This window comes from Solanum lycopersicum, chromosome 12 (genome assembly GCF_036512215.1).
Source record: "Solanum lycopersicum chromosome 12, SLM_r2.1".
NCBI lineage: Eukaryota > Viridiplantae > Streptophyta > Magnoliopsida > Solanales > Solanaceae > Solanum > Solanum lycopersicum.
Window position 1 is genome coordinate 52215403 of NC_090811.1, and position 60948 is coordinate 52276350.

At 33.2% G+C, this 60948-nt stretch overlaps 2 protein-coding genes and 1 long non-coding RNA gene across 4 annotated transcripts; all 3 read left to right on the forward strand.

The window, feature by feature from the left end:
- Nucleotides 1-1124: 1124 nt before the first annotated feature.
- LOC101263584 (uncharacterized) lies at nt 1125-6908 on the forward strand. The gene is made up of 4 exons (XR_738851.4): nt 1125-1762; nt 5396-5448; nt 5874-5962; nt 6702-6908. It is a non-coding gene; the product is annotated as an uncharacterized lncRNA (long non-coding RNA).
- An 8629-nt stretch (nt 6909-15537) lies between these two features.
- LOC138340421 (uncharacterized) lies at nt 15538-15948 on the forward strand. The gene has a single exon (XM_069292145.1). The coding sequence runs from the start codon at nt 15538-15540 to the stop codon at nt 15946-15948; it is 411 nt and encodes a 136-aa protein (XP_069148246.1).
- Nucleotides 15949-31719: 15771 nt separating this feature from the next.
- LOC138340703 (NAC domain-containing protein 46-like) lies at nt 31720-38031 on the forward strand. 2 transcript variants are annotated; one of them, XM_069292638.1, is made up of 3 exons: nt 31720-32502; nt 35048-35316; nt 36806-38031. In XM_069292638.1, exons 1-3 carry the CDS (start codon nt 32316-32318, stop codon nt 36869-36871), a joined length of 522 nt encoding a protein of 173 aa, XP_069148739.1. In that variant the 5' UTR covers nt 31720-32315; the 3' UTR covers nt 36872-38031. The 2 variants fall into 2 exon arrangements, 1 of the variants encoding a protein (XP_069148739.1); XR_011213440.1 differs by lacking the exon at nt 31720-32502 and adding an exon at nt 32525-34713.
- The last annotated feature ends 22917 nt before the right edge of the window (nt 38032-60948 follow it).

Here is a 60948-nt window from a genome sequence, read left to right on the forward strand (position 1 = left end):
ACATAAAACTAAAATTGTAAGATGAAAAAATTATTTTAAATACAAATAGCAATATAATACATAAGTAATAATTTAAATACAAGATAAATTCAATAATTAACATAATAATTAATTCGGGATGAAAAAAGAATCATGTCGAAAAGATGTAGAACGTGCATTCGGAGTTTTGCAATTATTACAAGACCGTCACGTTTTTGGAGAAAGAAAATGCTACATGATATAACAACTACATGTATTGTACTACACAACGTGATAATCGAGGACGTGATCTTAATGTACCAATTCAAGATGCCGTAGAGGCTCCAACTGCAACGACAGAAATGGTGGTAGATGAAAATCTTCGATTTGAACAATTTTTCTCTAGATATAATAAAATTAAGAACAAAAATGCTCATTTTGAACTCCATAATGCATTAATAGAGCATTTATGGGAGGAGCGTAATAATTTAAAATTTGAGTGTTTATGTAATCATATTTTACTTTATTTGAATTTTGTTCATTAATTTATATATCATATAATATTTTTCGTGCAATTTATGATATTTAGAAATTTAAAATATAATAGGGATAATGCACATGTGCCCCCTCAACCTATTCCCGAAATCTCAGAGACACTTATACTATACTAAGATCCTATTACCCCCTAAATTTATTTTATCAATAATTTTCTACCTCTCTTCGGCGTAGGTGACACTATCTTGTGGGCTTAATACTGATTGACTTTGTTTTCAAGCTAGTGTCACGTAGGCTAAAAAGGGGTAGAAAATTACTTATAAAATAAGTTCAGGGGTAATATGACCTTAATATAGTATAAGTGTGTCTCTAGAATTTTGGGCATAGGTTGACGGGGTACTTGTACATTTCCCCAATAAAATATAATTTATATTAAATAAAAGTTTGAAAAAATAATTTTTTATCGCATGAGAATTATATGAAGTAATTATTGGGAAAAATAATGATTTATATGAAATAAGAAAATAAGAATGAAATAGAAATAATAATATAATATTAAGAAGAGAAAAAATATTATTTTTAGAGAGTAAAATAGAGAATTAAATTAAAATTGGTTGTTAGAAAAAATCGAGAACTCTATATTTGAAAAGAGTAAAATAGAGTATAGGGCTGGAAATACCCAAATCCAATTTCAGTCGGCTCTAATTCACGATTCAGCCCAGATGCGAGCGACCCGACGAGTTCACAAAAAAGGAAGTACAATATGTTCTTTGTATCCTTCCCCAAACGTTCCTCTCAGACCGGTACAGTCGCAGCAGTAGCAAGCCACGCGATTCCATCCTTTGGCTCGAGATTGAGCCAAGTAGCTCCGCCAAGGACATGGAATCGATCCAGCCGTTTGTTCCCCCTTCCTCTTTCGGAATGGGGTGAAAACTTCAGAAAAGGTGTCTCCCTTAATTTATGAAAGAATTTATCTGTTTTGTCTTTGTTTTTTGGGGTTGGAGATAGCTTACATAAAACTGAGAGATAGAAAGGTTTTTTTTGGGGTTGGAGATAGCTTACATAAAACTGAGAGATAGAAAGGTTTTTTCTTTTACTGATAGGCAGAGAACAGAGAAGGGGTTGGTCTCTATTTTCTTTAGATTTTACAACATATAAATAACAAACAGAGAGTAACATACTTGGGAGGGGAAGCTCTGAGTTCCTGTCGTCTTTTCAAAAGCTCTCATCGAAGATCCTTCATTGGAATCCATTAATCGTTGTGGAATCGTTTCCAGCAGCTAGAGTTCAAGTTCGCTGCCGGATAAAGGTAACGTTTCCTCCATAATCTTCTCCTCATCCTCTTCTACTTGTGATGTGCCTCGCTACTCTATTGTTGTGTCACTGTTATTTGTGGATGAGAATTGGTGACTTCAAATTGTTATATATGTGTTCATAATAGATTTCCTTGATTCGATCTTAATGTGGAAGTTGGGTTTTGTCGTTTTGTGTTTAGTGTTGTCGCTTCTTTCTTCCTTTGTTTGAATCCATTTTCAGTTCTTCCTCTTCTTGTATGCTTGATTGAATGTCGTAGAATCTCGGTTCTTCTGTTTTCATTGTCTTTAACCCCGATTTTACATCTTGTTTTGCTACTGTTTATGTTGTCTTCTTTCCACCATAAGAATACAATTTCCAAGCTAATTAGTATGGAAGTTGTATGTTACACTATTGATTATTTGTTTGATTCAGCAACTTATTTTATCTATTTGTAAAAATCATGGAATCAATGTTACTTAACTTTGGAAACCTTGTGCTGTTAGGTGTGGCTGCCATATAGTTTCAATTCCAAATCTGTTGCGCCCTTTCTGTCTCTGTGTTAAAGATTGCTCTATTTTTGTTGTTATGGTTCTTTTGTTTAAGCTTGATTGTAGTTAATCTTTATCTGGGGAGTTTTCTGAAGCATGATAGTGTATATTGATCTTTTCTTTATTTGTCGCTTATGATCTCCCTTGTCTCCCCTTCCTTTACCATGCCACTTCTCGGTTTGAATATTAATCCATGCCTTGTTAATCTTCTATTCAGCCATGTTTGACTCTAGGTTTCAAATTATGTGCTCGAAATCAGTAGTATTAGTTAGTATATTTGTATTGAAAGGTCCTGCTCTTTGAAATAACTTTGATGGAATCTTGAGGTCATAGGAATTTACTCAATCTTAAGGTTTGCATAAGTTGTTTGTTAAGTAATCTAGATACTTGGTTTCTTTGGTTGGCCTAAATTTCTCTGTATGCCTTTTCATAATTTGTCAATTATCCAATTTGCTAACTGCTTAGATTTTAACTTTAATTAGTATAAATGTTTAGTTGCTAGTACTGTCAGCTTCTCTGTGAGTAATGATTTGCCAAGCAAATTGAAATTGTTTCACATCATGGTCTAAATCATGCATTAAGTTATCATGGTCTTTTTATAATGTTTGATACTCGAAGCAATAGTATATGGTTCCTTTTACTTGATGTGTTTTTGCGTGAAGGCAATGATTTGTTACTTATGTATTTTTGTTCATTTATGTCGCATGTAAACGTCATTGGAGTCCATTGGATTCTGATTTCCTTAGCATTTCGGGTTGTTTGAAACCCACATCCTTTACTCGAGTCGGCCTTCATCTTGGTTTGAGCTTTGGAAGCTGAAACAAAAGTATTAAAAAAAGGTTGATGTACAGGTTTTCAGAGCATATTTGTGGGATCGTATGCACTAGTATACACCTAGTGTATACGAAGTGAAGAAGTGGGCCAAAGAAGCCCCCAAATTCCATAAAATGTATTTTATAATTGTTGGACGTAAGCCCATTTATCTTAATATTACCTTGTTAGTTATTAGGACAGGTACAAATTGGCTAAAAGCCCCAAAAGCTAAAAATAGGCCTAAGTACTGACTTAGGCGGACAGATCCAGACTTGGGCCCAAACTTCTCTCTTTACTGATTTATTTGTTATTAGTTTTTATTTAATTTTAAGATTTCAAAACTTCCAACTCCCCAAAAGATAACCATTTTGAATTAAAAATTTAAAATTAAATAAATTGATTTTGTTACTTTCACTTAGTCAAGCATGTTTATCTTTTAAAACATTAGTCAAATAATTAATTGTCGGATAATCGCATGTTAGTGGATGTTCTAGGTGCTTTAAAACCCTTCCTAGAATATTAATATAAACCCTGAACCCCTTAAAGTTTTCAATGATTTATTGTTTGATCTTTTCAATGATTTTCTTGATTTTTCTTAAAAAGTTATTGGCGACTCTAAAACCAGTATTTTTTCAATTAAACCGTCGATTTCATTGCCAACAACCTCGCCCCTTATTTCTCCAATGAATTTAAATCGCTCCCTCTTTCAATAGTTTCCTTCCAAAAATTGACCTAATTTGCTAGCCCCTTCTCTTCACCGATTTGGGACACATTCAAGATCCTCTAAGGACACATACCAAAAATAATGTACTTGAATCAGTGGGATTGTTGTGTAAATCTTTTGGGAGATTTTTCCTCAATCTTCAAATGAAAAAAAATCTTCACCTTCTGGTGAAAGAGAAACGGATATTGTGAAAATTGAAAAACTATTGAAAGAGGGAATTGAATGACATGTTAAAATTTAGTTTCGAAATATTTTGAAAATTGTAGAGAGAATGTGTGTGCCTTAAATAGCAGCCTTGATATGAGTTAAATTAGGAACTCTACCATTAATTTTGATATACAAATAAAATATTGCTCTTACTTTACAATATTTTTCAAACGTAGTTATTTTCAATAAGTTGCAAATTTTGCGATAATTTTCAAGTTCTATTATCTTGTTTAAATTAAGAAATTCAATAATTAATCAATAATTATTTCAGTTAAGACTGAAATCAACAAATAATTTAATCATGGACGTATTTAAAATTCAATTGGTTAGACTTAAAATATAATTGACCCTCCAATTGGCTAAATTTGAAATTCTTTGATTATTTCTTTCATGGAAAAGGGGTAAAAATTACCCTTAAATTATTTGAAATAGCTTAAATATACCCGTTAACTATATTTCGGCTCAAAATTTCACTTTCCGTCAAACTATTGGGCCACCACTATACCATTTTAGGTCTACGGCAACACTAAATCTTGACAACGCTTATAAAGTGTTGCCTAAAATACTTTTGGGAACACTTTTAAAGTGTAGCCAATGATTTTGACTTTTAGCTACATTAATTTTAGCAACACTTCTAAAGTGTACTCTTTAATGGGATAAACTACACTTTATAAGTGTTGTTATAGTTGGCAACAACTATTTACATGAATGGTCACACTTTTAAAGTGTGTTATTTTTATAATTGAAAATACAACACATTAAAAATGTGGCCTTAGTGTTTTCATCAAAATTTTATATTCCCTCCAACATTTTAACATTAAAATTTCATCTCCCTCCCATTTTTATTTGGCAAAAAAAAAAACATTAAAGAAAAATTAAAAAGAATAAAACATTAAAGAAATAAAAAAAGGCCACATTTCCTAAAACTTCAGCTGAAGCTTCCATTTTCAGCTGAAGAACCCATCATCTCTGGTGGCTTCATCTTCATCATCGGTGGTCGTTCGGAGATCTCGATCTACTCGGAGTAAATTTTTTCAGTCCGCGTGTCTCGGATCTCGCGATTCTGAAAATGAAGCAGCACAGGTTTGTTTTGTATGTTTTTTGTTGCATTCTTCAGCTTTGATCGAAGCAGTTTGAGTTCTTCATCTTTTAGAAATTACTTGTTCTATTTTGTTGATCACCATTGCTTTATTTAAAATTGTTTGATGAATGATTCTTGACATTCATGTTGAAAAGTCGGTTAAGGTTTTCAACCTTGAGTTATTGAACCAGTAAGGCCACAAATATTCTTTATTTGTAAATCTACATTTTCAGGACATAAAGCTTCAATAACTTCCTACTTTCATTTGTACAGAAGTAGAGCCAGGACTCAACTGCCAGTTGCTGCAGCGCTCATCGCAGCAGTAGGTTAGTGATAACATTTTTGATTCATAAACTTGTACTTCAGCTAATTCAATCGTTTTGGCCATAAGTATAGATAGTAACTCTATTTGCTGGAAATCTGTCAAAATGCGGCTGGGTCGACGGACCTTGCGACGGGACGTCGTCGTCACAACGAGTCGTCATGGACCTCGCGACGGTCCGTCGTGGTCATGACGGGCCGTCGTGGTCATGACGAGCCGTCGTAGTCATCCGTCGTGGTCATGATGGGCCGTCGGACTCCGTCATCCCATACTTGCAAGTTTCTTCTGCTACTTCTCTGATATTCATGACGAACATGCAGGACGGACCGTCATGGCTACGACGGTCCGTCACACTTTCCGTTACAGCTGAAATTTCAAATTGATTAATTGTTAAATTTCTTAATTTTGTGTTCTTTCTTGATGGAACAGATTTGTTTACTAGAGGAATTGATATTCAAGCAGTTAACGTTGTTATCAATTTTGATTTTCCTAAGAACTCAGAAACGTATTTGCACAGGGTATGTATAACAGATCTTTGATCTTGCTTATTGACTTATATATTGTTTTTGCTATTTCGTCATCATTGGTAATTTATTGTTAGTGGCTTTGGTTTGAATTGAGCTAAGGTTTTGTTTCTCTTGACCACTATTCATCTTGCTTGTTTGGTATGGTTGAAGTGTAGTTTTGCTATGTCAGATTTAGTTTCCTTGTTTGATCGTGTGGAACATATTAACTACACAAGGAAACTAATGTAATTTTCTTTAATTTTTGCGGCTGCTGTAATCTACAATCTGGACTTGTCTCTCTATTTTCTTTCTTATTATATAGAATATCTATGTTATAACCAAAACTTTTGACATCCTAGTAGAAGATATGCTTCCATAACTACAAACAAATAAACAAATAATTATTAGGAGAATCTAATTGTTTGTGTCTCCTCATTAATTCCTTTTTTCTTTAGTGTTCGTGTTAGTTTGCGTGCATCATGGTTATTGTATAACACCAAATATTTTATATTGTTTCTTATGAAGTTTGAACCCTAATGTAATTATTTATTGTTGTTGAACTCATTTGAAATTCTAGACACCTAAGGGAAGATCATCTACTTTGAACATCAAAAGACAAGTAGGCATCTACTTTGAACATCAAAAGATGCAATCTAATTTTCTGTAACTGTTGGATTTCTTGCCTCTCTATATTGTTGCAATCTGAACTTCTTACCTCTTCTATATAACTGCCAATATCTTATTTGTGTAGGGAAATGGAGGTGATCAAATTTGAAGTGGATGATGAAGAGTTTTTGAACTATTGTAAAAGTTTAAATACATTTTTGATTTATTGTGTACACATTTAGAATATTGATGTATAAGAATGGGTATGTACACAACACATACTATCTTTTGGTTGTACATAAAATATTTCTCGAAGTTTATTTGAAATATATAGCTTCAATTTAATGATTAATTAGTTCATTTTGTGTTTTAGGTCACTTGTATGTATGTAAATATATTATAAATATTTGTGCTACATATAGGCTTATAAATGTTGAAGTTACACTTTGTAAGTGTTGCTCTAGGTAGATAAAAAGTTACACTTTGAAAGTGTTGCAATAGATGACCAATAAAAGGCAACACTTTTTAAGTGTGACCAATAAATCTGAAAAGGCAACGCTTGTAAGTGTAGTCTAACAAAAAATAGGTGTTGCTAATGCACGTCCCTTATACCTATTTGGCTACGCTTTATAAGTGTAGCCAAAGATGGCAACATTTAAAAAGTGTTGCCTAATGTCAAAGGTTACGCTTGTTTTGGGCAGCCCCTAAAAAGTGTTGTTGAATGTCCAAAAGTGTAGCCTTTTATCAAAGGCCACACTTTTTGCTAGTTTAGGCTACACTTACGTGTTGTTGTTGTAGGTCGAAAATGGTGTAGTGCACACATATCCTTCTGGTTAATGAAAGTATCCATGTGTGTGTTAAGTGCCACGTGGATGCCACATGGATGCCACATGTGCACGCCAAGCATACCCCACCTCCACATATATGACTTAAATATCTAATTTCAATCTTTCCCTCCATTTCAATTATTCGGTTTTTGATTTTTTTATTAGTGCTCACCGAATATCATACCAAACAACTTCAGTTTTGTTGAATATTCTGCGAATAATATACACCATGAAATCGAATCAGTTCATCCATGATCAGTGAAAAATGAAACCATCTAAAGCCCGATCATTAATGCAACGCTATCATGGCCAAACAAAAACTTATTGATGTTATATGAAACTACTCCCAAAATCTATGACTATTAGCTAAACATTTGAACATTTCCCAATATTGAATGAAAGCCTTAACTCTAAATTTCATTTTTTCTATTAGATCTTCATAATGTGCGCTTCTTCAATTCCATTTGTGTATTTTCTTTTTAGGTGGGTGAGCGATCAAATCTCCTAACAATCTACGCTTGATCGTTGAGTTTTGTTGCTTTGAAGACAGGCAGGTGAGTTTGCCCCTAACTATTTATGCTTTGCATGAATTTGAAATGAATTGATTTTTTACTAATTTAGAATTATAGTACAAAACTGGGTTTAATGAGAAAAAATATGAAAGAGGAAACCGATAATCTTTTTAGTAGTTTATAGATTGTATAAATACTTGTTTAAGGAATCAGGAGCTCAGAAACGGAAGGAGGAATGTTGGAGTGCGATACCAAAAGTATTGTTTCTAAGGGAAAGGATGAAATGAGGGGGAAAACAGTGAAGTTAGGGATTTAATTCGTCTATGTGGCAGTGGGGTGTGTTTGGCGTGCACATGTGACGTCCATGTGACATTTAACACACACATGGATATTTTCGTTAACTGGAAGGATAGGTGTGGCCCAATAGTTTGACGAAAAGAGTATATTTTAGTCAAAATATAATTTAAGGGTACATTTAAGCTATTTTGAGATAGTTGAAGAATAGGTTTTCCCCTTTTTCATTTCTTAAATAACTCGCCACTTTACAAAAAAAAAATCACGTCCGTCCCTTTGATCTCTCTCAACAGAGAGTAATCCAATCCCTAGGTGTGATGCCTACCCCAATCACCATCATATTCTCTTTCTTCTATTTTGGCTTTCAAAGTTGTCAAAAGCTTCATTAGCGTAGTCTTGAAATGGAGAAATTTGAAGTTGGTGGTATATGAGCTTTGTCCATCCAATTTTACTATTAACAACCTTGTCGTTCATTTCTACAAGAATTTAAATTCCTCCCTCTTTCAACAAGTTTCCCCCAAAAGACTTACATAATTTGCATGTGCCTTCTCTTCGTATAATTGGAACACATCCCATGGATACCAAGAATATTATATTTGAATCAATGGGATTGTTAGAATATATCTTTCAAGAGATATTTTTCCATTTTTTGAAAGAAAAAAAAATTGTCACCTTCTGATGAGTGAGAAGTGGGAGTGATGAAAATTGAAGAACTATTGAAAGAGGGAATTGAATGAGAGTGAAAATTTTTTGTTTTAAAATATCTTGAAATTCGAGTATGTGCCTTAAATAGTGACCTTAATATGAGTTAATCTTTCTTCACAATATGTTTAAAACTATAAATATTTTAAGTAAGTAAGTTATAAATTTTTCCTAGTTACATAATTTTCAAATTATTTTATCTTGTTCAAATTAAGAAGCTCAATAATTAATCAATAATAACTTATCTTATTTAAGTTATGGTCAAAATCAACAATTAATTTAATTATGGATATATTCGAAATTCAATTGGTAATTATAATATAATTAACCCTTCAGTCGGTTAAATTTGAAAATCGTTGATTATTTCTTCAAGGGAAAAGAGTCAAAAATCCCTTAAACTATGTGAAATGAATAAAAATGTCCTCCATTTATAGTTTGGCTAGCTAAAAAATGTCATTGTCGGTAATACTTTGGTTCAAAAATGTCCTTAGAGTAAATATTTTGATTCAGAAATGCTCCTATAATTACTAAATGGGTTAAAAATGTCTTTTTTAAAATAAATATTAGAAATAGTTTTTTGAATTAAAGTAGGATAAACATTTGTTTATTTTCTAAAAAATTATTAGAAAAAGAATATGTTAAAAATAAATAAATAATATATTTATTTTAAAAATGAACATTTTTGATTCATTAAATAACAATAAGGATATGGTTTGGACCAAACTATACAAAGATGTAGTTTCAGGACATTTTTCCCTTTCTTAAATTACTTTTTATTTAGAAAAAACTATGTCCATCCCCTTTATAGAGTTGTTAAAATGGGATGACCTAACCCAATTCAATCATTAACTGGATAGAGAGTTAAATGGATTGACACAGTATAAAATCTAAATTAAATTTTATCTCTACTTTTATCTATTTTACAAAATCCCTTAAAAAATTAGTCATCCGGATACATAATTGATTGTCAGGATACATTAATTATGATACATGATATATATGGTTATTACCCTTAAAAAGGGGAAACATAATAAAAAATCAAATTAAAATCCCATAATTTATGATATTCAGTTCCTTTTTACTTACCAATCAGAGAAATGTATATCCTAAAATAACAAATCAATTCAAAATTCAAAATCCATGTTCATCTTTGTCTCTATTTCAACGAAGAAATTCTCGGGTAAGATTCAAACTTTTTTATTGAAAATTTGGTAAGATACATAATGAATATTTTGATTTTTGACTGACACTCTCAAAGAAAGAAAAAATCGAACACCATAGCTTTTGCGTTCTTCGAATTCTACACAAATCTCACTATCGATGATCAGGTATTATGTATAATGGAGGGGGGGGGAGGACTATGTTGAGGGTAGATGAGGACGAGGTCTTGAGAAGAGCCCGTTGAATTACTTTTTGAAGATGGCTACTGTTGATGTCTCAAGTCACTACAGGATTGTTGAAGGTTCAACTTGTTTCTCATGTTATAGTTATAGCATAGTCCAACCAACATTATATCCATCGCTGAGGTACAAAAGAATTTGAGGCCTAAATTTGTAAATCATAATTCTAACTCTGGCACCACTTATATTATAATATACCAATGATATATATCTATTTTGGAAATGGTGATCATTTTTTAGTTATATGTTTCTGCTCTAATTCTTGTTTGTTGTGCAATTGTATGAAGTCTAGTTAGCTAATTAGCAGCGTGAAGATCAGATGGCTTCTATATTATTTGTACAGACATGACTTATTCATTCTTTTTCAACTTTCTTGGTATCTTTATTTTTGTGTTGGCAGTTGCTTTCATTATGTAGTGGCAGATCTCAAATATGAAGGCAATTGAAAGTTGTTATTTTATAATTAACTTGGGCAAAAATAGTTATTTTTATTTTCCATAACTTTAATTTTCGAATTAAATATCTGATAATAATAAGTATGCAACACATATTCTTGTGATTTGATCATTATGTTACATTCATGAATTTGTATATTGGATAGGTCATGATAACTCTTCAACCAAAAAATGGATAGTATTTTCCTCTTAGAAAGAATATAAACGTTTACAAATTACACATACTTTAGTGAATATTTACAAAACAAATACATAATAGGCACGATTCAAGATTCATAAGTTTCATCCGAGCAAAAACATTCATGATCACTATTTTCATAAACATGACGATAAAAGAGAAGTGAAAAAATAAGCATATAAAAAAAAGTAAAAGAGGTCAAGATGTATAGTTATAATGGAGTAACGGACTTGGGCTAATATGAAAATTTAGTGGGCTAAGGACCCGAAAATGTAAACTATATATAAAAAATATAGTCTTAATTTTATATTGATATTTTAAAAGTATTTATTGACAAAGTAAAACATTACTTTAATACATATATATATATATATATATATATACATATATATATACATATATATATATATATATACATATATATACATATATATACATATATATATATATATATATATATATATATATATATATATATAATTAATATTTTTTAAAATTCATTGCCCGCGGATTGATCTGTGAGACTTGCAGGTTAGACCTACGAGTAGCGGGTCACATGAGGTTGGGCTAAACAACCCGATTCCTAAATGAGCTGAATAAAATTGAAGGGAAATTTTTCAAAATGACAATATTTTAGCATTTAAGAGGGTTCATTAGCAACACTTTCAATATTTAGTAAAAATGTCAAATTTTAGTTTGTTATGTATGTTATTTATGTTTTTATTATTTATTTTTATTTAAAAAATATAATTATTTAATAACAAAAAGAGAGAAAATCAAGTGAGAGAATATTTCAAAAAAAGGTAAGGATCCTTAATTTTCTCATCAGTTACATTTTCAAATAAAATTTAAATTTTTTTTCTCCAGGATTTTTACTTTTTTAAAAATTATATTCATTCCACAATATATTCTATTTATATTTATTATCGTTTAGTTCGTATTCATTCCAATAGGTATGCCGAATTTATCTATATAGTTATTTAAGAAATATATTTGTATTTTCATATATTTTTTTCCCTATATAGTTATTTTTTTCTTCAAAAATCTTGTATGTATTCATTTCAATATATATTTTATTTGTATTTCTATTTATTCTAGTTTTTATTTAGAATTTTGTATAATAATATATAAAATATAAAAAAATTAGTATGACGAAAATGTGAATGAAATATAAAATTGAAAAGAAATAATTGAATATTTGGTGTACTCATTCTTAAATAAAGTACATAACTAGTTGACATACCTTTAGAATAAGTACAAATCAGAAAAAAATGTCAAATTCAGAAACAATGCAACATAATTTTTGGAATGAATACAACTATTATTTGTAAAAATACATACTGACTAAAACAGTATCAAAATTCAATATATACTTCCAAATTTATGAATGCAAAAAATAAAAAATTATGAAATACAAAAATAAATATTAATTGTGGTACATTGACATAACTATCACAAAAAAACAGAATACAAAATGAATTAAATATATGAAATACGATTCCAAATCTATGGATACAAAATACAATAAAACAATGAAATACAAAAATACATACTGACTAAAACAGAATTCAATATACACTTCCAAATCTATGAATATAAAAAAATCAAAACTATGAAATATACACAAATGTGTTACATTGACATATAACACACACACAAAAAAAACAGATCACAAAATACAATAAATATATGAAATACAAAAATAAATACTAACTATAACATAATAAAAATTTCATATACACTTCCAAACGCATTGCAACATGATTTTTTTTAATCTTAAAAATTACTAAACAAATTAAACTAAACATGCAAGACACAAAACATGCAAAAAAAAAAAAACCTCTTCCCCAACAAATTTGTATTCTTCAACTCATGGTTATGAATTTGTGTGGGATTTTGCACATCGACGGATCCAGACATTTTTTCCCGTCGTATATCCTCCTTAGATTTAGAAGCGGAACCTACATTGTTGTTTAATTCTTGAGTGAAAAAAACTAAATGATGGGAAATCGGAGGAACTTTGATTATTTTGTCCAATACCTCTAGTAATTCTCTTGAAAACGTCCATTGAAGAGAGAATTATGTAGTCTCAAACCTTAAAAAATGTTTTAAAAACAATAACAAAATTAAAAAAATTAAAAAAACACTAAAATTAGTATGTAAATAAATAAGGAATCTGAAAAACATAATACCCAAATCAATGTTAATCTTCAAATTAAATCTTGCAACGAAATTAAATGAGAATAATAGAAAATATGAATATATTGAATCGAAAATCTGTGGAATTGATTTGGAAGAATGTTAGAGAGAGAAAATGAAAATAAGAATAAGAAAAGAGAGAAAAATCTGGGGATTTGATTAGGAAGAAAGTAAGAAAGTGAAATTGATAAGCTTAAGAAAAGAGAGAGAAAAATTAAAAGGACATTATTATCTATCCAATTATATAAATATATGAAAATGGTAATCTATGAGAGAGAGAAAAAGGGTGTAAATAATGAGAGAGAAAATATTAATAATATCAGAATAATAATTTATTTTTAAAATAATGACATTTTTGACATGTTTACTAATATTATTAAAGTATAGATATTATCACTAAATAAATTGATTTTTTTTACTAGTTAGCTAACTTTCCCTAAATTGAATCCAGTCTGATTGAATTTGAATTCATGAGCTGGATTGGGCCGATCTAGTGGGCCAAACCCATTTTGACATTTCTATGTTTATCTCTCAACCCTAGCCCTAGGAGGACCTCAAATTCCCTTTCCCTTCTTGTTGGCTCCAAAGAATATAGAGATTCACTGTGGGGGATAAAATAGGTTTTGATAAAATTCAAAAAAAGAATATAATTTAGGAGTCAAAAGATGAAAGATTTCAGTTTGTCTTGAATTCGGAGTTGTTCAAAGCTCCCTGGCCTATTGTTCCCGATTGCTGCTCAATAAGAGGTATGATTTTGTTTCTTGTCTTATTTTCGTTCAGTTTTAGCAATGTGAATTTGTTCACGTCTCAATTGTTCTTAGTATTCAAAATTTGTGTATGTAAAGGTTTGTTCTTAATCCATTAGTGTACTTTACTTTCTCCACATGATATTAAGGACTCTTCCTTTGCATATTGTTGTTTGAGTTTGTGTTTGATAATATGCATATTATTGTATCTGTTTTTCCTATTGCCTTGTTGATGCCTACAATCGCGGTGAAGTGTTGATTATTTTCTATGAAGGAGAAGACATGTTAGATCTCAGATGGCTTCCTTGGGATATTTAGAAAGCATTTTAATATGTCCATGCTAGTTGTTTGCCATGTATATTTAGTTATTATCTCCTTTTAAAAAAGAATGCCCTAGTTTGACTGGGAAAGGAGTTTAAGAAAAGAAAGAAGATTTTTTAATCTTGTAGTTCTAAATTAAAGTTATGTCAAATGTAACAAAAATGCACTTTAATCTTGTGGTCTTAAACATGTCTCGTGGAAAGTTAAAGTTTAAGTGTTGTCAAAAAAGGAAAGAGATCATTTTTTTAAAAAAACTAAAAAGGAAATAGGGACATTCTTTTTTAAACGGAGGGAGTATTTTATTTCATTATCTATCTCATGCTTTAAGGCTTCGGTAGATTACATATAACAGTAAGTTGATTGTGATGAATCCAAGAGAAGTTGTTTTAATGATGATAAATCATGATCCTCACTAACCAGGTTCGTCTACTTATAAAGAAGGAAAGTTCATGACTCTTATGACCACATTCATTAATCTATATATGAAAGCAGAAGTACAAAATAAAAGAGGCGCAAATTTATTTATTGAAAGAAGGAGAATAAAAAGGTGCAAATTTATTTATGAAAAGAAGGAGAATAAAAGAGACGACACAGATTTATTTATGGAAATAAATAAAAATACAAAACCTTTTATTCATAGGTAGAGACAGATTTATTTATTAAAATAAATAAGAAGACAAAACATTTTCTTAAAAGGTTATTAACCTTGTGCGTATATCTCAAGAGATTAAAAAAATATTTCCATATCAAAGCAGTATATAGAAAATAAGTTTGTTATCAACCTTGCAGAGAGGTGGCAAAATATCTATATAAACAAAGATATCAAGCCAAAGAACTCAGTCTTTGCAATCGAAGAAAAAGTGATGCTAGAAGAAGAGAGAGGCAACAAAGATCGTTTGTGAGTTTTGTGTGTTTTTGTTAGCTTGTAAGTTTGTGAGTTTCTTTGTAAGTTTGTGAGCTTGTGTGATTGTAAACAAGAAGTGGTTTTGGATTCTTGTGGAGAGAGAGAGAATTTGTGAGTGAGTTAGCAAGAAGTGAGTTTGCCTTGTGGAGAGAGAGAGAGAGTATTTGTGAGTAAGTTTGCAAGAAGTGGGTTTGGCTTCTTGTGAATTTGAAGAGTTCGATTAGAGTTAATCGAAAATTGTAATTGAACAAGAAAAGTTAATAAAACAGAGTTGAGTTTTTCCTTTCTTGAGATAGGAAAGTTTTAGTTAAAGTATATTGTTTTATTTGAGTCTTTTCTTAGGCAAATAATCAAGAACCTGGTTCTTAATCTAGGAGTAAAATTTCTTCAATTGGTATCAGAGCAGGATCTTTTTGTTAAAAGATTAACATCTTGAAAAGAAAATGGCAGCGCCACCTACCCCCCAAGAAGGAGCTTCTCAAATACGACCACCACTTTTCAGTGGAAAATATTATGGATGGTGGAAGAATCGCATGATGGATAATCTGATAGGAGAAAATCCCGATCTCTGGATCGTAGTCTTAGATGGTCCTACCGTTCCAATGAAAAAGGGGTTTGATGGAGAAACAATGATACCTAAGGATAGAAAGGAATGGAATGTTGCTGATAAACTTGTCATACAAAATAATGCCAAAGCTAAGAAAATCTTGATCTTTGGTATAGGACCTGACGAGTACATTAGAATTTCCTTCTGTCAAGATGCTAGAGCAATCTGGGAAACTCTGCAAACTGCACATGAAGGAACTACTCAGGTCAAGAAATCGAAAATTGACAACTTAAACAGACAATATTAACTATTCAAAATGATGGATGGAGAAGCTATTCAAGATATGCACACCAGGTTTACAACAATTATCAATGAGATCTACTCTCTTGGTGAAGTAATTCCCAACGGAAAAGCTGTAAGAAAAATCTGAGTGTCTTACCTGAGTTATGGGAAAGTAAAGTTGAAGCAATTACTGAAGCACGCAATCTTGACAAATTAGCAATGGATGAACTTATAGGAAATCTAATAACATATGAATCGAAGAAGAATCAAAAGAAAGAGATAAGCAGTAAAAGAAAAGAAAAAAAAATCAAACCACTGCATCTGAAGATTTTGAAGATGAAAATATTGCTCCTGTGACCATGAAGTGCACTAAATTGCTAAAAAGGGGACAAATATATCAACAGAGAAGTCCCCAAAGGAAAATTGATAACTTTAGGGAACCACTATGTAACAAGTGTGAAAGTCCTGATCACTTCATCAAATTTTGTCCACTTTGGGCCTTGGAATATAACAAAAACAATCTAGATAAAACAAAAGAGGGAAAGGGTGATAGATATGTTCCAAATAATAGAAGAATGACCAACCAAGAGGCAAATCTATCCATGAAGAAAGCACTAGCTGTAATGGGAGGCATGTCTAAAGATGAATCTGTGGATGAGAAAGAGAATCAATCTCTTCTTGCAGTAGAGCAAGAAGGTAAATATGACTTTCTTGCACTAATCGCCACGACTGAAACCCAAAATACGGACAACAACTGCCAAGCACAAAATGCTCTCTACGACTAATAGCAGGATCAGACTCTGATGATGAAGAAGAAGATAAACAAGACCATGTTAGCGTCTCTTACACTAAAGAAAATCTTGAACTATACACAAAAAAGGAACTAGAATCGTTGTTTCACACTCATATAAATGCATATCAATCAACTAGTTGTGAAAAGGAACTACTCATGGAAGACTATGCATCTCTAAGAAAAGAAAACATGAGTCTAGAACAACAAAATTGTTCTCCGCAAAAGAAACTAGAAAATTTAGAAAAAGAACTGAAGGTTGTCACTCTAAAGAATGAAGATCTGCAAAGAAAACTTGACCTGGCTAAGGTGGAAGTAGAGAACAGTATGATATGGACCAGGCCCTCCATAATTCTCGATAGTCTCCATAAAAATCAATCTGGCACAAGATATGGAATATGATTCTTTGAAATAACAAATCCTAACATAGATTGTCTCTGCTTTCACTGTGGTCTGACAGGACACAAAAGTTCTACTTGTGATAGAAAACAAACTGTATATAAGAAAAAATTTATGTTTTTAGAAAAGATGCAAAGGGAAATTGGCCTTAAAAGTACTCCCACACTTAAATCTCTTCTTAGATGGGCTAAGAGGAATCTTATTCACCCTTTTTATAATAAACAAGCATTCAAGTGGATCTGGGTACCTAAAACTAACTCTATCTAAATAAAATGGTAGGTCGCAGTGAGAGAAAAATCAAAACACTGGTATTTGGATAGCGTATACACATTATCAGAAATCGACATAATTTTCTCTCATTAAAAGGAGTTAAGGGCAGAACTGTGATAGGTACTAGATGGGTCTTCAGAAACAAACTCAACGAACCAATCTTCACATCAGAACCGGCAACCACTCAGGGGGAAACCAACATTGTAATCACTCCTCAAAACCACCTCCATTCCAAACCCTAACTAAGAATGAGATTAAGTATCTTATTATGGGAAAAGAGGAATATTTCAAATCTTTAAAAGGCTTAAGGGGTAGAACCATTCACCCAAAAATTAGGGAACTTTCAGCTATTAAAAAATTAGTGGATTTGCTTACAGTTCAAGGGTGGGTTGATGTATTCTTGCACACTGAGAAATCTGTTTATGATCGTGACGTAATGGAATTTTATACTAATATGAAGATTTTGGACAACTCGATAGTTTCTTCTTCTGTTCAAGGCATAGGTATAGTTTTTGATAAACAAAAATTGAGGGAAATACTTAATGTACCATGTGTGGGGCTGGCTAAATATACTTGGACAAAAGAAAATAATTGTGCTCTTACTACTAAGTTCGCTCAAGGAAGGGTCAAGTCTCGATCAAGAAAGGTGTTGAAAGGAGAGATGTCACCATTTCATAAATTGGTGTTTTTTTGCATAAGGGTATTCTTCCTAGGGGAGAACGAAGGCATGAGGCTACGTTTCGTGATATGGGTATTGCAAATGCTCTGGATAATATGGATCCCATTAACTGGCCTTCTCTTATCATTGCTCACATGGCAAGAATTATCGATCCTAAACGGCATTATTAGTTGGATTTTGGTAACCTGTTGTCTAAAGTATTTAGGAGTTTTCGAATGCAATTGATGGATGGGAAGCCTTTGAATAGAAATGATATGTTCATTAAATCCACTCTTATTGAGTGTTGTCTGTTGGATGAGGAAGATCAAGTATGCAGTGCTCCTCCTAGTATTGCTGGGCCTGTTGCTTCTCTTGTAAATGATCTAAATTTGGTCAACGCTCAGAACGAGAAATTCAAAAAAAATGAAGTTATTTCACTTCAGACTTAGTTGGCCGTATCTCAGAGGGAAGTTTCATGTCTTAAGGATCAAATCATCAAGCAGCAAAGTGACAACAACATTCGTATAGATCAGTTGCTGCAACTTCTTACCTTTTGTCTAATCCTCCTGTTTAAAAAGCCTTGTTCCATTACTATTCTTTTGTTCAGACATCAACTGTTTTGGCTTATTGTTTTAGTTAGTACTTTGGTGTACTGATGCTTTATTTATACAAACTATGACTAATGGTTCACTTGTTCTTTTTGAGATGTCAAAAGGGGGAAGAGGTATATCCATATTTCCTGGTATTTATAATCCATGTTTGTCATCATCAAAAACAGGGAATTTGATGAATCCAATAGAAGTTTTAATGATGACAAATCATGATCCTCATGAACCAGGTTCGTCTACTTATAAAGAAGGAAAGTTCATGACTCTTATGAACCAGGTTCATTAATCTATATATGAAAGCAGAAGTACAGAATAAAAGAGGCGCATATTTATTTATGGAAAGAAGGAGAATAAAAGAGGCGCAAATTTATTTATGGCAAGAAGGAGGATAAAAGAGACAATGTAGATTTATTTATGGAAATAAATAAGACAAAACCTTTTATTAAAAGGTAGAGGCAGATTTATTCATGAAAATAAATAAGAAGAAAAAACATTTTCTTAAAAGGTTATTAACCTTATGCGTATATCTTAACAGATAAAAAAAGGTTTCCATATCAAAGAATTATATAGAAAACAGGTTTGTTATCAACCTTGCAGAGAGGCGGCAAAATATCGATATAAACAAAGATATCAAGCCAAAGAACTCAGTCTTTGCAATCGAAGAAAAAATGAGGCGAGAAGAAGAGAGAGGCAGCAAAGATCGTTTGTGAGTTTTGTGTGTTTATTTTAGCTTGTGAGTTTTGTGAGTTTCTTTGTAAGTTTGTGAGCTTGTGTGAATGTAAACAAGAAGTGGATTTGACTTCTTGTTGAGAGAGAGAGAATTTGTGAGTGAGTTTGCAAGAAGTGGGTTTGCCTTCTTGTGGAGAGAGAGAGTATTTGTGAGTAAGTTTTCAAGAAGTGGGTTTGACTTCTTGTGAATTTGAAGAGTTCGATTAGAGTTAATCGAAAATTTTAATTGAGCAAGAAAAGTTAATAAAACAGAGTTGAGTTTTTCCTTTCTTGAGATAGGAAGGTTGAAGAAACCTTACCCCAGAACACGAACCAGGTTCGTGTAAGTTGCTTTTAAGTAAAGACAGAGTAAAGACACAAACACTTATTGAATTAAAAACCTTCCTCACTCAAGGAAGGAAAAACCTCGTTTTATTAATTCAACTATAAGATTTTGTGATTACAACTCAATAATCAAAAGTCTTATCTCTACTACTCCCTCGATTGACTCCAATCGATCTCTCCAAAAGGCCAAACCCACCTTTTGTTACACCTCTTACTAACACTCAACCCTACAAAGAGTCAAACCCACCCTTTGTACAATAAACTGTAACTTACAATCAAAACAAAAACAAGACAAATAGTTCTACACGATAAAACCTTCTCACTCAAGAATGTTTTAAACGTAGCAATCCTATCAACCTTGAAGGCTTCAATTTGATGAATAATTCTCTCCTGTTCTCTGCGTGAAGTCGTCGTATTCTTTATCAGCGTCTTCTTCTTATAGAGTTCCTTTTTCCTTCAGTCCTTATCAGATAAGGTAAGGAAGTTATTATTAAACAAGGATTCCCTTTTAAAGTACAATCCTTATTATATATAACTTCCTTCCTTAATAATATATTTAAGGTTTTCCTTATTTGTATCAACTTATACCTTTAATATATTATTTTTGGCTTTGACAAATAACTCTATTTTCTTGATTACTTGGCTGACCCATTTTACTAGATCTTGGCTTCTTTTGCTGCGTACATTTACTATTGATTATTTGTGCTTCTTGTCTATCATCAAAACATGAATTATCGATTCCATCATATTCTATCATATTCCCCCTTTTTGACGAAGACAAACAAATCTTTCTGTGTGATGCATGCGCAAATACTCTTCCCCCTTTTGACAAATAAAAAAGAATCCAACAGCGGCTAAACAAACCCAATCAACATCCATAGCAACAATATAAGCCCAGCCAGTTGAGCATAATAAGTTTAAACAACTAAGAGAACCAGGTTCAAACAAGATGCTTTTTCAATGTGAAGGTTGACCAGGCTTAGTTGAAGCAGAAGCCAGCATATCCAGAACTCTGTCAACTCTTGCATTGTTAGCAAGTTGCTGCTGCACTAACTGATCCTTCAACCTGTGAATTTCAGCATTTGAAGTGTCAAGTTCAGCATGTAACTTCTGGTTTTCTGACTCAAGAGTGACATACTTTCTTTAGCTACTTTAAGTTCCCTGAGTGACTGAGCAACATGACCAGATGTACGTGGAGACGCAATTGCAACCTGCTCCGACTCCATGGGAATTGCAACCTGCTCCGACTCCATGGGAATACCACAATCAGCAAGAATGGTTTGAGTGAACATATCTGCACAAGTTAAAATCCTGCCTTCTCCCAATGGTACTTCAAATGCATCAAACACTCTAGTTAACAGATTTCCAAAAACTTCAATTCTTTGTCATCCATCAAAACTACAAACTTCATGTTTTCTTCATGTTTTCTCATTCCCCAAGAATTTCCCCCTTTTTGATGATGACAAACTATGCATATGTCTATCCACATTATATAATTTCCCCCTTTTGGCATCATTGAAAATCAATAACCAAAGAACTCAAATAACATTCAATGAGTGCAATATCATTTTTAACTCATAACCACTTGGGCAACACTTTCAAGTACACTTCTGCTAACAAAATGGTTAGTTAATCTGAGGATATTAGTCATCTTACACTCATACACAATTAAGATCTTCAATGAGAAACAAAATAAACAAATATGTACCAGTTTATGCCCTTAATCAAAAACATATAATATCATGAGTATGAGACAGACATAAGCACATCAAAGAGTCAAAAGAGTATAAAATTTAAGGATAAGGATTGGGACAAAGATTACTAAAGTGAGGAAGAAAGGGATGTTTACTGCCATTGATAATTTTTTTTTCAGTATGCCCATTGTGCACCAGCTTCTTTATTCTGATCAGTTTTCCTAGAATGTGAAATTTCATCAAGAGAAGCATGAGATACATCATCACCCTTTTTTTTTAACTCTACTCCGTAACATTTTCATTCCTCCATGATTTTCTTCCTTTTTTTTCTTTTTTTTTGATAGCCTTTTTCTTGATGACAACTTTGAAGGAGTACCAACTACCAGTAAGAGATTCATCACATTTTGGTGCACAAAGAGATGTGTTTATCAATAATGAAAGCAAGCAACAATTTATTTCTGTGAGAATTGTTCCCCCTGAGAGATAGACAAGTTATACACTTGGAATGGATGAAATATCAATTTGGAGTTTGTGAACCTGGTTCAGATGTGGGTGGTAAAGCAAGGTTCCCCCTAAATTAAAGCATGAGTGACTTCAATACTGAGATTTTAATCATTAGAGCAGTTTGAGATTGAACGATGCTTATTGTCAAAAAGGGTTCTTGGTGATCTTTATGAAAGTTGAATTTTTGATGATCGACCAGGTTAATTAGTGCTTATGTTTGACCCAAACTCAGAAAATTAATGCATTTGAAAAAGGATGGTACATACCTGAGTATTACAGAGAAACCAGGTTCCCCCTTCTTTTTTTTTTGTGTTTCTCCGTGATTTACTTAATGGTGTTAGCAAAGAATAGAGATAACATCCGCAAACTTTCTAAGCATTGTTTGAGATGTGACTTGAGTGTGTACCTGTTACAGTACGAGGTTGAGTTAGCAGATATTCATTGTATAATTACTCATGCGTAAGATTATTCTTTTACTAGCCAATTATTAAAGGAAATCATGATAATGCATCAACTTGTTTCGATAACACCATGCTTTGACTGATTTTTCTCAATTTTTTCATATTCAAGGCCTTGACAAGAATGTTGCATCATCATATTCTCCCAGATCAAATGAATCTCAAGCTGATTCACAGAGAACCAACCCTTGTCAATTTTTAATACCTTCCAATGAACAAAAGGACCATGTTCATACAACAAAGTTCCCCCAAAGGTGTGCCATACTCTTACTGTCTCGATTGCTCTAATATTCCCCCAATCTCCAAAACCATAGATAAGTAGTAATTCATGTTGCAGGTGCATCAATGATTGTTAGCTGTGAACCAGGTTCATATGCAGTGTTTCCTAAATTTGCATCATCAAAGATGTTTGATATCATGTCACTTTCTTCAAAAAAAAAATTCATTTTTCTCATCCTTTTCAAGGAATAAACTGCCTCCTTGAAAATCAAAGAGCGAGAGGAATTTTCTACCATTTTTAGCACCATTTTGGAGCATGCACTATTCATGTACCAAGTTGGCCTTTTCCCTCTCACCTTCACCTGAAACACTAGTCAAAGATTAGTCTTGGGAACCCAGATTAGCTTGGGCCCCTTTATGTGAGTAAAAGGATGGATAAGATTTCTTCTAGCCCATAAAGGCAAATAAGAAAACCTTTTATTTGGAGCATTTTTATTTCGAACCAGGTTCTTAGCCGTATCAGTCTTTTCCTTTTTGGTGAACTTAACATTTTTCTGAAAAGCCTCAAATAAAGCTTTACATTGATTCTTTAAATGACCTGAGTTTCCACAATGAGTGCATAAACTTTTAGACATGTGAATAGTGTGTGACACAAGATTATTCTGTTTTTTAAAACCTATCCCACTTCGACTAGTGGTTTGCTTTTCTTGAATCTGAGTCAAAATTTCAGAAGACCTGGTCCATCTAAGATTTCTTTCCAGATCCAGTTTGGTATGATCAAGATTTTCTTGTAACAACTTATTCCTTTCTGTTAAAGCTTGATATTTTATGGTTAACAATTTTAGTTTTTCTTCTAGAGCTAATTGAAGTTCACTAGCAGAGTTCTTGCCCTTGTGACTTAACTCTGAGATTTTAATATGTTCTTTTAATTTATTTTGAAGAAAGTGATTGTGTTTCTCAAGATTATCATTGACTTCTCTTAAAGATGCATAGTTCTCCATCACTTGTTCTCTTTCAGAATTGACAGACTGATATGCATCTATAAGAGTACTCAATAAGGACTCTAGTTCCCTTTTAGAATATGATTCAATATTTACTTTGATGTGATGAAAACTTACCTTGCTTTGATTGTCATCTTCTTCATCATCTTCAGAATCTGATCCAGCCATGAGTGCTAGTATGGTTTCTTGTGATCTGCAGGTTTCTTTTTCTTCCTTGGTTTCCACTGCTACAAGGGCAAGAAAGTCATAATCATCTTCTTGTTCTAGTGCAAGAAGAGACTGGTTTTCTGTCTCATCACCCTCAGACTCTTCATCAGATGAATTCCCCATTGCTGCAAAGGCCCTCTTCATTGACATATCTGCCTCTTGAGTTGTCATTCTTCTGTTTGAGGGGACAAACTTATCCTTTTTGATGTCTTTTCCCTTCTCAAAGTTTGCCTTTTTCTGCTCTAAGGCCCAAAGTGGACAGAATTTAATGAAGTGATCTGGGCTCCCACACTTATGACAGATCTGGTCTTTAGTGTTTTCAGATGGTTTTTGAGAAGATTTATTTTGAAAGGTCTGCCCTCTCTTTAGCATTCTGGTGAACCTTTTGGTTATGAGGGCAATATTTTCCTCTTCAAAATCATCTGATGTAGTAGCTTTTTGAACCAGGTTCCTTTCCTTTCTTTTTCCTCCAATTTCCTTTTCTTGGTTTTTCTTGAGTTCGTATGTGATGAGATTACCAATTAACTCATCCATGGCCAGTGAGTCTAGGTCGCGGGCTTCAGTGATAGCCTCGACTTTGCTTTCCCAAGTTTCAGGAAGGACACTCAAGAGTTTCCTTACTGCCTTTCCATTAGGCACTATCTCTCCTAAAGAGTACATCTCATTAATGATGGAGGTGAACCTAGTGTGCATGTCTTGAATAGTCTCCCCTTCTGCCATCCTGAACAGCTCATATTGCCTGTTCAAGTTATCAATTTTAGACTTCTTGACTTGCGTTGTTCCCTCATGAGCTGTTTGCAGTGTTTCCCATATGGCTTTGGCATCTTGACATGACGAGATTCGATTGTATTCGTCTGGTCCTATGCCACATATCAGAATTTTCTTGGCTTTGGCATTGTTTTGAATTGCAAGCTTGTCTTCAACATTCCATTCTTTTCTTTCCTTTGGGATTTTGGTGATTCCATCAGTTGCGGTTTTCATAGGTATGGTTGGGCCATCTAGAATTACTCCCCATAGATCAGGGTTTTTGCCAATAAGATGGTCCATCATACGATTTTTCCACCATCCATAATATTTGCCATTGAACAGTGGTGGTCGTGTTTGTGAAGCTCCCTCTTGTGGGGTAGGTGGTGCTGCCATTGAGTCTTTTCAAGGTGTGAATCTTTTAACGAAAAGACCTGCTCTGATACCAATTGAAGAAACCTTACCCCAGAACACGAACCAGGTTCGTAAGTTGCTTTTAAGTAAAGACAGAGTAAAGACACAAACACTTATTGAATTACAAACCTTCCTCACTCAAGGAAGGAAAAACCTCGTTTTATTAATTCAACTATAAGATTTTGTGATTACAACTCAATAATCAAAAGTCTTATCTCTACTACTCCCTCGATTGACTCCAATCGATCTCTCCAAAAGGCCAAACCCACCTTTTGTTACACCTCTTACTAACACTCAACCCTACAAAGAGTCAAACCCACCCTTTGTACAATAAACTGTAACTTACAATCAAAACAAAAACAAGACAAATAGTTCTACACGATAAAACCTTCTCACTCAAGAATGTTTTAAACGTAGCAATCCTATCAACCTTGAAGACTTCAATTTGATGAATAATTCTCTCTTGTTCTCTGCATGAAGTCGTCGTATTCTTTATCAGCGTCTTCTTCTTCTTATAGAGTTCCTTTTTCCTTCAGTCCTTATAAGATAAGGTAAGGAAGTTATTATTAAACAAGGATTCCCTTTTAAAGTACAATCTTTATTATATACAACTTCCTTCCTTAATAATATATTTAAGGTTTTCCTTATTTGTATCAACTTATACCTTTAATATATTATTTTTGGCTTTGACAAATAACTCTATTTTCTTGATTACTTGGCTGACCCATTTTACTCGATCTTGGCTTCTTTTGCTGGTACATTTGCTATTGATTATTTGTGCTTCTTGTCTATCATCAAAACATGAATTATCGATTCCATCATATTCTATCAATGGTTTTAGTTAAAGTATATTGTTTTGTTTGACTCTTTTCTTAGGCAAATAATCAAGAATCTGGTTCTTGATCTAGGGGTAAGGTTTCTTCAGATTGCATGATTTTAAGTTCTGCGCTTTAAATATTTTTTTTTCAAATTTGATAAGCTACTGCCTTTTCCTACAACAACTTCCTATCTTGGTTTAAAAACAATTAAATAAATGTATTAGTTCAAATGTCTTATCCCTAAGTATCCAAATGTCTCCATGCTCAAGAACACCAGACCTATTGGCCTTCCCGACACTAGTTATAAGCTAGTGACAAAAATCATTGTGAGCCGCATCAAACCTCATCTACCTAGGATCAAGGCCATAGTCAAGAAATCTTTCTTTTCTTTAAATACGACCTATGATCACATTATAATTTGAGAGTATATTTCTCACTTTAGAAAAATGAAAGGGAAAAAAATCCCAACATGATCTTTAAAGTAATTTTGGAAAAGGCTTGACCGCTTAGAGTGATTTTTCATAGGAGATACCCTCTATTTCTTTAACTTCCTTGCTAAATTTTGCACTCTCATCATGTCCTACGTTACCATAAGCTTTATCTTAATCCTTCTTAATTGAGGGAAAATAATTACTTTCAACCTTCAAGAGGGCATCAAACAAGAAGAGCCTTATGTTCCTTTGCCTTTTCATACTCTATATGGAAAGATTGTCTAGAAATATGGACCTTAAGGTCATAGGCAAAAATGACCCCCATTAAGACCACCACAAAGGGACCCAAGATCTGCCATTGATTTTTTGTGGAGACCCTCAGTCTCTTCTCCAAAGAAAACACTAGAAACCGTGTCACCATCACATATACCTTGAATTTGCAATCAATCATCCACCTCCCAAGCCCTGAACTTGAACTTTAGTAATGTTGACATAGACAATTAATTTTATATGGACCTTTCGACAATATTAGGAGAACCTTCATATTCCAAGATTAAATGAAGTATGTTATTTCCTTTTTATGTGTGAAACATCTGGTTTACAAGGAATAACAACCTTTGCAAGAACAAAATATATTACATCAACTATCATAGTGCGGTTAACCACATTATGAAATACCACTTAATGATTGTTGAAAACAAGAGACCCAAGAAAGGTAAAACAACTGTTCATGTAAAGTGTTAGGAACCTACAAGCTTAACATTGGTGGTGCAATGAAGACAAACCTAGGACAAAGAGGACATGGAGGAGACTTTAAGAGACAACGTTGGCTAATTAGTGTTGGGATTTATTGAATGTATCTCACATTGACCCCACATTGGCGTAGCTTCTAGCACTCAAAATGAGATTGCAACCAGGGGTACATCATAACCTATAACTCTCCTAGAAATGAACATTGATTCAACCGAAATTATCCACATGATTGAGCATCATTATTTACATTATAATAATATTATTATTTAGTGCAGGTTATTGATGTAGAGGCTGGGTGCTCCAAGGATGTCACACATATTTAAATAGCAGAATAGGCTGGCCTAAAAATTGGCAAATGAAGAAGCAAAAGAAAGAGTTTTTGATGTACATATTTTGTTAGTTCCTCCTACATATTGTCTTTTAGGAGTGGGAAAACAAACAATCCAAGAACTACTTATGCTATGAAAACTTCTTTAGAGATACTATAATCTAGGTCGGGATGTGGCACATGAGACTACTATTATACACCCTCTGAAAAGGGGTATGCATGCTCGCTCTAACAATTTTTATTTGCTTCATCATGTATAACTATCTTATTCGTAGTAAATATTAAAAAATACAAATAATTCATGAATTTGAGTCTAATGAGTTGTTAGAATATCGACTCATCATTAACCATTACAAATAAGTATCTAAACTTCAACTTAGAAGTGAAATAAATGTTATTTACATCATCTCACATGCTTTCCCACAAAATTCACTCATTCAATTCTAGGATAAATTGAATTACTTAATGAAAAGATTGACTCAAGAGAAAATAAAACTAGATCTTGAAAATTTGTCTCTATGATTTTCAGGTTTAAATATTTTAAATTATAGTGAAAAACTTGAAAAAATGACTTAAAATGTACATTCGGACTAGTGTCATCCATCACTGCAGTCACAATACCTTGTCTATTCGTGCTACAACGATTTCACTGCAATAAAACCGTTGTTATTGTAATAAATACCCCTTAAACAATAGTTTGAGAAAAACAAAGCATACACCTTTTTCATAGTACACTTTTATATGAACATACTCTCATTTCATAACACTTTTACCTCACAAGAAATCACAACATAAAAATAAACGCAACAAGCTTCACAACGACTAGTTTTCAAATGTTCCAGACAATTTCAAAGTCTCTAATGCAGGTCTAGATCACCTCCTAACATAACACAACATAACATTACAAATCATCACAATATAGTCAAACATATCAATTTCAAAACCTCCCCATTTGATTTTTTACAACAAGTCTAATGAGAAACTACGTATATATTATAACTTTTTTTTCTTTTTATTCATTCTCATCTTTCAACAATATACTATTGAGTACTATTAGTCACAAACCTTTTAATTCATTTCAATTTCATAATTAGATTGAGTATTTAATTCTCTTTTTGTATGTGGAATATTTGGCTTATGAGGAATATCAACTTCTTCAGAAATAAAAGTAGTGCGGACATGCAAGCTATGAAATACCAATAAATGACTGTCATAAGAAACAAGACACCAAAAAAAGGTGAAATCACCATTCATATCAAGTGTCTTCCAAAAGGGGAGAATATAAACTTTGCACTGAGAGGACTCAAACCTAGGACTAAAAGGAATCAGAATAGTCTTTAGAGACCACACTGACAGATGAGTGTTGTGTTCTATTGAATGTACGTCATACTAAAGTCTAACTAAATATTTTCTTACTTAAATTAGTTGAAAAATTTTCATTTTAGACGATAAAATTTCTTTAAAAATACCTAAATTTTAATTTTGCTTTAATACAAATATTTTTTCTTTGGTTGGTTTGAGTATGTTGCCATATTTTTTGCTTTAATACCAATATTTTCGCTTTGGTTGGTTTGAATATGTTGCCATGTATTTTAATTCAAGTAAGATTATTGCATCAAAATTTTGCATGTTATAATTTTTTTTATATATAAATAATAGGTTTTTTAGTTAATTGAAATATTCTAAATCTTTATATAGAAATAGACTCCTAATAACATTAACTTCATGATGTTAATTTAAGTGCAAATAATTTTAGACACTCTTTTGCATTATAATAATTAATAATTCATTATATTGAAATAGATTTTAAAATACCGTGGGTTCACTAAGCTCATGCTCCCCTCTCTAGATCATATATAATAATGTTGTATTTTTAAGAAAATACTTAAATATAGATGTGTGAACCCATGTTCAAAGTATTCTGCAAAAAATATGATGATTATGTGCACCTTTTTAAGTGAGGATTGTAGACACGTAATTTTTGATCGAATCTAAGTTTTATACCCTTTTTAGAGCTTAAATATTTTTATAAATATTTTGAGTTTTATCTTATTTTATTAAGTTTATTTTTAAAAGATATGAAAACCACAAAAATAGAATCACACTTTAAGGTATATTTTTATTTATTCATTCAAAGTATTAATAAATTAGTGATTTTAATTTTTATATTATTTTTTAATCTAGTTATTTAATTTTTCTTAATTAATATTATTATTTTATAACAAAAAATATATAATTAAAAGAAATTAACCTACCCATTATTCCACCTCCATTTCACCATTTCTCTCCACTCACCCCACACCCCACTCCACTAATCCAACTCTTCCATACACATGTACACACATATACATAAATATATATACATTAATAATGGGAGGAGAAAAGAGGAAGAAGAAGAAAAAGTGGTACAAAGGAAAAGAGAAGAAAAAATTTCAGAAATCCAAAGAGAAAAAAAATCAGCAAAAGGGAGAAATAAAAAAAAATCAGCAAAAGAGAGGAAAAGAAAAATAAAAAAGAAAAAAAAGAAAACTTTTGACCTTTTTTTCCTAAGGAACACACGCACAAAAAAAAATTCAAAAATAGTGGAATTCGAGGCTTCAAATTCGTGGTCCTTATCGAGGTATTTTTTTTGTGAATTAATTTTCACAAAAGGTAACTCTTGATCTTTATTACATTATTTTGGTTTCAGAGTCATTCAAGATATGATTACAATGATATAAAGAGTTTTAAATTTATGCATGCTTAATTTTTACATTATGATATGAAATAGTTTGAGATTTTATATTATTAAATTTAGAGTAAAATTTATATAACATGTATTTATTCTTGCTTGCTCTAAAGTTTCCTTTTATCTCGTTCGTTATTAAAATTCGAAGCTTAATATTTTACAGTATGCAGTTAGTAATAATTAGATGAAATTTAGTTCTTATTTGTTAAGTTACTTTTTCACTTTGTATATTTAATAGAATTGTATTTATTTATTTTTAAAAAAGAGAAGAGTAAAAATAAAAATAAAATAAATCAAACCTACATTATCTTTACATTTCTTTTAATGCGAAACTTTTTTTAAAAAAAAAATTAATTTATTTATTCATGTTGAAAGAATAATAAAAAATTATATAAAAGGAAAAGACGTAAAAGAAATTTATAAAACATAAAAGTCTAAAAATAAGAAGGAGAAAATATAAAAAAAATAAATAAGGTAAAGTATAAGAAGAAAGAGAAACAAAATTTAAAAAAAAATAGAAAAACAATATTAAAGTGACCCAAAACGTGCAAAATAAATAAATAAATAAAATAAATTTTTATTACTGGGTTCTTTTCGTTTTAATGACTAAAATAAGAAAAAGTAAAAAATTTATATGAAAAGGTGTATTATTTTAATTTATTTTTTTTATCTTATGTTCTTATTAATATATTGTTCATTTCTTTTTAGAAAAATAAAACTAAGATAATGTATAATTTAGGCTTATGATAATGATAACACTAATAAAATATTAAGATCCAAAAAACATTAAACTACTTTTAGTCTTTAAATACAAAACAAACAAATAAACAATTTGTGGTGAGGTTGGAAAGAGCTGCTACCAACAAACCACACAGTAATAAAATATGACAATTTTACAAAGTAATTTAAAAATAAATCAAAGAAAGCGGGTAAATAGTTAGGTAATAAGCATAATATATTCAAAATTAAGTCAAGCCATATAAAAGTCAATAAAGCGACCGAGCTAGAACCATGAGACTCGAGAGGTGCCTAATACCTTCCTTTCGGTCAACAGAATTCTTTACCCGAATTTCTGGTTCGCAGACCAAACAAAGAGTCATTTCCTTTTGATTAGGGATTAAACAGAAAAGGTGACTTGTAACACCGTAACTCAATTTCAAGGGGCGACTCTGAAAAAATTAAAATAATCACTTAATTAATAACGTCACTTAAATTGGAAAAATCCTTACACCGCTGCGCGGAAAAGAGGTGTGGCAAGGATAAAAAATTAAATCTTATATTTATATTATTATTTTTTTAGTAACACCTCCCCAAGTGATTATTGATAATATTTTTGATGTTTCTATTAATTTTTCTTTTATTTTCTTACTTTGATATTACAAAGTTCAAGAGTGTTACATTAAAATTAAAATTCCTAAAAAAAATCATATAATCAAATCAAATGTGTAAATTAAAAATTTAAAATTAGTAATATTATCTATTTTTGACCTGTAATTTTTAAAATCTAATGGTTCACACTAAGAACCTAACAGCCAAATCAATTAAATTTATATCTTAAATATATATTTTCGTAATAGTACACCCATCATTCTAAAGTCCTGGATGAGCATCTATTTATTAGTGATTAATGATACACATAAAAAAACACTATGTACACTTAACTAGCATTATAAAAAGAATAAAAAAGAAAAATAGAGGGTACTTGTTAGCTCACACAAACAACACCCCAGATTTTAAGTGGTATTACAGTTGCAAAATGTAAATAAATAATTTAGGTATCACAATATATGACAATAATATTAATATAATTTATTAACATTCTTGTGATTTAGTTAAGTTTTGAAATTTCTTTTAATCGGACTTTCCTCTATTTTTATCATAATATAATCCCAAATAAAGTGAAATAAATTAATATGCAAATAAAAGACGATATGGATTATTATTTTCATCATAATAAAATCGCAAATAAAGTGAAATGTGGGCTATGGAGTCTGGACATCATATGGAAAACTAAAAAACTGTTTTTATTTCATCCTAGTAGAGTGGATAATCATAAGATGTTATAACTAGAATTTTGAAATGGTCAATTCCGTACTAATAATTTATTTATTTTTGAATCAATCCGTACTAATTTTTAGTAGACCTCAATCACAAATAGAAGTCCAGAAGGTATAATCCCTTTTTGTGTTAACTATAAAAAAAACAAATGGAAAGTTTATATATTATATATAGATGTTGAATAGAGACAAAGATTATCATATATTATATCATTGAAGACCAAAACTAAAAGATCATCATATTATATATTATTATTAATGGGTGAATATAATATGATGATAACAGAATTCCCACCTGGTTACAGATTTATGCCCACTGATGTTGAGTTGATTGAACATTACCTTACTAAAAAGGTTCATTGTCAACTTCCTTTTTCATCTCTATCTCCATTGTTTCAACATATTGATGCAAATGAATTTTACAACATATCTCCTGACAATTTAGGTAACACTCTTTCATCTTTTTATTCGTTTGGTGTGATGAGCTAGTAATCAGATGCATTATTATTTTATTTCGACAGTTTTATAATATTTATATGATAATGATTCCATATACAAGGTAGGATAACATACTACGAATAATTTATATCCAAGATAACAAATTCTGAGATAACTTGTTTCAAATTAAATGACTAAGTAGTCGTAGATTGTATTATTACATTATTGTCCACTTTGATCCATTACAGATAGATCGATCGTTGGGCTCAATCCCGACATTGTTTCCATACATACGTCAACCATACATATCGTTTTCTCGTTCAGGAATTTCTTAACGGCATCTCGATTAAAGCTTCCGAATAGCTGCGGATTCATAATCTAACAAGTAGGTAGAAATTCATTTGAAGGAAAACCTTTCTTGTGTTACGCTCCTGACTTCCATCCTGTCTGCTGATCAGCCTAAAAGTTTTAATGATATCTGTCATTTTGTTAATATTTTTTTTGTTTATCAGTAATTTTTTTTTTTGTTTATAAGAATTATTATAAAAGCATTTGTGTTCTTTTTATCGAGAAATATTTTAAAATTAAGCTAATGAAATTCATATTACTAAATAATGTTTTTTAAAAAAAGATCTATCCTATATAGGAGACACATGAATAACATGTTTTTAAATTTGAATAAATCCTATTCCATATTTGTTTTGAATTTAATAAATTTTATATATTATAAATACTATCTAATAATCAATAATTAGAACAAGAAAAAACAAAGAAATGTAACACTAAACTAAATTTTATTAATATTAAGTGCTAAATTTTATTAAAGTCACAATTTATAAATTTCTAATGGATATAATTTTAAAATGATTAAAAATAATTTCATGCATACATAGTTAGTTATTCGTCTTGTTTTTCGCAAAATCTATTCAAATTTTTATTATTTTTTAAATTGCAAAATTTATTCAAATTTTTATTATTTTTTAAAATTTCTTTTTTGATATGAATCAATAAAAATTCAAAGATATATCTTTCCATCATTTTCAAATCAAAAAATTGAATTATTTTTATCGTAGCAATATTTCAAAACATGAATTAAAATGTTTAGTACTATCTTATAAATAGTTAAATCTGATATATTTGTTAACTTTAAAAATAGTTATAGTTTTGGCGGTACACGTTCATGTACAATAAGGGGTCGTTTGGTACAAAAATGAATAATGCAGAGATTAGTAGTGCAGAGATTAAGAGATTAGTAGAGATTAGTAGTATCAAGTGATTGGTTCATTGTTTAAAAGTTAAAAAAAAAAAACTTTTCAATTATACCCTGGAGTTATTATGAGATTTTGTATTTCATGTAAATTTTTATTATCATGTTCACTATTTTCTCACTTAAATTATTTGAGAGTAAATAATTGTCATCTTAATAAATTAGAGTTAATAACTCAAAAGGTCACACAACTATAATGATTATAGAGAAAATTTATTGAACTTTGTTTGGTATCAATAAATTTTAAAAAACTCTTTATCATAAAATAAAATAAAAATATAAAATAAATATAGAAAAATAAATTAAACTATTTTTATACTCGAGATGTATGTATATATATATACACACACACTCTTGTTTTAGTTTACTTGTGTATTGTTTAATGAACTTTCATTAAGAGACAATATTTTACTTATGAATTGTTCTTAAATTCATACATCAACATTAACATATTAGTCAAATTATAATATTTTATATTCATAATAAATAGATTAAGTAATTCATATTTTAGAAACAAAATATTATATCTAAATAATAAAATTTGTAAGCTAATTTATTTAAATAACTTTATTAGTATAAATATAAAATATAAAATATAAAATCAAAAAAATAAATAAAATATTAAAAGGATTTGAGGGGTATTTTTGTCTTTACCTAGAATAGTCCCATGGTATTAGAGCTAATACCTCCAAATGGAAGGTATTAGTAATACATCACATAATCCATGAATTAGTTATACATAGGCTCACATTCTTATCAAACACCGTATTAAATTATATCACATCTAATACATTGATTATTTTTTTTAATACAGCCTACCAAACGCTCCTGAAGTGATAGGATAGGTTAAAAAAGAAAAAAAAAATTAAACAGTAATGACTAAACTGGATGAGAGAGAGCTAAACAGCATAGATAGGACAGATTGAAAAAATAAACAAATTAAACAAGCAGGTAGGGCGGATTCAATCTATGAAATAGATCAACACTTCATTCACCCTAAATGCATTGCTTATTGTTAATTATGTTTGTGATATTTTCTTGTGCTTATTTTTCATTATTGAATAAGTAATTAAATTATTATGTATATTTTGTCCAATAAAAAAACACTACATTACAAGAAAAAAATAAGTCAAGTTAGCGAAGAAAAATAATTCGAATGAAAATAAAAGCTTATTTGCAGAACTACAAACAAAAAAAATAATAAAATTTAAATAGTTATATGTTCTATATTAGCTTTTTATTGAAAATCGGACTATCGCTAATAATTTTTTTTTGAAATATACAGTTAAAAATATGTGCGTTGACGGAGGAGAACAATACTTTTTCATCCACGGAGATAAATATTTTGGAGGAGAAAGAGGAAAAAGTCGAGTTGTTGGGAATGGAATAGGCTATTGGCGATGCTTAGGTGAAGAAATTTCAATTTATAATTCAGAAGGAGATGTGATTGGGTTGAGAGTTAATTTGAAATATTTTAGTGAATCATCAAGCAAAAATAATTGGACCATGCAAAAATACCGTCTCACTTGTGAATACGACACTAGTGATACAGAGGTAACTATACTAATTTCTCTTGTAATTTCTTCCTCTATTTCAATATTATATCCTCATTTTTTTTATAGAATAAATGGTAAATAAATATTTTTGAATGTTAGGAGCATATGTGGAAAGTATATTTGATGTTAATTATATGTTTGATTATAGTGTTCTTGATGTAATTGGACATAATTATAATATGTTTGACTGCTCATGTGATTATTATTTGGTCAACAACTAATTGGATGTCATTAGTGTAGTAATTATACTCTCCAATTTCTAACGAGGTGCTCTATATTTCATGGTTAATTACTGTTTTCTTTGTTCCGAATTACTTGTTCACTTTTGAATTGATGTATCTATTAAGAACATAATTAATAGAGTAAATTACCATTTTAACCCTAATTATTATGAAGATGATTTAAAAACTTACTATTGCCATAAGTTTTTTATTTTTCAAATTAATAAATTGAGGATATAATAGAATTTTTTTTTGTTCTTTATTGATTTGTTAAAATGGACAAGTAATTAGAGACAAAGGGGATAGTTGATTTTTTTTAATTTCTTCTTTTCATTTCTATTTTTATTTTCTGTTTTAGTTTATATTTAGTTATATTATTTTAAATTCTTTTTTTATCTTTATTCTTCTAAATATATATTTTTATTTATATTATTGATATTTCATTTCCTTCTTATACTCAACCTTTACTTCTTGTAATTACATGTGATTTTTCATATTATTTATTTATTTATTTGTTTATTTTATTTTTATTTTTTCATTAACATAATATTTTTAATATTTTAATCTTTGAATTAAAGAAAAATTCATTGTTGAATAAAATGATAGATTTATGTTTTTTTTCTCTTTTAAATCACATTTATGTACGTTATGTTAAAATTTGATATTAGAGTATTACATTTGTCATTTATTGTTAAATTAGACTTGAGAGCTTATCTTTTTGTCAAAAACATATGATGTGATATTTGTAATATTTTATTTAATTAATATATACTAGTTTGAAAAAAAAAACTTGAATCAATTTTTTGTAATAATATTAATTAAGAACATTTGAAATGTTGATTAATATATTTTTAAAAAATAATGTATATCTTAAATATATCATTCAATATCATTTACTAAATCTCTCGTTTGTCAAATATAATTTATAAAATTTTATGATTACAGTTGTGCTACTTGCATTTTCTAGTAAACTAGCTAAGTGTTGTTGTAAGTTATTAAATTATTTTTGCGCATACGTATGTTCTGGTAAATATATTAGAATAATTAGGCAATTTTTGTATTTTATTTCGTTTGGTTTTGGCAAAAACTACTTTTTTGGTTAAGGTAGATTACATAGGTCCTGTAATATTGCCAAACTAGAATGAAAGTATCTTGCATTTATCTCTTTATTACATTATCAAAAAATATATTTTCTGATATAAAGAAATATGAATTTGGTTTTTACCTAGTTTTTTTAATTTTCTCTCTTTTTATTTATTGGTGCAGATAGAAGAATGGATTCTTGGAAGAATCACAAAAGGGAAAAGGAACGATTACTCCAATTACTTTTAGATTTTATTACGTCAACATTCTTTATTCTTTATTCTTTATTCTTTATTGCCACCTCATAATAACAATAGCATGAAGAAGTTCATTTTTTTTTTGGGTATAAATAAATAACATGACTAAAAGAGAAATGATTGTTTTGTATTCTTTCGTAAAGTAATGTTATTATTAATTTTAAAATTTAATTTTACAGTTATATCGTTGCATACTTATTTTTATCTACTTAAATATCTAAGCTCAAGTGGTGATATTAGTTCAAGGAAAAAAGATAGATATACCTCGAACTATTGTAAATGGTATGCAAATATCTTTCGTCATATTTTTGGAACTTTGGTGCCCCTGTCGTCCAAAAGTAGAGCATATATACCCTTTATACTAACGGACTTACATGACATTTATCAGCGGATAAGATTGCGTCACGCGTCCCTATTTTTTGTCTTCCATTAGAGTGAAAGACATATATGCTCTAGTTTATGGACGGCAGGGGCACCAATGTCCCAAAAGTATGGTGAAGGATATCTGTAAACTATTTACGATAGTTTAGGGGTATATTTACAAGGTTTTGCATTTTTAGCACCACCACTTGTTTGATAGGATGTGTTGTTAGCTTTCCGATGATACCTTCGATTTGATATTTAGTAGTTCCAGTTCTAGTCCTAGTCCTTGCCTTTCTGTAGGAGTAGTAGTCAAAGATGATTCAACCACATTAAAGTTACGGCAAAAACTTATTAATGCAGGGAATATTTTTTACCATGACTTGTAGTATTAACTTGATATCACTCTGGAACTTGTTGTTTAATCTAAATGTGATGCTTAGGGTGGTAGCAAGGGATTTATGGTCTTGATTCACTTTTCTACAATAGGTGCATAGATGACTCTCATATGATTGTTTGTGTTAAATTGGCTTCTTTTGGACGACCACAATTATCAAGGATGTGAGATGCTAAGAGGAGAGCATTTGTCTAGGGCTATTGGCAAATTGTCTGGGAAAGGAGGAAAGACGAAATTTGCTATAGAGAATGGGACAAAGACTAGGATGGTAATTGCAGATAGTGAGATACATATATTGGGATTATTTTTGAACATTAAGATTTCTAGAGATTCACTTTGTAGTCTCATTATGGGGTCTCCTACTTGTAAAATTTATTCTAAGCTCAGAGTTGTTACTGCCGGGCCGAGATGCTTTAATTTTCTTCTTTGATATATGGATGTTATGATTTTGTTTGTAATTATTGGAGAATCCTAAGACTTGACCAAGTTATGTCTTTTTCAATCGATAAATACTTTAAGTATGGACTGATTATATATATATATATATATATATATATATATATACGAGGCCATTAACATATACTTTCGGTTTCTATTGGTGTCATGGTTATAGCTTTGTATTATGTTATATATGTTTATGTCATATCATTATTTGTACTTCTTATGCGGTTTGTTAGACTATAATATGATATTTTAACAAGATAAGTTAGTTAGGTTACCAATGCACATTTTCTGTTTATATGTTAGTTATGTTTTCAGTTCATACTAACTCTACCCTCCACTTACTCCACTTGTGTGATTATGTGGTGTGTGTTATTGTATCCCCAGACCTAAGTTAAGTTTCCTCGTTCAACTTTCCTCATTTAGCTTTTGATACAGATTTTCGATGAACCAAAGAGACAATGAACTAAGGTGAAGAGAGGTGAAGACAGCTGAAGAATCGATTCTCTTTTCTGATACAGGCTAAAAGAGTTGAAGTTGTCGAAGAACTGGCTGAAGAGTTGAAGTCATCGAAGAACTATAGCTCAAGTCTCTTCTCTGATAACGACTTCTTGAAGAGTAAGTATGATTCTCTTTTCCAACATCTATTTCATTAAGTTTTAGTACTAAAACAGTCTTCTTGTTAGCTGAAGTGACTGATTTTTTGTTTTGTGTTTAGAAGGAATTGAATGCTTTTGGGTTATTGGCAAGATGATGAACTTAAGCTAATTAGTCTCTCTCTCACATTTTTCTCTCAAGTTTCTCACTGTAGAGCACAATTTCAGACAAATTTTGTTGGGATAGGGTTTATCAAGTAAGAAATTCTATTTTGAAAGTCTAAATTTAACTTTAGAGTTTTGATTTTCTTGTGTTTTTATATGAATTTTGGGAGTGTGCTAGTATTTTAGTTGTTGACACCCAATTTTGACCCTCCTCGATATTAATTAACTAGCGAGCTTCTCAAGTTTAAACAACTTAAAATAATTGATATATATGTGTGTGTGTGTGTGTATATATATATATATATATATATATATATATATATAGAGAGAGAGAGAGAGAGAGAGAGAGAGAGAAAAATAATACTAATAAATGAATTTAGCTTGCAAGTCGTTTTAAATAAGGTTTGACATTTTTTATTTCGTCTTAGTTAGTGTATATGTTTTATATAAGTATTCGTATAATCATTTAAATCTTTTGTTTATATGAATATTTGTTTAATTATTTTAACTTATATTTTAAACCTTTAGTTTACATTCGAATTAATTATTTTATTTTGTTAACCTTAAGAAGCTCGTTAATTAGTCGATATTAATTCATCTTATTTAAATATTTAGTAAAATTTTTGAAGTTGATTTGATTTAACTATTTCCTTAAAGTCCAAAAAACATTACCCACTTTCCATTATTTTGAATTACTGTCCAGCAACTCATTTTCTTGAAATTGTTAAGACCAAATCAGTGGCCCAATTCCCTTATACCAACCCGACCTATTCCCTTATTCCGTTCCCCCTCTTTGATGTTGAAAGCATTTTCTAAAAGAACCCAGACGTGACAACAATTTGACTGACCCATTCATCGTCTTCCTCACGCGCACATCAGAATGACGAGTGGACGAAATCACGATCCAGCAGCAGTAGCGTGCTCTTCCTCCCCCCTCTCTCTCAAACGTGTGAACAACCTGCTCCAATGTCTCATTTTCTCGTTGTTCGTACGATAGGGTAGGGTGACCTGCAACTCGTCCTTGCTTGCATGGATGGTGACACGTCGAGAACAAGGACGACGATTTTAATCCGAGTTTTCCAGCCTATGGATTCTTCTGAATTTTCAAGAATATGGACGAATCTCATGCAAATTCAGAAGCGATTTCAAATTGTGGAATTGAAGTGAACACCCGATTTTACCCCAAGATTTTCCAAAAATCCCTCCCCCCTTCCCAATCCGAAAAAACTAATTTCCCCTATGTATATTCTCTTCGACTTTTCAAGGGGAGGGGATTTTCTTTTTTTGAGCCGCGAGGTTAAAGGGTGTCAAAATTTTTGTAAAAGCAAGCTTGAGAAAATTCCTCTAAATACCCATTGCTTACATTTCTAACGAAGAAAAAAGAGATATTGTAGTATCAATTTGGATAAAAGTTTTGCTCCGTTCTTTGATCATCGCTCATAGCTAAGCTTCAGTGGTGAGAAGTTTGCTTTTTCACTCGTTCTGTCCCGTCGCTGCATAACAAAAAGTAATTTTCTTTCTCCTATGCATCATTATTTTGTTTCTCGATTTGGCTATCATTTATTTTGAGCTTATGAAAATATAGCATTCTGGGTCCAACTAATTTCTTCGAGGAGTAGGATGAGTATGTAGTTTTGGTTTGTGTTGTTATGTGTCGTGTTGAATGCTGTGCCAAAATTCGAAGTTATCTGATTTGGAGACTCAATAGTGTTGTATATATTCATCTGTTAGATGCAACATTTTATTTACGTCTCTTATTTTATCATTTTATTTTCTTTCCTCCAAGTTTTTGTGAACTTGTGATTAGCATCTCGTTTTGTTTGAATCATTTCATGGCTTCATGTCGTTCAGTCGCACCTCATTTGCGGTTTATATTTGATCATGCGGGTATATTGCTCCATCTTAAGCACCAACTCCTTCATTATTTGACATTGTTGGTCACTCGCTGTTTATTTGAAAGGAGCAGATTTAGGTTTGTTGAAAGTCTAAAAAGTAAAAGTATGATTTGTTTTCTTTGGAATGTTCAGCTGTAATCTGTGTCGCCTATTGCTGCTTTAGATAAGCTCTAAGGTGTTTATTCATGATCTCCGTATCTTAGACAATTATCTTCTCAATTTTTTTTATTTGATAAGCTAACTTGTAATGTAGAGTTACTGACTATGTTAATAGCTTACCCTCGCGTCCAAGATCGATGTTTTTTTAAGTCATTGAGAGGGGGTTATTTCGAGGTTTTCTTGCCTATCTTAGACTTTGCAGAGTTCACAGCCCTGACTCTTAGATTTTGTATTGTGCAAATTGAGTCCCTCTATGATTCTTTAATAAATATCCTTATGATATTATTTTGTTTCCCTCTCATGTTACAAGAAAATTTTTAGAGCTCATCATTTATGTTTAAATTTGTCCCACATGTTTATGGTTTTAGAAAGGGATTATGTCGAAACCCACATTGTATTATTGGCTTGCATTTATTGTTCTTATCTTCTGAACTTTCTCGCTTTTATTTATTTTGCTCTGTTAATGTAGCATTTTTTTATATCGCTTTGGTTGCCCCTTTATGCAGGGGGTATTAATTTTCAAGACTTCTATGCTGTGATTTAAATGATCACCCGACATACTGATCTTTTCTAAGGTGCGAATATCCGAGGTTTTGCTTATCTTCTTAGTTATCTAAATTTTTTATTGTCTTTCTCTGTAAAATGCTAAATATAGGCATGGTATAGTGATCCCTCTAACTGCCTGTGATTTAATTGGTTAGTTCATGCTTACTCACTTTTCTTATAATGTGTAAAAGTTTGTTCGGGCTTAATCATTTTCTTAATGTGTGGAAATTGGTTCATGCTTAGGTTGTTTTCCCGTAACATGCAACATGCAGTGAGAAATACCATAAGGTGGGGTTGTTAAACTTTATTGGTCTCTATCTTGTTAAGTGTGGATCACCTAATGCCGCTACTTTCAAGTGCATAGGCGGACATCAATTTTTCTTCACTTTTTAGCGTGATATTTGTTATTTATTTTAGCATGTTTCTTTCTTTTCTTACATGTTAACAAATGTGCTTATATCTTTTGGTGAGGATGCTGATTTATATTGTTTCGTTATCAGTAATGTTATTTGTTTCAAATCGAAGTAATTCTTACAATGTCTATGTTTTCTTGTGCATGCAAAACCTATCCGAGTTTATCATGATCTTTTTTCCCTTGCATTTCTGGGAAGTTACGAATGCTCAATTCCCTCCTATCGAGTCAAACCCATTAAAATTGACGTACAGGTCCCGTGTTGGAAGGATTCAAAAATCAAGAAGTCGGAGATCTGAAGAAGTTGGGCCAAAGGAGGCCCACTTTATCTATTCTTTCATATTTGTATTTTGTTATTTGGGAAAAGGGTATGATATACCCCTCAACTTTGTCATTTGGAACTAATATACCCCCGTTATAAAAGTGGCTCATATATGCCCTTACCGTTACAAAATGGCTCACATATACCCCCCCCCCCCCCGTTACAAAATGACTCATATATATCCTTCATTTAACGGGAGTTAAAAAATTAGTTTTAAATTTGTATTTATTACTTGTAATTTTTTAAAAAAAATTATTTAGGGTTATATATGATTCTTCTATCAAAGTTCAAGGTATATTTTAATTTTTTTCATATATAAATTATTTTTTGACTTTTTTATTATAATTATTTGAGTTTCTTATTCTTATGTTTTTTCTTTCATTCCTTAGTTTAAAGAAAACAAATTTAAACTATTTTTTTTGTGTGTATTGTAATTTAATTTCGTATTCGAAGAAAAAATTTGGTCATCTACAATAAGTTTTACAAGAATATTAGTGAAACATAAATAAATATGATTATCAAAATAATAATTATAAATTAGTCATTGAAACAAAAAAAGGTCAAAAAAAAATATGTTTGACGAGGATTAAATTTACTCATACGAGATTATATTTTTTAGAAAAAAATAATAAAAAATTAGATTAAAATTATTATTTTTTCCATTTCCGTTAGAGGAAAAGGGTATATGTGAGCCATTTGTTTACAAGTAGGGGTATATATGAGCCACTTTCATAACAAGGGGTATATCAGCTCTAAATGACAAAGTTGAGGGGTATATCAGACCCTTTTCCCTTGTTATTTTTTAGGCATAAGCCCTTGTCGTCTTTTATTTCTTGTATTATTTATTTATTATTATATGTTTAGTTTAGGAGAGGTGGAAATGGGTCAAAAATCTAAAAACAGGTGGGTCCAAATTCCGTCAAGGCGGACGGAAAACCCGGATTTGGACCCAACTCTTTCTCTCTCTCTCTCTCCCTCTTTCCCTCTTTTACTTTATTTGCTTATCTGTTTTTATTTGTCTTTAGTTTAAAATTAGAAAACTCCAAATCCCCGTAGAATACCATAATATTTTAGTAATTTAAAATTGGACTGAGTTTAAATAGTTTTAAAATAATTTTTCAATTTATAAGTTTCGCTTAGATAAAACCAAGAGATTCACTTTCAAACAATTTCCAATAAATTTTATAAGTTAAGTTTTAGTCAAATTAAATTAGTTGTTGGATAACCGCAAGTAAGAGAAAGTCTTAGGTGCTTTCAAAACCTTCCTAAGACGTTAATATGAATCTCCGAACACCTTTAAAGTTTTCAAATAATTTTCTTTGTTTAACTCTTTTGGAAACAAGGTTTTTCTTGATTTTTCTAAAAAAATAAGTGGCTACTCCCAAAAGTCAAAATTGTTACAAAAATAATATTTTTTGATAAAGCAGAAATAGCAACTTCGCTGGGAAAATGGAGGATTCTAACATTAAAACTAACTTTATTTTTGTAATATTTGTTTACTAGTTCACTTTACCTTATTGTTGAATTGTTGCATTTTTAATGGCATATTTCCGCTAAACGGCAAGTAGTTTGCATTAGAAGACGGAGGGTATGTGGTTTACCATTGATTCTTTCAGAAATATACGAAAAATAATTTGGAAGTATAAAACAAATAGTTGGAATGGGGTCATCCGATGTTGTTTGGTAGCTTCACCCCGATGTTTGTCCGACTCGGGTAATTGTCAACTTGAAACCTATTCTAGTAAGTCTAAGCTAGAGCGAAAACAAAACTAAAAATTAAGCATTAGCCTAAGACGGATTAATACCCAAGGTCTATTAAGTCCATTTAGTAGAAAACTGCCAAAATCGTGTCTAAGGTCTCCGACCTAACGACACATCATTTTATTTGACATTTGAATTATGTACGTGCAAAAATCAATTAAGGGTGGGGTGGACCTAACTACTTTTGTTTTGTAGATACGGATAATTTTCCAAAGTTTGACATGGTCATAGCATCGCCACTTCAACTCACAATGTGGTATAATAATCTCGACGTGGATCATTAAAGAACTCTCAACAAATACGTGGGTGCATTGACAAAATTGATCAACATGGACGGTTGGCTAGAACTGGTTGAGGTATTCACGGGATATTGGGATAGACAACAAATGGTATTTCGATTTGGAACCGCTGAAATTACCCCGACTTTGGAGGAGATCATAGATTTCATAGACATAGTAGATACTGGATAGAAAGAAAGACAAGGAAAAAAGAAGACATTTTCATCCCTAATAAACCTTGCGTAGAAGATATTGAGGACTGCCTAGGGGGTGGGGTAGACCTAACTAGTTTTTGTTTTGTAGATATGGATCGTTTCCCAAAGTTTGACATGGTTATAGAAGCGCCACCTCAACTCACAATGTGGTATAAAAATCTCGACGAGGATCATAGAATAACTCTCAACAAATACGTGGGTGCATTGACAGAATTGATCAACATGAACAATTGTCCAGATGTGGTTGAGGTCCTCACAGGATAATGGGATAGCCAACAAATGGTATTCCAATTTGGAACCGCTGAAATTACCCCAATTTTGGAGGAGATCAGAGACTGCATAGACACAATAGATATTGGGATAGAAAGAAAGGCAAGGAAACAAGAAGACATTTTCATCCCTTGAAGATATTGCGGACTTCCTCGGGTTGGGGAAAGACTTTGCATACTAGTGCCAAGAATCCCATATATCATTCAGAGAATTTATATTAGATTTGGACATGCGAGTTTCTACTCCACTTACAACCGAGAGTTCAAGTTCTCTTATAGAGAATGAACAAAATTCGTCCTCTAGCATTTGGTATAGCGTTATTCGGAACGATGGTCTTCCCGCATGGCCCAAGTCTGAGCATCAATACCCGAGTTATAACACTCGCACACACTCTATTCAAAGGGTACGAGAACCAAGGGACAACAAAATACTACCCTATAGCTATGGTTAAACTATCCGACATATATTGAGCCTTGGGAATATGCAAAGAGGGGCATCAATACTTCCAAGGATGCATCCTACTCCTTCAGTGGTGGATTCTCAGCCACTTGGCAAAGGGTGTTGGGACTCGGGAGCTGCATACTCTTGACAACAAGAACACCCTTAAAGATTTGAATGACATGTTGTACTGGGCAAATATGGATAATCAGAGAACTAGGGGAGATGGGCTTAGATTTTCTCTGAATTGAGAGAAGAAGATCTCTAATAAATTCTTGACCGTTTCATCTCTAAAAAGTCATCATGGAGATCCACAGAGGTATTCGGGGAATTCTCCCTTATGCACCCTTTCGAGTCTTGCAACAGTTCGGGAGAAGACAAACTGTACCCAAAGAGGCGTACTATAGCGCTTATGTATACGATATTGGAGACGATAGAGTGCACGATACGTCTGAAATGTTCAAAAAATGAAAAAGTTCCAAGCGGATGGATAAAATACCATTGTCGCAGACTAATTTAATGTTTGATACAATGAGGGTTACAAAAAATGGTTGAAAAAAGACATACAAAGTATCTCCTCTCTATCTCCTCTCTATCCCCACGCAGCTTTCTTAGTGTGACAGACAAAGAATCCAAGGCAGTGGCAGAGCTACAAGAGGTAAAGAAAGAGGCCTAAGAAGTGTACTCTAACTTTGTCGAAAACCAAGATACTCTTGAGAAGACGACTCAAGAGGTTGAAATACTAAGGTGTGGTTATGATGATTTCGATACTTGGGTCAAGGAGAAAATCAAGAGGATGTGATACGAAAGCTTGGAAGACAAAGGACGCTGGGTGAAGGATTCTTGCTGATGCTAAGATATATGTTTCAGCAATACAAGACTCAGGGGGATGGCGACGGAGAAGGACCATCAGGCACAACATAGTGGATTTCTCCCCTGTGTGAGTTTTTATATGTATTTATGTTATTTTTTCAAATGGCCCCTGTGTGGGTCTGTCTTTAATGTGTTATCCTTTATTCTACCCTCTGTGAATATTATTATTCATTTGTGAAATTTATTTGGGGGGGGGGGGGGGAGGAATTGTTTATTTGGTTCAAATTCACGCGTACATCATTCGAATGCGCTAGGCCTGCCCTTGGCACAAAAGGGCCCCCCTGTCGTTTTAGGAAGCGATATATGTGCTATTAACTGCTTGTGTGTTATGTTATTGTGAATGAGGATATCGGAAATCCACTCCATCCTAGAAATTTCCAAAATATACAAATAAGTCACTATTACAAAAAAAAATCTGACAAAAAATTTTCATGTTTTAAGTTTCTCACTCAAAAGATACCACCTATACCACAAATCCTAAAACATTATTCTACCGTCTTAGGAAAGACAAAAATCACTGCTATGGAGCAACGTAAGAATATCCAGAAGGAACTCACTGGAGAAGAAATACAAAAAAGGATCGAACGGATCACTCGGGAAATTCAAGAGGCCAAGGAGGAAGGGCTCAGAATTGACATGGACACCGCAATCTACAAAGCTACAACCATGACGCTGGATGAGTTCTGGCATCACAAATAAAAAGAAAGAAAAATGTTGAGATGGAGATAGAGGACTTGCGAGAGAAGTTGGACATGCTTCGGTTGAAAGTGCAAGAAAGAGAAGCGAGAGAGTCGAGGATAGAATCGAAAACCGCCACTCTCTTAGATAAAAGTATCTTACTTTATGAGGAAAGACAGTGGAAATGGAAGAATTCGCCTCCATGAGAGAAAGGATGGCGGCACTGAGGAAGAAGAACAAAGCCTTCCATAGCAACATGATTTATAAACTTCTGAGAATGCACGAAAAATACCCCGTCTACAAGTAGGAAGCTAATAGTGGTCCCGATAATGCTAACCCGAGAGCGACTGGGGAAGACGACGACGAGGAAATCGTCTACAAACCTCGATTCCTGGGCTGTCTGAAAGGAGGAGACTAATGCTGCAACAAGAACAAAAATGACTAAGTGTCATCATCATTTTATCTTTAAAAAGCTCTATTGCTGCCTCTCAATTTCCTTGTAATCGTAATGAACGAATGAATGAAAAAGGTTTTACCTTGTACTCAAACTACATTGGTCCTAAATTCTCCTTGTGAGATACGTACGCAGCCTTTCCAGATCAGTCCCCTATCATTAAAAAATTTTCATTTCCCCCCTTCAGGTTATGAGAAGATACTAAGTCCAGATAAACGGATGTCAAGAGCAGCTGCAAGAAGACCTTAGCTCAACTTAATTTAGGCTTTGTGAGACAGTGTCAAAACTAAAACAAAGCAAACTCCTGCTTGTTAAAAAATGTGTTTCCATCCTTACTCGTGAGTTTAAGATATAGTCAAACAAAGCAACTTGTGTGTTTATCTGCTCTCTGTGTGATTATGCATTTTGTATTCTGAATCTGCACTGACAAAACTGCCATTGAGTTGTTTTCCTTCCCAGGTACTTTGAAACTGATCTGTGTCGATCAAAAGCAGGCAGATCATCCCTGTTTCACCAGAACAAAAGGTCCCGCATATTCCTTCCATAGACAAAGCTCAGACAAAGGAAAGACAGTTCAGGGGGATAGTAATGAAGAAGTCTTACTGATGTTGTGGTGACTCAACCCACCATAACGTACCAGAATGAGTTGATTCTGCAGTTGATACAACAGATTGCAGAGATAAGGGTAGAGATGCAAAGGAGATAAGATCTGCCTCCGCCAGGGTTTGCTGCTAACACTGCTGATGGGAGACCTCCAATCCACTTCCATTCTTCAAATATTGATCCAGCTCAGAACCAGCCGTCTACACCTACTCAGAATCCATCGATTATAGATATGACTGCCCAAAATCCCCAATATGCTTCCGCATCCTACCAAACTCCACCTCCTCCTCAAAACCACCACCCCCAAATGCCACCCCATTTTCAAAATACCCACCATCAAACTGCTCCACCACCGCAAAATCAAAACCAAAATACTTTCAATCCCCAAACATCCCACCACCACTTCAATCAAAATACCATCCTCAGACTTACCCACAAAATTATCAAACTGCTCAAAATACACAGAGTCCCTGTATAGCTCCACCCTTACCTAAAAGAACCACTTTCCGAATTCCCATCCCTACCGAGCACGATGTGCACGATTTTGAGCTGGACCATTATGAGGAACATGAAATGGAGTGGAGGGAAAATGATGAGGCAAAGGTTGACATAAAATAAGAGATCAAGAAAGCCATGAAGAAGCTCTAATACGTCCCTGATATCGCCGAGCTTAGTTATGAAGATTATGTATTTATCCAAATTTTGACCTTCTATAAGGGTTCAAAATCCTGAAATTTGATACTTTCAGAGGAGTGGGGAACCCTATGGCTCATTTAAGAGCCTACTGTGACCAGCTCATTGGAGTTGGTAAGGATGAAGCTCTATTGATGCGGCTCTTCATCCAAAGCCTGTGCTTAGAAGCTCTTGAATGGTTCACCTCACATGAAACCAGGCAATGGCCCAACTGGAATGCTCTAGCAAAGGATTTTATCAATCGGTATAACATCGAAATCGTTCCTGATCGATATTCTTTAAAGAAGATGAAACCGAAATCTACCGAGTGCTACAAAGAATTTTCTTATAGGTGGAGAAAGGAAGTTGCAAGGGTCAGACCCCCTATGTCTGAAAAGGAAATTGTAGAAGTGTTCATGCGGGTGCAAGAGCCCGAGTATTATGATCGAATCCTGTTGCTCATAGGAGAAAAATTTACCGAGATAGTCAAAGTTGGTGAGACTATCGAAGATGGGTTGAAAATGGGGAAGATAGCTCGTGTTGCTGCATCACCCGAATCATCAGGAGCGTTGAAGAAGAAAAGAGAAGAAATTACTGTTGTTTCATATGGGGGAAAGAAAATCCCCAAAAGCTCGTCATATTCCTAAGGTCGTTCTCGGCCTTCCCAAAATTCCTACCAAGCTTGCTATATGAAAGCTAGTCATCCCAATAATCTCCAACTTATCAGAATGCTACCTCCACTTATCCAAACGTCCAAGCTCCACTATACCAAAGTCCACCCCCCGAATTACCAAAATCCATCTCCCACTTACCCAAATCATCCTCCACCCAACAAAATTTCTTCTCCCTACCAGGGTGTTGCTCCCAACTGTTCTAACGTGCAATCGAGCTACCGAGCACCCCCTCCTGCGTATCAAGTCCAATCTCCACCATATCAAAATCCTCACCTGAACTACCAATCTCCAATGCCAAACTACCAGAAAAATTCATATCTGATAAATCAAGATCCCTGTCTGAACAATCGAGGTTATCAACAGATGCCTCCCCACAAGGAAGTTATGATCCCCCTCGACCTCGATTCAAGAAGAAAACTTTGAGAAATTTCACCGCGCTTGCCAAAATCCGAACAAAGTTGTACGAGCAACTGGCTGCGGCCGAATATATCTACCCTGTGGGGCCTGAACCTGTGGATATCAATGTGCAATTCAATAGGCCTTAACAGAGATGTGCTTATCTTTCCAACAGTGTTAGGCATTGATACTGAAGATTGTATCAACCTCAAGCACAAGATTTAGAATTTAATTGACGAACAGGTGGTCTCTCTCCAACCAGCTGCACCTAATGTCAACACCAACCCTTTGCCGAATCATGGAGACGACAACATTAACATGATAGAGACAAGAGACATATGATGATTGGTGTGTGACGAAAGTGATAAATTCAATCATTCATGACGAGTTGGATAGGGCTGGGGCTCCGTTAAGCATCAAAGAGAAGAAGGAGTTCATTATCTTGACACCCGCAAAGGCTGTTGCCTTGGTGCCATCAAAAACTCTTATCAAGCCAAAATTTGTGATTGAGACTGCCGTTGCACAAGGTATGACCCGATATGGAAGATGTTATACTCCTGAAGAGCTTGCTCTCGGAGGTCAAAAGAATGATCAAGCTAAAAGGCCAATAAGCGAGGGTGAGGCAGATGAATTCTGGAGAAGAATGCACCGAAAGATTATTCTATTGATTAGATTTTGGAGAAGACTCCAGCCCAGATTTCTGTATGGGCATTGCTGATGAGTTTTGATGAAGGCTCTCGATGATACATATGTATTCGCACGCACAAGTAGTAATAACATGGCCACTATGATCCACCAGGTTATTCTAGGGCATAGAATCAACTTTTGTGACGATGAGCTGCCTTTTGTAGGCAAGTCCCACAACAAGGCATTACATATTACTATCGTCTGTTGCGAAAAGGTTATCAATTGCGTCTTAGTAGAAAATGGATCTGGTCTGAACCTCTGTCCGTTGTCGACGCTAAGGTAGTTGAAGTTTGACTTGGGAAAACTTGAGCAAAATAAAGTCAACGTGATATCCTTCGATGGGGTTCAAAGAGATACCTTGGGAGCCGTAAATCTGGTTATCCAATTGGGCCCTGCCAAGTTTAGCGCACAGTTTCAAGTCCTAGATATTGACACCAGCTCCAACCTTATTCTAGGAAGGCCTTTTATTCACATGGCTGGAGTTACGCCTTCTACACTGCATCAGATGATGAAACTCATTTGGAAGAACGAAGAGCTAGTCATTCATGGAGAAGGTAGTCATTCTGGAAGGCAGGAGCCGATTGTCGATGAAGTGTCTCGATGTATCGATTTCTACACGGTGGAGTTGGTAAATGCCACCAGTTCTTGTCAAAGGGGAAAGGTATGGATTGGGGTACGTCCCCGCATGTGATGATGAGAAGACAAAGAAGAAGAAGGATCAAGCAATGGAAAATCCAATTCCTCATCTATATCATTCCTTTCCAGTCCGTGAATATGCCAAGCAGGAGGACCTTGGGGAAGGAATCTGTGGCCTTTTTGAAGAGATTGATGATATCATTGAAGAAGAGGTCGAGCTGACAGGATTTCATGATGCTGAGACAGGAGAGATGCTGCAGAATTGGACCTACACGCCCATCCTAATCCCCCTAACTTCTTGGTAGAAGGGCATCGTTTTATGCATATTTAAATCGGTGGTAGTATGAAAAAGGACCGAGACCCACCATTTTGCATTTTTCTTAACTGTTTGAATTTTTAATTCTCCATCATGATGTTTAAAAAGGCAACATGGCCCTATGTCATGGCCAAAGTTTGCACCATTTTTTCCAATTTGAATAAAAGCCTTTTTTATTTTAAAATTTGTTTATTTACTCTTCTCTTAAACTTTGCTTTCCTAACTTTCTTTGTTTATGGTTTCAGTAATGTATGTTTTAAACCTGTCAATGTCATGTAATGTCACAAGCTAAATGAACAAAATGAGGCAGGTGATGATGAGGTTGATGATTACAAAGAAGAAAGTGAGGAACCAGATTATGTTGCAAAGAAATTTCAATAGTTTGAAAACCATCATAAGCTTAATCTAGAGGTGATGGAAACGGTAAATTTAGGAGACCCAGAGTACGTCAAAGAGGTTAAGATCAACATTCACTTAAATGAAACTCAAAGAAAAGGCCTAATTCATTTGCTTGCTGAATATATTGATGTGTTTGTTTGGGAAGTCGGTGACATGTAAGGGCCGAGTATTGATGTTGTATCTCAAAACTGCCGATTAATTCAGGGTTCGATCCGGTAAAGCAAAAGGTTCGGAAGTTCAAGCCCGAGTTGAGTCTAAAAATTGAAGAGGAGATTACCAAACAGATTGAGTCTCGGCTGGTAGAAGTGACTCAATACATGACCTATTTTGCCAATGTTGTTTTGGTCGCCAAGAAAGATGGGAAAATTAGAATTTTTGTCGACTATAGGGATCTCAACAAAGCCAGTCCGAAGGATAATTTTCTGTTGCCAAATATTCATATTTTGATTGATAATTGTGCAAAGCATCAAATGCAATCATTTGTGGACTATTACGCATGTTATCATCAGATTTTGATGGATGAGTAAGATGCAGAAAAGATAACTTTTATTACACCTTGGGGTGTATATCATTACAGGGTGCTGCCATTTGGCCTCAAGAATGCTGGTGCTACCTATATGAGGGCTATTACGACTATATTTCATGATATGATTCATAAAAAGATCGAGTTGTATGTTGATGATGTCATAATATAGTCCCGCAAAAGTTCAGACCACTGGATGCACTTGAAGAAGTTTTTTGACCGTTCACGGTGTTACAACTTGAAGTTGAATCCCACTAAATGTGCTTTTGGAGTTCCAGCTGGCAAGTTGTTGGGATTTATAATCAGCAAAAAAGGTATTGAGCTCGATACATCAAGGATTAAGACAATTCAAGATTTACCTCCACCGAAGACTAAGAAGGAGGTTATGAGTTTCTTAGGGAGGTTGAACTACATCAGTCGATTCATATCTCAATCAAATGTGGTGTGTGAGCCTATATTCAAGCTGTTGAAGAAAGACACCTCAAAAAAGTGTACTGAAGAATGTCAGACTGCTTCTGATGCTATCAAGAGCTATTTGTCCAACCCACCATTGGTTCCTCCGCGAGAAGGAAGTCCATTGTTTCTATATTTGTCTTTCTCAGATAGTGCATTCGGGTGCGTGCTTTGTCAACATGACACGAAAGAAAAGAAAGAAAGGGTTATCTATTACATAAGCAAAAAGTTTACTCCATACGAGTTCTCGTTACACTTTGTTGGAGAGAACATGTTGTGATTTGACTTGGCTTACCCAGAAGTTGAGATATTATTTGTCTTCTTATACTACATACCTCATTTCCATAATGGACCCGCTGAAGTATATCTTCCTAAAGGAGATGCCAACTGGAAAATTAGCTAAGTGGTAAATGCTATTGAGTGAGTTTTATATTGTGTGTATGACTCAGAACGCGATAAAAGCATAGACTTTGGCTGATCATCTTGCAGAAAATCCCATTGATGAAGAATATGAACCACTTAAGACTTATTTTCAAGATGAAGGAGCGTCATTTGTGGGTGAAAATATTTCTAAAGCATATCTAGGTTGGAGACTATTCTTTGATGGAGCGTCAAATCATCAAGGGAAAGGTATTGGGGCGATCTTAGTGTCAGAATCTGGTCAGCACTATCCTATGACGGCTAAGCTCCGATTTAATTGCATCAATAACATGGCCGAATATGAAGCTTGTATCCTCGGTTTAAAAATAGACATTGACATGAATGTCCACGAGCTATTGGTTATTGGAGACTCAGATTTGTTGATTCATAAGGTTCAGGAAGAATGAGCCATGAAAAACCCAAAGGTTACACCTTACGTGTAGTATGTACAGAAGTTGTGCAAAAGATTTCGCAAGATCGAGTTCAGACATACTCCCAGAATACAAAATGAGTTGGTTGATTCTCTCGCCACCATCACTTTTTTTATTAAGCATCCATAAACTAATTATATCGATCCTCTGGATATAGAGTTGAAAGAACATCCGATCCATTATTCACACATTGAAGGTGAACCAAATGGTTTGCCATGGTATTTTGATATAAATAGGTATTTAGAGACCGGGAATTATCCTAAAGATGCCACATCCAACCAAAAGAAGTGGATACGCCATATGGCTCTTAATTTCTTTCTAAGTGGATAAGCCCTTTATAAGAGGACTCCAGATTTTGGTCTACTCAGATGTATCGATGCTGTTGAAGCTGTGAAGCTTATTGAACAGATACATACTGGAGTTTGAGGCACGCATATGAATGGGCTCACTTTGGCAAGAAAAATCCTTCGAGTCGGGTATTTCTGGATGACTATGGAGAATGATTGTTGCAAGTTTGTGCAAAAATGTCATAAATGTCAAGTGCACGGTGATTGATCCGAGTGCCACCTAACGAACTTAATGCTATGAGTTCACCTTGGCCATTTATAGCTTGGGATATGGATGTCATTGGTCCGATAGAGCCTGCCGCTTCTAATGGACACAAATTTATTTTGGTTGCCATGGATTATTTCACCAAGTAGGTGGAAGCAGCTTCTTACAAGTCAGTAACCAAGAAAGTTGTTGCTGATTTTATTCACAACAATCTGATATGCAGGTTTGGAGTACTAGAATCTATCATTACTAATAATGGTGTGAATCTTAAAAGTCACTTGACGAAAGATATATGTGAACAATTCAAGATTACTTATCGAAATTCAACTGCTTATCGCCCTCAAATGAATGGAGCTGTAGAGGCCGCCAATAAGAATATCAAGAAGATCCTGAGGAAAATGATTGACAATCACCGGGGTTGGCACGAAATGTTTCCATATGCTTTTTTGGGTTATCGAATGATTGTCAGAACATCAATTGGAGCTACTCTATATTTGCTAGTATACGGAACAGAAGCAGTCATACCTGCTGAAGTTGAGATACCGTCATTGAGAATCATCTAAGAAGCTGAGTTCAGTAATGCTGAATGGGTTAGAAAGAGAATCGATCAGTTAACTTTGATTGACGAGAAGAGGATGGTTGTCGTTTGTAATGTTCAACTATATCAACAGAGAATGATTCGTGCTTTCCACAAGAAAGTCAGAGCTAGGATTTTTGAAATCGGTCAGGTTGTATTTAAGCACATTTTTCTTTATCAGAAAGAGTACAAAGGAAAATTCGCAACGAATTTGCAAGGACCCTATATGGTTTGCAAAGTATTATCTGGTGGTGCTTTAATCCTGTCGGAGATAGATGGCACCGCATGGCCAAAACAATCCACAATGATGTCAATAGATACTAGGTGTGAAGCTTCGGTTTGTATTTCTGACATTTACTTGTAATTGTTCTACTTGCTTGTATTTGATTTGCTTAAAATTTTATCCCTCTTGTAATGAACTAGGTGTGACCTGAATTCTCAAGAATGAAATATGTAGGCGGCCTATGTCGGTATCGGTTGGTTTCTCTGTAAAATTTCTTATGTCATTAGCCTTTGTGGGGGAACTACGTTCGACCTGATTCCTACCTCAAGGGGATACATAGGCGCCACACAGGTTCGGTCATATTTCCCGTAAGATTTGTATTCCTCTTTACAATAGAAGCTGGATAGAATTTTTGAGAGGGTCTCAAAAATTCTCAAGAAGAAGATATTTTCCTCAGCAAGTCAAGATCGAAAAGACTTCGAGATTTGCAACTGGGAATGAATTTTCGAGAAGATCTCAAAAATTCCATGATTTAATTACCGACAGTTGAAGATAAGACATAACTTGTAACTGGGACAAAATTTTGAGGATGGCCTCAAAATTTCAAACATGGTATCAAAATTCTGGATTGACTCTGAATCCTCCCCCAACGAATAATCACATAACCCTCAAAGCATCAGACTCAAAGAAGTCTGCTAAGCCTGATGTGACATGATACTTAGAAATGACTTTTTCAAATAAGCTACTTTTCAAAGAAAAATTTTATTAAAATCTTATATTTGCATTTTATCTGTTTTGGCATAAAATATTTTGTCTTATCTATCAAGAGTTGGGAGATCAGGAAGATCAAACGGAGATAGCAGGACAAGGAGCAGACAATGAAGCATCGACACAGACCAGTTCGTTTTAAGACTAATGATTTTTCTATAGATGCAGATTTATAGTATTGACTTCTTCAGTTGACGAATAATGGGAAGTCAAGGGGGTAGAAAGCTCTTCCCCAAAATCTATGATTTTTCTGCGGATGCAGAAATTATTTATATTGCATATATCGAAGATTTGGGAATGCGAATAGTTTATTTCATTCAATTCTCAACAACCCGAAGTCTGTAAGGAGTATCTAGCTAGGTTCAAAGATCAACCAAATGAAATCCCCGGAAAGAATAGTTTATGATTTTTGTCAAAGACGTCATCTGCATCATATTATCATATATGATATTATGACTACCCGGAGGGGTCATTTGTTTTATTGTCGACCAAGACAATACACTACCCAGAGGGGTCAGTTATTTTATTGTCGATTAAGACAATACTGCTCATGAGAAGTCATATTATTCTATTGTCGATCGGGATAATACACTATCTGAAGATTCATTTTATTGTTATTGATTGAGACAATATGATTATACAGAAGGCACCCATAAGATCACTATGTTGCTCGATTTAAGCACTATCTTCATTTGGTACCAAAAATAACATCAAGAGATAATACTCGTGCATCCCAGAAGATCATGCATCGCGAGTCAATATTCATGCATCGCGAGTCAATATTCATGAATTGAGAAAATCATACCTCACAGAAAATTATGCATCGGGAGAAGATATTCATGCCTCGCAGAAAAATATGCATCGCGAGAAGATATTCATGCCTCGCAGAAATTTATGCATCACGGGAAGATATTCATGTTCCGCAGAAAATCATGCATCGCGAGTCAATATTCATGCATTTAAGCATATCATGCATCGCGAGTCAATATTCATGCATCGCAGAAGATTATGCATTGCGGAAAGATATTCATGCCTTGCAGAAAATCATGCATCACGAGTCAATATTCATGCATCCCAGAAGATTATGCATCGCGAGTCAATATTTATGCATCGCGGAATATCATACATCGCGAGTCAATATTCATGCATCGCGAGTCAATATTCATGCATCGCGAGTTAATACTCATGCATCGCGAGTTAATATTCATGCATTGCGAGAAGATATTCATGCCTCGCGAGAAGATATTTGTGCCTCACAAAAATTTATGCATCACAGGAAGATATTCATGCTCCGCAAGAAATCACGCATCGCGAGAAGATATGCATGCCCCCGCAAGAAATCATGCATTGCCAGAGAAGGAATCGTGCATCTCAAGAGAAATATTTACCTATCGACATCAACTGCATTCTTTTATTTTGATAAAAGTAAACATCAAGAATAGTATCGAAGATGACGTCAAGATAAATATCAACAATGCATCAACTTTTATTCATTTTGACATCAAGTGAAGAATACATCGAAGGTTACATCGCAAACACATGACATAAGCTTTATTTTCTTTATGTCAAATCGATCGAGCAGAGGAGTGACTTCCACCACAATCAAATCACACCCCTATCAAAAGGCATGTGGGTTTTTATTTTGGTTTGTCAGTTTCAGTTTTGCATCTGGAAATTTATGTATTTGTCAGAAGAAAGTTTCCGATCTGAGTGACAATGCGGCAAGAGTTTTGGAAATTATGTTTGTGTAAGTTCTTAATTATGGGTTGGAAGTGAACCACATTCATGTCTAAGAGGTTACAAGCCTCTTTTTCATACCCGACTTAATTTGTCACTCTTCCAGAACCAAAAGTTATCTAGCATAATAGATTTCCTTTTCAATCGATTGAGTCAAACTACAAGCAGCCTAATTCCTAAGGTTTAGGTATATGTAGGCATTCTCAAAGTCGAAAACTCGGCTGTATTCCAATATTCGCTCTCGAATCTTATTCTCGAGCATTTCCGTACCTTCATAATTCGATATCGAGGTGGCTATTGATTTTTTTAACAATCATGTGTTAAATCAAGCGCATCAAACTACAGGTGGCTTGAATTCTCATATAGCCTGAGATATGTAGGTAGCCTATTTTCGAATTCGGTCATAATTCTTAAGGTCTGTACCAAAATTCCTTTCCTAAAGATGAATGTGTGGTCGTCCAAAATTGGATTGGTCAATTTCATTTCCTCGAATTTCTTGCATCAATCCAAGTAAAAACGAGAGACAGTTGTTGACACCCAATTTTGACCCTCCTCGATAGTAATTAACTAGCGAGCTTCTCGAGTTTAAACAACTTAAAATAATTCACACACACACACACGCGCGCGCGCGCACACGCACATGCACACGCACACGCACACACACACGCGCGCGCACACGCACACACACGCACGCACACACGCGCGCGCGCACACACACACACACACACACACACACACACATATATATATATAAATGAAATAATAGTAATAAATGAATTTAGCTTGCAAGTCGTTTTAAATAAGGTTTGACACTTTTTATTTTATCTTAGCTAGTGTATATGTTTTATATAAGTATTTGTATAATCATTTAAATCTTTTGTTTATATGAATATTTGGTTAATTATTTGAAGTTATATTTTGAATCTTTGAGTTTACATCCGAATTAATTATTTTATTTTGTTAACCTTAAGAAACTTGTTAATTATTCGATATTAATTCGTCTTATTTAAATCTTTAGTTAAATTTTCAAAGTTGATTTTATTTAAGTCTTTCCTTAAAGTCCAAAAAACATGACCCACTTTCCATTATTTTGAATTAATGTCCCGAAGCCCATTTTCTTGAAATTGTTAAGACCAAATCATTGGACCAATCTCTTATACCAATCTGACATATTCCCTTATCTCATTCCCCCTCTTTGATGTTGAAAGCGTCTTCTAAAAGAACCCAGACGCGACATCAATTTGAACAACCCGTTCATCATCTTCCTCACACGCACATCAGAATGACGAGCGGACGAAATCACGATCCAGCAGCATTCGTGTGGTTGTCCTTCCCCCTCTCTCTCTCAAACGCGTGAACAGCCTGCTCCAACGTCTCATTTTCCTGTTAATTGTATGATAGCATAAGGTTACCTACAACTAGTACTTGATCACGAGGATGGTGAAACATCGAGCACAAGGACGACGAGTTTAATTAGAGTCGTCCAGCCTACTGATTCGTCTAAATTTTCAAGAATACGGAAGAATCTCGTGCAAAATTCAGAAGCTATTCAAATTGTGAAATTGAAGTGACCACCCGATTTTACCCCAAGAATTTCCAAAAGTCCCTCCGCCCTCCCCAATCCAAAAAAAACCTATTCTCCCCCTATATATATTCTCTTCGACCTTTTGAGGGGAGGGGAATTTTTTTTTTGAGCCGCGAGGTAAAAAGGGGGTCGAAAATTTTGTTTTAGCAAGAAATATAAAAAGGAAACTTGAGAAAATTCCACTAAATACCCGTTGCTTACATTTCTAAAGAATAAAAAAGAGATATTCTAGTCTCGGTTTGGATAAAAGTTTTGCTCTGTTCTTTGATCATCGCTTACAGCTAAGCTTCAGTGGTGGGTGGATTGCTTTTTCACTTGTTCTATACCGTCGCTGCACCATAAGAAGTAATTTTGTTTTCCTCCTATGCATCATTGTTTTGTTTCTCGATTAGGCTTCATTTTTGAGCTTATGAAAATGTAGCGTTCTGGGTCCAATTAATTTCTTCAAGAAGTAGGATGAGTATGCATTTTTGGTTTGTTTTGTGCAGTGTCGTGGTGAATGCTGCTCCGAAATTCAAAGTTATCTTATTTGGACACTCAATAATGTTGTATATATTCATCCGTTAGATGCAACATTTTGTTTACCTCTCTTATTTTATCTATTTATTTTATTTTCTTTCCTCCAAATTTCTTTGATCTTGTGATTAGAATCTCATTTTGTTTGAATCATTTTATGCCTTCGTGTCGTTCAGCCGCACCTCGCTTGCGGTTTATATCTGATCATGAGGGTATCTTGCTCCATCTTGCACTAGCTCCTTCATCATTTGACATTGTTGGTCACTCGCTGTTTATTTGAGAGGAGCAGATTTAGATTTGTTGAGAGTCTAAAAAATAAAAGTATGATTTGTTTTCTTTGGAATGTTCAGTTGTAATTTGTGTCGCCTCTTGCTGCTTTAGATAAGCTCTAAGGTGTTTATTCATGATCTTCGTGTCTTAGCCAATTAACTTCTCAAATTTGTTTTATCTGAAAAGCCAACTTGTAATGTAGAGTTATAGACTAGGCCAATAGCTTACCTTCGAGTCCAAGATCGATGTTTTTTATCGTTTAGACGGGGTTATTGCAATGTTTTCTTGCCTATTTTAGACTTTGCAGAATTCACATCCCAGACTCTTAGATTTTGTATTGTGCAAATTGAGTCTCTGTATGATGCTTTAATTAATATCCTTATAATATTATTTTGTTTTCCTCTCAAGTTACAAGAAAATTTTTAGAGGTCATCATCTATGTGTAAATTTGTCCCACATGTTTATGATTTTAGAAAGGAATTATGCCAAAAACCCACATTGTATAATTGGCTTGCATTTAATGTTCTTATCTACTGAACTTTCTCGCTTATATTTATTTTGTTCTGTTAATGTAGCATTTTTTTGTATCGCTTTGGTTACTCCTTTATGAGGGGGGTATTAATTTCAAGACTTCTATGCTTTGATTTAAATGATCACCCGCCATATTGATCTTTTCTAAGGTGCAGATTTTCGAGATATTGCTTATCTTCTTTGTTGTCTAAATTTTTTGTTGTCTTTCTCTATAAAATGCTAAATATAGGCATGGTATAGTGATCCCTCTAACTTAATGTGGTTTAATAGGTTAGTTCATGCTTTGTCACTTCTTATAATGTGTAAAAGCTTGTTCGGGCTTAATCGTTTTCTTAAGTGTGGAAATTGGTTCATACTTGGGATGTTTTCCCGTAACATGCAGTGTGAAATCCCATAAGGTGGGGTTGTTAAACTTTACTGGTATCTATCTTGTAAAGTGTGGATCACCTAATGCCGCTACTTTCAAGTTCATAGACGGGCATAGATTTTTCTTCACTTTTAGCGTGATATTTCTAATTTATTTTTTTAGCATGTTTCTTTCTTTTCTTGCATGTTCAAAAATGTGCTTATATCTTTTGGTGAGGATGCTGATTTTTATTATTTCGTTATCAGTAATGTTATTTGTTTCAAATCAAAGTAATTCTTACAATGTCAATGTTTTCTTGTGCATGCAAAACCTATTCGACTTTATCATGAACTCTTCTTCCCTTGCATTTTCGAGGAGCCACAAAGGTTCAATTCCCTCCTATCGAGTCAAACCCATTAAAATCGACGTACAGGTCCTGGGTTGAAAGGATTCAAAACTCAAGAAGTCAAAGATATGAAGAAGTTGGGCCAAAG

What these genes read in the sequence shown, in the direction of transcription:
- LOC138340421 (XM_069292145.1), top strand. Translation starts at nt 15,538, where the DNA reads ATGGCAGCGCCACCTACCCCCCAAGAAGGAGCTTCTCAAATACGACCA.
- LOC138340703 (XM_069292638.1), top strand. Translation starts at nt 32,316, where the DNA reads ATGGGTGAATATAATATGATGATAACAGAATTCCCACCTGGTTACAGA. An exon ending in CATATCTCCTGACAATTTAG is followed by an intron (nt 32,503 to 35,047) that starts GTAACACTCTTT and finishes TGAAATATACAG; the next exon opens with TTAAAAATATGTGCGTTGAC. An exon ending in ACGACACTAGTGATACAGAG is followed by an intron (nt 35,317 to 36,805) that starts GTAACTATACTA and finishes TTATTGGTGCAG; the next exon opens with ATAGAAGAATGGATTCTTGG.